The following is a 71,488-nucleotide window of genomic DNA, read 5'->3' on the forward strand; positions in this document are numbered from 1 at the left end:
GATAGCCGTGCAACTTATAGCACTTCTCCTTGACGTGTTCCACAGAAATCACAACTGTGTTTAGAATTATTGGAATAATTTTGACGACGATTTTTACCTTCATTGTCACTCTCTTTAGCAGCTAACGCAGCTGACTCCATTGTGGGACGTGGATTTGCCATACCACGTTGTCGTTCTTCTTGAAGGAGTAATGAGATATCACGTTGTCGTTCTTCTTGAAGGAGTAATGAGAAAACCTTACTCACTGCTGGAATATGTTTCATCAATATTTGCCCACGCATAGTTGTATAGCTTTCGTACAAACCCATCAAAAACTGCATGGTGCGATCTCTGTCTCTATATCCTTCCAAGGTCTTATTAGAATCACAAGTGCAAGGAGGTATTGGAGAATAAACATTCAATTCATCCCACAACCCCTTTAACCTTGAATAATAAATTGTGATAGAATCCTGACCTTGTGATATAGAAATAATCTTTTGTTGGAGTTCAAAGATTCGAGGGCCATTAACCTGAGAAAACCTTTTTCTCAAGATCCAACTAGAGGTCTCTAGCTGTTTCTCCATAAATGGTGTCACCTGCAAGTTCTAGGATTATGGCATTCACGATCTAGGAGGCCACCATGTTGTCGCATTACTTCCAATCCCCAAAATCTGCATCCTTCTTTGACTGCTTTAAGATTGCTCTATTAACAAAACCAGACTTGTTTTTCACACTAAGAGCCTTCAACATAGCCCTGCTCCACATGGTATAGTTGCCTCTATTCAACAGAGAAGACACTAAAACAGCCCCTGGATTATCCAAGGGATGAATGGTATAAAGGTTTTTCTTAGTTTGATCCCCCATTGCAAACGGGTGTCAAATAGAATAACTTATCTCAGAAAACAAATATGTCAGAAACGATGTGGATGCTCTGATACCATGATGAGATTTAGGAAGTGGAGGAGTAAAAATAAAACTCTCATATATTGCTTTTGAAGGTTACAATACATATATACAACTTTGCAACATTGCTAACTATAGGAAATAAAACAAAAAAAAAAAAAAAGTACAACTGAATATACAACGGAAAGATAATTGACTACAGAATTGATTGGTATGAAAATTAGGAAACCAAATCAGAGAATAAATGGTGATGAGTTTACTATATTCTTAACACAGACAACACCGGTTGACAATGACTTGTCTTCTCTTCCTCAAATTGTCCAGAGTCAAGATCTTACCCCAAGCAGCAATCGACACAAAAAAGGCCACCCTAAGAGGAGCCTTCGAATGCCAAACTGTTTTCCACAGGAAAATGGTACCGTGAAACCCGGAAATGAAGCAAAAGAAGGACCGGACTTGAAAAGTCCCCTGCGAAGAAAGCACCCAAGCCAAGGAATCTGAACCGATGCCATCCACACCCTATCTATACAAAAAGTCCAGCAAAATAGTGACGTCATCCAACTCCCAATCCTGAAAGCTAGGATCGCGGGAACTGCACATCCCAATACAACCTACCACTATCAAAGTGATAGCAGTCAGCAACCAAAGCATGTCTATCAACAACAATCCTGAACAAACTTGGGAACAAGCAAGACAATGGACAGTCCTTGCACCAAGGATCCTCCCAAAACTGGACATCCTTCCGAACTCTGAATCTAATATGCTTAGAGAACTCATCCCAACCCTTCCCAATGGATTTCCACACCGCTACTCCGATAATAGATCTGACCGGCCTAGCTAACCATCCCCCTTTCTCCTCCCCAAACCGACATGAAACAACCTTCCTCTATAATTTATGTCTTTCACCGAAGAATCTCGCCTGGGAGTGCCCTGTTGAAGAATCTCGCCTGGGAGTGCCCTGTTGAAGAAAGCCAATCTCCTAATTCCTTCTTGAATTAGATTTTCTTTTATTGAATTTAAGTAGTTTAATTTTTTTTAATATTATATATTTTCTTCTCTAATTAGATTTCCTTTTATTGAATTTCAATGTTTCCTACTACTATATTATTATTATTAGTATTTTTCATATAATTACATTTTCTTTTATTTAATTAAATAAATATTTTTTTAATATTATACATTTAATTCCCTAATTAGATTTCTATTTATTGTATTTCAATATTTCCTACTAAGTATTTTTATTTATAATTATTTATTACACTAAAACTCTTATTATATATATTTCAATCTCGAGTTAGATTTCTATTTATTAAATTTCAGTATTTTCTACTACTATATTTTTAATAATAATATTTCTTTTTATTGAATTAAATAAATAATTTTTATATTATATATTTCCTTTTATAATTAGATTTTATTTTATTAAATTTTCTTCTCTTATTAGATTTCTTTTTATTGAATTAAATAAGGGAGCCCGCACTTTAATTTTGTACAATTGCACTCCACTTTTCTTTTTTTCTTTAAAAGAAATAACACGAGGGTCCTTAAGCTCATTAAAGCAACCTTCCTCATTTTATAATACCACATCTATCCTTTTCACAATATTTTTTTTCTTCTTACCCCATTTACTTTCTTTACTATATTTTTTTTTTTTCAAAAAATCTCAAATCTTTTAATTTTATTGTCAAAAGATTTAGGGCATTATTTATCAACAAGTACAATGTAAACTAAAATATTCAAATTAATTCCAAATTAATTCTTAAAAATCATATCAGGAAAAAAAATCAAACTAAACTCAAAGCATTAATAGATTTTTTTTTTTTTTAAAAAAAAAAAAAAAGAGAAAAAAAAATTACCATTCCCATTACTATCCAAATTAATTCTTAAAAATCACATCAGGAAAAAAAATCTAAACCTAAACTCAAAGCATAAAAAATAAAAAAATAAAAAATAAAAAATAAAAATCAAATTACCATTCCCATCACTATTATCATCAAAAGGAGTTTAATGGTTGATTGAAGTTTTAGTAGTTATTTAATGTTTGTTTAAGCTAACAAGATCAATTTTATTGTTCAACTCTGTTATTTTTTTATTTGTAAAATTTTTCATTATTATTTACAAAAATCAATATCAAACCCTAATAAGAAAGAGAAAAGAAAGTTAATACAAAATAGAGAAAGAATTTACAAAGGCAGGTTGCAAGAGAAAAAAAAGGGGTGGTAAAAAAAAAAAACGCAAAAAGATCTTACGATAACTAAAATGGATAATTGTGGTATTGACTGATGTTCAGAAGCAGATGTTTGCTACATTCAAGCTTGTGGGAGATGTTCTTCAATGGTGGGAGTCTGTTACCACTATAGAGGGGAGGATTTCCTTGATTTATGATCAGTTTCAAGCTCCCTTCGACGAGGAGTTCCTCGATTTATAGTAGGGGAACAATACTGTGGCAAAGTATAAGAAATAGTTTACCAGCTTATCTCTTTTTGCTCCAGAATAGGTGGATACTGAGGAGAAGAAGCGCACTTGTTTTGTCAATTGGTTAATCTGGCCCATTAAGCAAGTTATCATGGGTAGTCCAGCCTACACTACTTACTCTCAAGTAGTTGACACAGAGAGAGTACAAGCAGCTCAAGGGTGAGAAGCGGGGTGACAAAGACTCTGCTAATCAGACTACTGAGAAGGGCAATGGTAACGGTCATAGACATAATGACAGGGGTAGATTTTAGGGACAACCGTCTTGGAAAAAACACAAAGGCAATTCAGATGCTCAGAGAGATGTGGCTTCTATATAGAGACAACATAATAGGGCACACTAATAGGATAGGGTTAGCCTCAGGGGAACCAGCTGAAGAATCAATTTGGCATTTTCAGGGGTAATTGCTATAATTGTGAAAAGCTTAGACACATATCTAGGCAGTGTCCCAAGACTATGCAGGGACAATAGGTGTAGTAGGGACAGAGGGCACCATTTCCTTTACCTGCTCTATAGATTTCACGTATTCAGGGACAGATAATCCTAGCTTTACCAGCGGCGCCACCAACACAGGGATAGGTACCGTAACAGTTACATTATGGCAGATTGGATAATCACATGCCACAGGACATTCAGGCACCTCAAGCTATTGAGGGTGGTATGTTTCCTATACACGGAAGATATGGTCGTGTTTTGTTTGATATGGGTGCTACACATTCATTCGTGTCTAGTTCTTTTGTTACATTATCTGGGATGACTATGCGGTTATGTGACTGACCGCACAACATAGCTACACCTATAGGTGATACTTCTATTTTATATGAGAGTGATGGGCCTATGACACTAGATATTAGTAAACTTAGATTTCTAGTCAATCTATTGGTCTTGGATATGTATTCTTATGATGTGATACTTGGATCAATTGGTTATCGCACTACCATGCCCAGGTTAATTATTATGATAGGTTTATTGTGTTTGCTATACCAGGTCAGGATATGTATGTCATTGTTATGCCACGGTCTAACGGGGGATCTAGTACTCATTTATTTTATATTGAGGAGGAGTCTGAGGAGGAGACTATTGTAGCATTAGATAGTATACCAATTGTATAGGAATTCCCAGACATATTTCAAGATATTCTAGGGTTGCCACCGAGTCGAGAGATAGACTTTGTGATTGACTTAGCTCCAGGCACTACACCTATTGCTAAGGCACCATACAAGATGACACCGATGGAGATGCGAGAACTGAAGGATCAAATTCAGTAATTACTTAGTTAAGGCTTCATTCGCAGAAGCACTTCATCCTAGGGAGTGCCAATTTTGTTCGTAAAGAAGAAGGATGGTTCACTGCCCCTATGTATAGATTATAGAGAGTTGAAAAAGGTTACCATTCGTAATAAGTACCCTTTGCCTAAGATTAACGATATTTTTGATCAGTTGATGAGCTACTTATTTTTCCAAGATTGATTTGTGATTTAGCTATCATCAACTTCGAGTTAGGGAGCAAGATGTTCCTAAGACAACGCTTCTCACTAAATATGGATCTTATGAGTTCCGAGTCATGCATTTTGGGTTGACTAATGCACCAGCTGTCTTTATAGACTTGATGAACACGATGTTCAGGACTTACTTGGATCAGTTTGTCATTGTATTCATTGACGATATTTTGGTTTATTCTAAGTCAGAAGATGATTATACTAGACATCTTCGCACAGTGTTGCAGACACTTTGTGAGCACCAGTTGTATGCCAAGTTTGAGAAATGTGACTTTTGGTAGTGAAAAGTGAAGTTTCTGGGCCATGTGGTGTTAGAGAAAGGGATAAAGGCGGATCCAGCCAAGGTCTCAGCTGTTTTAGAGTAGGGATAACCTATCTCACCTATAGAGATTCACAGCTTTCTGGGATTGGTAAGATATTATCGTAGATTCATTTAGGGGTTCTCGAAAATAGCGGGACCACTCACTCATCTGACTAAAAAAGGTGTACTGTTTGTATGGGATGATCATTGTCAGACTGTATTTAACAAGTTGAAGAATAAGTTGACTACTGCACCTGTTCTAACTACACCACAGAGCGGGAGAGAGTATTTTGTCTACATAAATATTTTTTTTTAGGGACTAGGTTGTGTTTTGATGCAGAAAGAGCGACCAGTTTCTTATGGGTTTCATAAACTTAAGCAATATGATCTTAATTATCTGACTCATGATCTGGAATTAGCAACTATGGTTTTTGCCTTACGCATTTAAAGGCATTATTTGTTAGGAAAGTCTTTTAGACTATTTAGCAACCATAAGAGTTTGCAGTATCTCTTCATGCAGAGGGAGCTGAATATGAGACAGTGTAGGTAATTGGAGTTTGTGAAAGATTACCAGCTCTCTATACAGTACCACCCAAGGAATGCGAACGTCGTGGCAGGTGCACTTAGCCGCCGACCTTGTGCTAGTCTTTCTACGATGTTTGCTACTTGATGGGATGCTTTAAAGAATATTGATGAGTTATCTGATGCTTTTGTGGTATGCATAGTAATTACACTTGCCATCATCCACAAAATAATTAAGGTACAACTTATGGATCAGCAGTGCATCGATAGAGTTACATAATTAGCTTCTGGTGATGTTCTATATTATTCTGTTAGGATAGATGGAGGCATGAGGTATAAAGGACGCTTAGCAGTACCTTCTGCTGATAATTTGAGGAAGGATGTGATGTTTGAAGTTCACAAATCTGAGTTCTCTATCCATCCAGGTGGAGATAAGATGTATCAAGACATGAAACGGCAGTTTGGTGGGTAGGCATGAAGAGCGACATAGTTATTTTTGTGTCCAAATGTAGTTTATGCCAGATGGTTAAGATTAATCATTAGAGATTGTCAGGTTCTATGCAGCCACTTCCTATACCGGAGTCAAAATGGGAGAATATTTCTATGGAATTTGTGGAGAGATTGCCAAATTCCAATAAAAGTCACAATTTCATTTGAGTCATTGTTGATAGGTTGACCAAATCAGCTCATTTTTGCTTATTCTCACTGATTTCACTTCAGAACAGTTGGCGAGACTTTACATTGTAAAGATTGTGAAGTTACATGGCATACCATTATCCATCATCTCGGATAGAGATTCGAGCTTTATATCTGGATTTTGGGAGAGTTTTCAGCAGGCTTTGGGTATAGATTTACATCTTAGTACTACTTATCATCCTCAAACTGGTGGAAAGACAGAAAGGGTTAATCAGATTATGAAGGATATGTTTCGAGCTTGTGTCCTTGACTTTAAAGGCAATTGGCCAGGAAGATTATTTGCCTCGCAGAGTTTGCATACAATTGTTGATTTTTAAAGTTATAGTTAGAGGTGTCATTTTCTTTAAGATTGGAGTGCAGTTGTATAAAACTAGGGTGGGTTTCCCTAAATAAATAAGTTTTTTAATATTATATATTTCCTTTTATAATTAGATTTTCTTTTATTGAATTTTAGTAGTTTAATTTTTTAATATTATATATTTGCTTTTTTATTAAATTTTCATTTATTGAATTTCATTATTTCCTAATACTATGTTATTGTTATTCTTATTATTATTATTAAATAAATTAATATGCTAAAATACTAAATATTTTTGTATTTTTAACAATAATAATAATAATAAATAATAAAATAGATATATATACCACAAAGAGATATGAGAATTGGTTTAAAAATAAGGAAACTATTCAAATATCTGTTTTGCTAGCAGTTTATGAAAACTTGGTTAAAAAAAAAAAAAAAAAAAAAGTATGTTCTCAAAAAACTTTATTTTATAATTTTTTAAAAACAATTTTATATTTTTTGTCTCAACCATAGTTAGTAAAATAAGGTATGGGAAAAATACGGATACGAAAACGTATGAGTATAATTCGATATATTTTTTTTAAAATACGTTTTAAAAAAACGGAAACATAAAAATATGAATACGGATGCGTACGTGTATAATACGTTATATGCACTAAAAATTCGGCACCAAAAATTTAGCTATACACATTTTATTATTTTCTTATATATCATGTATTTGTAAGGGCAATGAATAATAGGTAACAAATAATAAAATAAATATATTACTATTAACACTATCACAATAATCATAACAGAAATAAACTATCTAAATATAATTAATCAATAACTATAAGTCTATAACATGATCAATTCATCACAAAATTAATGAAAAAAAATTCTAATTAAATTAATCAACTATGTTGCCTAAATTAAAAATAAAATGTAGCTGCTTAAACCTCTTAGTGTACTTTTGAACAAATTTCAATATCTCTACCTTTTACCCGGATAAATGTGATTTGACTATTGAAATACCTTCATGATAGTTAGAGTTTTGTTCAACATGATCCCAAAATGCATTTCCCCCCCCCCCCCCCCCCCCCCCCTCCCCCCCCCTTTTTTTTTTCTTCATTTTTCCTTGATAGCCTATATATTTATAATAAATGCATAAGTATATGGTTAAAAATTGGTGAAAATATCTTTATATTCTACTAAAACATTTAGTGAATGTGGTGATTTACAAACTTCCAAAATAATAATAATAATAAAGATACTAACAAAATTTAAAAGATTTCAAACAAAACGAAAAATTTATAAATGTCTACAAATATCAATAAAAATCTATAATTCTTCAAAATTGTAGTGTTTCACAAGGTATATATATGTGTTTTATTACTTTGATTAAAGATCAAGTATTGGATTGACAATAATAAAATATTAAAAAAAAAAATAGAGTGATAGTAGAATAACTGAGTGGTCACAGCCTTTTCCGAGATTGCACAACAAATAGTATTATTTTGATGGTATGAAAGAGAAGGGCTATACCAAACACAAGACAGTAGTTTGTATTAAGAATGTGTGTTTGAAAAAAATACAGTATTCGAAACATGAACGAAATAAAATAAAATAAAATAAAACAATTAAGTTACCTTAAAGTATAAACACGAATTAAACGGAGCAACCAAAACGAACAAATGGGACTATTTTCCCAAAATTTGCGTTTAATTCGCGTATGATTTAATTCGCGTATCATACGCGAATATATTGACTAGGATCTCAATAACTAATAAATAGACATGTCATCTTTAATTACCAAATTAGAGATGATGAGTATATTTTTAATTACAAATTCAGACTTAATAGGTACATATTTACCAAATTACTAATATTATTTTTTAAAACTTTTTTTGATATTATAATTAAAAAGAATGTATTTATTTGTTATTGGTCACGTGGAGATGCTACATCCATCTCACCAATGACAGCCTAATAAGTATTACCCTTAAGGAGTTTGTTGGGTTGGTGACTCATGTAGTGATCCAATGCTATTACAAAAATTAAACTGCTAAAACTATTAAAGGCCAAATTTTGAACGGAAAAAAAAAACTATTAAGGGCTAAACAATTGGGTCGGAGCGTTGTGCCTTGTTTCTGCTAAAAGCATTGATTTGGGCCTCAGTGCATTTCTATTGGCCTTTGCTCCAATCTTGTAAAATATTGTATTTTATGTAATGTGAGCCACGCCAATAATGGTTATAACCCAATTGAAACCCATTAGCATTCCCCAATAGTAATGCTAAAATGGACGGACGATGTATATTTATTTTTTTTCGCATTCGAAAGGTAAGGTTGAAGAAGAACTCTAGATCCTTAGATTATCTTTCCTTGTAAACTATTTATCTTATTATTTGTCACATTAGTGGATTTTTATCAGCCATGGAAACTTTTATCATTTTCCTCACCAATAATAACACGAATAGATAAATAATAAAGATTAAGTTATAACTTTTAATGTTTGATTTGCCTATAGATGTTTTCTTTAATGGAAAATGATAAAAGTTATCATATGGGGTTACTAGCTTTAATATTGTGGCACCACAATTTTCAATAGCACAGAATAAATAGCTTTTCAGGTAAGAAACACGTTCATGCACTAATTTGCTCTATGAAAATTTGAATCCTTGACTTTCTAATTTTGAAGGTAAGAAAGTATCATTCAACTACACCGCCTTAGTAGTTTTTTCTAATATAAACAATCCAATCTGAGAACACAATTAACCTTTTTACTAAGAACACTCTGTCGTAACTTACAGGAGTAGTGGTAAAAAATTCATTTTATACCTATATATATGTATCTAAAGACGAGGCAACCCTCGAAATAAACCATGTATATACCTTCATTTTTGGTGTAGCTTTGTCTGCTTCTCCCCTGCCACTGTTCCATTGGTACACACAATTAAAAATGCTTCAAAATCCATCGGGTGATTCTTCGTGTTCCATCTGAATATTCGATATTTCACTGCAGTCTCCAAAGCCATCTTGAAATCTATATGCCCACTCGCATTTTTTCTCCACAACTTTTGATCAACATTAACAAGTACATCCGTTAAACGAGCCTTCTTGTGGCGTTGATAGAAAGCCGGGATAGACTTCATGCCAAGAACTGAATTATTGTAGTATACGGTTGCATGAATATGATGGTAGTAGATGCCAACGCCTCTGTTAGGATTTGAGATTTCGAGATTGAAGAAGACAGAAATGTTGTTGACTACTACTACTTCAGTGCCACCAAGTGTAGAATTCTGGATGTCCAAGGCTGCAGGTATGTTGATATTGGTTACTGTGAAAATGGGAATTTTTGGAATTAGACTTAGCCATACTACGACACAGGCTAAACCTAACACGATTACAACTTGAAACAACCACCAATAGATGTCCAAATGTGTTTTGGAGATCTTCCAGCTGGGAATCATTTTTACTGAAATGAAATCTTAGGAATTATATAAGTTTGTTGAACATATATATATATATATATATAGTAGGATTATGTAATTCTGGGATCTGAAGAGGCATAGGATTAAAGTTAGACAGAGAGGAGGAGCAGAAAGAAAACTGAAGATCTTGTGCTTTTCGGTGTCCCAAAAGAATGTTATGAGAGGATTTATTATCATATGCATTTAACTTAAATATCACCACTTTATTAGGAGAAAGTAGTTGATGTTCATATGCATTTATTTTAATTGTCACGATTTAATTATTGTGAGAAAGTAATTGATGTGATACAACTGTATCAAAAGCAAGCCTCTAGGTCTTATGAGATGGTTGTGATCCAATCTAATATACATCATCTAAGGATATCCCTAGCCGGACTCAGAAAATTTTGTGAGGGGGCGGCCTTTTGATTTGTGGATACATGATTATATGATGGGTCTATTTTTGTAATTTTAAAAAAGTTTTTTCATAAATTTAAAAAAAATTAATGTATAAAATGAAAAAAAAAAAAAAAAAAAAAAAAAAAAAAAAAAAAATCCTAGTGGGTACATCTTCATAAATTATCAAAAATTAGAACTATAAAATACTAAAAAAAAAATATCCAGTGGGACGAATTGTAATTTTATAGGGACATTTTCATAAATTTTTTAAAATTTAAAATATAAAGTAAAAATATTAAAAATTCAGGGACAGGGTCCATGCTGATCCGTCCCTGTCCTTGGCTAAAATGTGCATGCATGAGTCAAGATTGTGACATGCCCTTCGTTACACCCAAAAAATGATGCCTAAAGTTTACAAATTGCTGCAACTTACTTTTTCTTTTCCTTTTCCTTTTTTCCTGTAAGTCTAGCTGTAACTTACTTTTTGAAATACTTTATTTGTAGAATGAAAATTGATTTTGTACTTTACATCAAAACCATCTTAATGGGTTGTGAGACAACTTATTATTAGTTTGGATATATGGTTCTTGTCCCTGATAAGCTATCATTCAATTAAATATGTGTGTTTTATTTAACATTTTACTTGTGTCAATTTATTATTTATTTAAATTATGTAATAATTTCTTAAACTAATTACGGTAAAGAAAAAGTCAGTAAAATGACCAAAGAATCTAAAAAGGAATTATGTGGAGTAATAAAGTAATTATTGGGCTACCTAGAAAATAAAATTACTGCACAGAACATTGCTTTTAAGTTGGCACAGCCTGAAAAGCAAATGAAAAGAATTGAAGAAATGAAAGTCTCTAAAATAAAATAAAATAAAAAATTGTGACAATTATTATTATTTATGTATATATAAAAAAAAAAAAAGAAAAATGATCAGTGAATTCTTCAAGTTACCAATGTCTCCATTTAGTGGACCTCCAATGGAGCAACTATAGAAATATATACAAAATATATGCTACATCATTTCATGAACTCAACTAAAATAAAGAAGAAGAAAATTTTAAAATAAATAAATGAAAAAGATTTCAAACACCTTGTATTGTATGCACTTTCAACTGAAATAAACTGGGCATCTCTTATCTTTATAACGGGCTAAAATCAAGCCATCCGGGCCCACCCCAACTTCACATTTGGCGTGCATCTTATGGTGCTTACTACGCCACGTGTAAATCTTAAATCGAATGGAGGACTTCAGTTCAAGACGAAAGATCACCGTCCCTTTGGCAAGATCCGCGGTGAACTTGGTCCAACGATCATTGTTGACCGTCAAGCTGGCCCCACCCAGCACATCATAAAGTATTGTTGTGTTCTTTGAATCCTGATAGAATGGAAACAGTAGCGAGTTGCCGCCAATATTCTGATCTTCATAAAATAGAGTCACCTGCATAGAATCATAGTAAATCCCAATCTTGTGGTTCGGGTTACGGACCGTGACATTGAAAATGACTTGGGCATTAGCAAACCCGTTTTCTTGGGCCAAACCCGGAATAGAGAACTCGTGGACATAAAATCTGGGTCGGTGCGGGCGTAAGCTGAGCCACAGGATAAAAATGAGGACGCCCATAAAGAGGAGAATACCCAAGAAAATGGCACAGACGAACTTGGAGACTCTGGTGGTGAGGCTCCCTTTCACCCGGTCAACATAGTAGCTAGCCGTGTGGTGCCGTTTTAACTGGCGGCCGTCCGGTGAGGGCTCCTGAATCGGTATATGGTGTTGAGAATGCATGATGTTAATTACGGTTAGAGGTCCGGGAATTGAACTACTTCTAAAGCTTAATTTTATGATGATGAACAAAGGATTTTGTGACGGTTGGTATATATATATATATATATATGTACATGCACAAACGTGTGTGTGTTACTGTGTGGGAGAGAGAGAGAGAGCAAAAGAGGTGGCGGGAGTGCAAAGCTAGGGACGTGAGAGGATCCTAGTTTTTGCATGGGGGAAGAAAAGAATAAAAGGTGAATGATCGAATATTGTTTAATGAAGGAGGGAGGGAAGTATATGATGCTAGTCTTACTTCCTCAAGAGAAGTTTAGAGCTTCTTTAATTTACACTGTATCAAAAAGTAAGATGCAATTGCTAATAATATTGTACTCCGCTTGTGACTCAGTGCTCAGGGAGTTTGTATATGGACTCGTTATCACTGCTCTTTCAGAACAGGGTGAATTTAAGGAGAGATGAGTATTGCAATTGAAACAAATTAAAAGGGGTCAAATCCAAACGAGGACGTAACTTTTTATTTTTATTTTTATTTTTATTTTTTGTAAAGTTTTCATTTTTTTTTTCCTCCTTTTTATCTAAGACCCCATTTTGTTTTTTTTTTTTTTGAAAAATTAGAATTGACCAAAATGTTAATATACATGGACATTAAAAAAAAAAACACAAAACAAAACAATGTTGCCTCCGGGGGCGTAGTAGTGATGGTAGGAGCTTGGCGTTTGCAATCCACAGGCTAGTGTTCGAACCTCCCAAGCCACCTATGTTCTCGACTCATCCGGTGTGTGGTTATGGGGCTATGTTATATTACCCCCAGTTTGGCGCCATGGGGTAGAGTCCCTAAGGGGCCTTGTTTCAGGGAGTTATGGGTCATCAAAAAAAAAAAAAAAAAAAAAAAAAAAAAAAAATTCCAAAACAATGTTCATTTGCCCAAATAACTCGTAATATTTTCAAATATTACTTTTGTGCATATAAGTGCTAACTAATCTTCTACACAAAAATACCACTATTAATATTTGAAGTTTTTAAGTAGACATGCAATTAATGTATGTATTGTTCCCTAATAAAATTATAAATTTGTCTTTTGTAGTTTAAATATGCATAGTTATCAAATTTGAAATTTTTTGAAAACATAATAGATAATGATAGAAAAATAAGGTTTATTTGTTTTGACTTTTTTAAGAGGAAAACTAATTTGAGACATTTAAAAAGGGAATAATAATGTAATACAACTATGGGACAAAGGTAGTACCATTTTAATGGTATGTAAAAAATAATAAAAATAAAAAAGGTACTACAAATAGTAGAATTAATTTGGACAAATGATGAACTATATTTTCCAATTTTTTTTTTTTTTTTTTTTTGAAACATTAAGATTTTGACTCATTCAAATAGTAAATAAAGGTTGTGGCGACCTATGTGGGCGGGTGCGAGACACTGGTAGGCTACCAAAGTGACCGAGTTACAAGTGCATAATTCTACATTGTCTAGGTATGGAAAGGGAAAGTGTTGTATGAGACATTTTGCAGTAACACTTAAGAACAAAACCGTGTCACTTCGAGTCAAAGTGAACAATATCATACCACATAATATATGTAATTATTCCTTTTTTTCCTTCTTATAATAAAAAGTACAAAAAATTATAAAATAAATTATACTAGTGTAAGGCACGGACCCAATATATAGGCCTAGTGGGGCAATTGCCCCTGCTGAAATTTTTTACCTTTTGTATTATATACTTTATTAATTTTGCTTTTATTTATTATTTTTTTATTTATGTACCCATACGATATAAAATTTGTCCCTTTGAAATTTTAAAAAAAAGAACTTCACTCTCACCACCACAACAATTTATTTATTTATTTATTTTTTTGGTTGTTGTTGTTGTTAAAAACCACCCCTACTCGCATACTTCTTTGGGTCCATCCGTACTAGCGTTTTTGGCGGTCAACTTGCAAACAAGTGGAGTCAAAAGTTTCATTTTCAGAAAAATGGAACTTTTTAAAATTTACGAAGACATGGAATTTACTATTTTCTAATTTTGTCAATCACAAACAGACCTTTACAACATTACTGAATTACTGAATTCCCCATCTTTACAACACAGTTTATGTTTTAAATATAATCCCATATTTAAGTAGCTTCATTTTTAGTATTTTTTTTATTAATATTTTATAAACACTATGTATAATTTCCTATTTTGAAGTCAACGAATAACATTGCGTGAATGACGTATAGCAGGTATTGAAAATGAAAGAAATCATTAAGGTGTGGATGAAACCAGTTCATTAGAAATGTGTGATGTTTTAACAAATCATTTTAATACCCTCCCATGAGTACTGGGAGTCCCTTGCGTTAGCATACGTATGAATCTCTCCTATTTAGTTCTTCAAAAAAAAATTCCGTAAAAGCAATTAATTAAATAGACGATTTGAAATTGAACATACACATATATATATCTATATTTATATTATTATTAAATGTGTCAAGAGTTTTAGCTTTTATTTATGTTTATAAAAAAATATTTATTAATTAATATAAAAAGAGTTTTTAAAACAATTTCAATAAAACTCTAATCTAAATTATCTATTTATTATGAGTTTTTATTTATTTTTAATTAATATAAGGTATTTAGAAGAGTTTTATAAAATCAAATTAACTATTTATTATGAGTTTTTTTAGTAAAGGAAAATCTAATTAGACAAGAAAATATATAAAGAAAATAAATAATTTAGTCTCTCTAATTAGACAAGAAAATATATAAAAAGAAATATATATGTCTTGGTAGATAAATAAAATATTCAATAACTATATTCATCGACTTGTTGAATAATATTCATTACTAAAATAAGTATTAGTGAATTGTAATAAAAAAAAAAAAATAGTCTTGATTTTGATATTGTTTTAGGATTTTAAAAATACTAATAATTGAATTCCTATTGAAAAATTTAATTAATAATTATTATATTTATTTCTTTTACCTTGTGTCAATTTTATGTTCATCGATCATTTTAGAATTTTGCTAATTATGTTTTATAAAATAGTTTTCTAATTTATTATTGTTAAGATTTTGTAAATTGTCATTATTATTTAATACTGTAATTTGTATATCTTGATAATTAATATATTTGTCTGATTATTTTAAGAAATTAATTTTAGTTACTATTTGAAAAAATGATTATTTAATTATTTTGTTGAATATTAATGCAATGCACATACCGTTTTACTAGTGTGTGTGTGTGTGTATTATAAGTAATTTAAATTACAGTAGGAGCTATAGTTTTTTCGGAACATTAAAAAAAAATGAATTTAGCCTTTAGAGAACAGTGAGTATATAGTAAAAACTACAGTAATATATAGTACAACGATTCCTTACTCAGATATGATTTACGGGAATGATGTAGTCTTGGTACAAAGTTGCCGAGAACTCACAGGTTTGCCAAAAACATAGAGGAGAAGTTCAAGACTTGCTCAAATGGAACAGTCATCCAAACGTACGTCATGGACGTAAATCAGCAGTCAGAAATGTTTGTGAGGTCTCATATATTGTTTCATATTTTTACCATGGAATCCCCTAATTATAAGATCAAGCAAAGAATTTTTGGTAATCTTAATTTTATAAATATTATATATATGGATCGATCCATTCAGTGACTAAGCCTCCATTAATTTATGTACATTGCATAGAGAATAATTTGATAGCTTGGACAATGTAAACTACACAAATGCATGCATCCACGTATTCTCATCTTTTATTAAGAAAACAAATGAATCAAGTACATTACTGTGAAGTATTATTAATGGAACCTTTCAAAACAAAAAAAAAAAAAAAAAAAAAACACAAAAAAAGGTATTATCAATCAATATATGGAGGATCATTGCAAAAACCCAATCATGAAAACTGTACTGACAAATTTTTCTAATTATTCTTTTACCTTTTAAAAAGTTCAAACAAACGCACACACACTTGCTATATTTTACCCAAGCTCGCTCAACCTCCCCATTTGGAGAGACTAGTGCCCATTGGTGCACCGGCTGATTTTCAGTTAACCATAGTGCAAACTTTCCTGATTTCACCGGCCTCGCCCGTAAGAACTCCAACCCTACCCATTTTAACCATAGATACACCAAAGTCCTTGAAGAAAGTAGATCCATGGGTTGTAGCTTGAAGTTTGACATAAGCTTTCGTCTCTTCGTCGTCAAGTAGAGCTGCATCTGAGCCAAAAAGTCCCCTTCTTTTCGCCACTAGTGTGAAGTATTTTTCATCAAATGTCTTGAAGCTTCCTGGATCCATCTCTACAATTGAGATCTGATCTCCTGGCTTGCATTTCATTTTCAACTTTGCTATGTAGTTGGGATCCAAAGTCGGATCAGTATCACCCTTTCCAGTGAAGTTGTAAAGGCGGTCATTGAACGAAGAACAATGAGAAATCCCAATCGTGTGTCCACCTGATTGGTGATTAAAAAAAAAAAAAAAAAAAAAAAGCTTAAATATGTAGTCCAAATTGTTCTGTGTTTAAGTACGTCTATGTATATAAGTTTTGAATAGAGCATATATATATATATATATATATTCAAGTACCTGATAGCACTACTAGGTCTTTTGTACTTAGACCTCTTTGTTGAAATCCTGATTTCAATGTGCTTACGTTTGCGAAAGGCGGTAATAAATTTGTCAAGGCCTCAATCATATTTGATACTCTTCCATCTCTTCGCCCAGTTTCAACCTCCCAGGATAGCCCTTTCATCTGATAATTAAAAGGGTTTTCACTTAAGTAGTCAGAAACATAAAGCCACAATATATACATGCAGTAATATAATAAATAAATAAATAATGGATCAAAATGGGAAAAGATATATAGTACCGCGACCGTTACATCCCTAGCTACTAGGGCTAGTATGTCAGCACATGAAACAACTCCAGGACATGCTTTCTCTAATGCAGACTTCACTTTATCTATAATTTGAAAGCCTCTAAGGCTTAGATTTGGAATTGCATCTTTTTCAGCTTGTTTAGTTGGGGAATTCAACAGCACTGAGCCTTCACAGCCCTGCAAATTAACAGTAGTAGTCAATAACTACAAGTTATTCTTAGTAAAAAATAGTTAGAAATTAAAGTTGAAACCTTGTATTTGGTACAGTACGTACCCTAACGAAACAATCATGGAAATGCATTCTTAACAACGGGCCAGAAAGACTTGGCGCTACTGACATGACTTGATCCATGGTCTTCTTAACTATGGCCTCAACATTAGGGCATGTTTTCTTGTAAAACCCGACTTTCAAGCCCTGTGCATTTGCTAGATCAAAAGAGAAAGCTAGTAAGAACAATTGAAGTAAGAAACATATTGAAATTAGCTTTGAAATGGCCATGTTAATTAAAGGACAGAGATAGCTTGGAGATGCAAAACATATGTCCAGTTTTATACTAGCTAGTTAGGGTAAACGTACTATTTGAAGTAGTTATGAAATGGTTGTCATTACATGGCATTTTAATTATTTATATATTGTTGATTCATAAGGGTCCCAGTGGGATACTTTAATTTTTTGATATACCTAACTAATTTATATTCTTAATTAATAAAGAACATAAAAAGGGATTGACTTTATAACTAGAAAATTGAGATACAGAGATGAAATGCAAGATAATTTTAAGTGTCACACGCAAACACCGGAATAATAGGCATTATTAAAGCTGCACGACGGCTCACCAACACATGTAGATCAAGAATAACTCATCAATTAATACATGTTATTGTAAATTATATATATATATATATTTTGGGTATTAAGATCAGTTGACCTTGCTGGCTGCCGTAACGTGCCTTACTCATGAGCTAGCTCAACTTCTTAAATTCTTAAACATGTTTAATTTAATTAGAATAAATCAACTAGAGAATAACACTACTACTTAAAAGGCGCCATAGAACAATGAAAGCAACATTCCAACCCTTAGTTAACTGTTGTTTAAAGCAAATTGGATTAATGCCCTAAGATATATAATTATCGCTGGTAGGCTAAAACAATTGTCAAACTGCTGATTAGGTGAAGTATAAAATTATATATATGTTTATATGTCTGTATTGTATGTTAAACTACTGATTAGGTGAAGTAGATATTCATTAATATATCTGTGATTATATGTATGTATACTGTCTCTGATCTATATTTCTTGTGGAGCTATTGACTTTAGGCGGCCCTTAGGGTGCAGACAAACGAAATCTTTCTTGCTCAGTCATTCGACTTCACTACTGATCCAATTAAGATATCGATGGATACAAGTTGTTGCAATAATTGTAATCGTGATCCTCTTTGTATGCATATTATATAATATGAATATTCTTTTCTTTTGTTCCTTTTTTTTTTCAGCTAGTAAAATTGAATTAAGAGGAAAAAAAAAAGAACTATAGAAGAGTATAGACCTCAAGAGCTGGCCCAGAAATAAACGTACCACGAACGTACACGGACCGAACAAGATTTATACAAGAGCCCAAAGCCCAATCAGTAGCTGATTAAAAGGACCAGGGAAGGCCCATTATAGGAATGCCCACCTTGTGAATATAAGAGACCGTCAATGCTTAGTGAAACTAAGGTAATTGGATTTGTATTTTGTAATCAATTCATTACATTATTCTAATGCTGTTGGTTGATTTTTTTATTTTTATAAAATTTAGTGTGCTAAAAAGCCTGTCCTGTCATGAAAACATGTGGAATAACTAAGTGAAATGGCCATTGATGGTTAGGCATAACTAAAATGCTCTAATTTGTTGCGTTAAATTCAGGTATTGGATTTAAAATTGAAGGAAATTAATTTAATGTTTTAACTAATTAATTTAAGTTTCAATTATAATTTCAAGATGTATGTTCCATACTGGGAGTGTAGATTATTGTGAGTTTAATTAGCGCAACATGTTTGAATACAAAAATTATACCAACAGCAACAGTGAGAATGTAGAATATTCAATTTTGAAAAGAAAAAAAAAAAAAATGCATAGGAGGGTTTTGTCCCTTTAATCTTAATAATATGGGTTTATTTTGTTTAGCACAAATATCTATGAAAATCTACTCTAAAATCTAGGGGTGGGGAAGCTATATACAAAGTTCCAATTCTCCTGTCAATTGTCATGTTTAGTTAGCCGACACTCCGTTTGGTTTTAATCTATGGAATGTTCACCTCACTATATTGTCCTTTTTCTAGGATAATAATGACAAGAATATATATATATATATATATATATATATATATATATATAATCCAAATTGTTGCTTCGCAAGCAGGGCAAGACCATGGCCACACCCCGTTACAGCGAAGCTCCGTAACACCCACGCTGGTAAGACACAGGGGTGGCAAATTATGATACAATAATACAATACGAGTATTTAAAAGTGTTTGGTATAAATGAGTTTAGGTTATAAAAGGGTCAATACAATTAATTCGTTTATTTAATCGTAACAAGTTAGGATTAGGGGATTCAACCTGTATAATTTGTTTATGATTTATTTAACTCAACATGTTATAATCATGAGTATGACCTATGCAATATGTATATGTTTAAACCCAATTATTATAAATAATTAAGTCATTTTAACATAAACCTTGTATATGTCTTATAATTTTTCTTTTTATTTTGAATATTTGGATTAATTACAATAATTTTTTCAATTATTTAGTATTTGATTAAATATTAAATATCTCGTTTTGATAAACAGATCATTAAACGAGTTAGCACGTTTATCTATTTAATAAACAGGGTTGAGTTAGTGTTGAGAATTCTTGACACGATTATTAAATGGGTTGGGTTTAAATTTACCTATTTAATATAATACCTTTACATCGACACGATACGAACATAACTCACGAAGGCGAATTGCCACCACTAATAAAATGTGGATTGTTGGATAAAAACCCAAGGCAGTGATACCAAATCACATTCAAGTTTTTCTCCAATTATTAATTTTCCATAAAGGCAAAGGCAGTAATATATATATTAACGTTAAACGCACCATAATAGCGTTGAAGCCCAAAAAAGCAAAAGCGGTTTGAATTTTTTGATTGTAGAAAGTGGTATTACCAACCAATAACCGCTTTATGAGAAAACATATCATCCCTGCATCATGACTTCTGAAGTTAACTCCAACCAAATTGTCACTACCAATATTAAATTGACACGTACAATTCATGATCATGATTAATATGATGTTTCAGTGGAGCTAGGTGCTAATGATGCCAACTTCATGAGACATAACACAATCCCTGTGGTGTTGGTGAGATTTGCACCGACCAAAGTATGGACCAAGTAAGCGATCGGTAGACTTGGGATATATATGCACCTCATCGACTGGTCGGCCATATATATGTGTGCGTGTATTTGAGTGTTGAGTGTGTGTGTGCAACACATGCAGTAATATGATGGTGAAGTGGAATACCACTAACACAAGTGGAAGTGGATGAATAATATATGTACTTTGCTTTTCACTTTAGACATCCAAACGTGGAGGGAGATCCAAATGGGCTGACCACCCTACAATTATTTCAGAAAAATAGCAATTAGGAGTAGAAATTATTCCTTGTGATTTTGAGCTTTGAAAATTTATCTTTTTGCTTGGGTTGAGAACCACCGTAGATCGGGAAAAAGTTTAAAAAAAAAAAAAAATTGGAGTCACTGGCACGCCACCTTGATTTAGTCCTTTATCATTAAGTTCACAATGAATATTGTCATTTAAATCTTTTAAAAGGAAATATCAAATGTTTAAATTCTCATAGGAGTACGTGAGTGTGTGAATTTTTTTTTTTTTTTTTTTGACAAAAAAAAGGTCATATAATCTCGAAGTGTTAAAATAGAATTTTGGATTAGTAGTTTATGGGCTGAGTTCGGCCTTTGAGGAATTCAATTTATATGATTTGGTTGGTGGTCCTAGTGAGTTTCTCCGCAAGAAAATATAAAAATAAAAAATCATGTAATCACAAAATGTGGAACTAGATTTTTTAATTAATAGCATACATGCTAGTTTGGTTTTGACTAAATTCAATTTATGTGAATTTGGTGGTGGGCCTCATCTTGTGGGCTCAAGAAAGATTTAAAAAATTGTGTGAGAGGAGTGTCCTTTAATAACATTAAGGAAAAAAAATTCAAACCAAGGGTAGAATTTTTTTTATAATTCTAGTAGGGACAGTATTAAAATTTTATAGACATGTAATCCAAATATATAGTAGGTGTATAATAATACAAAAAACAAAAAAAAAAAATTTCATAGGTCCGTGCTTGGTGGAGCCCCACCACCCCACTTATGCAAAAATGATTTGGCCTTCACTGAATTTGACCTATTATTTTTTACTTGAAAAGTCAAACCATTGAGTGGTATTCTCTAACCGTTTTTATAAGTTCAATAGAAAAAATAAATAAATAAATAATAGTAAATAAAAAATTGACACACGTTGCATAATTTATGGTCTGAAAATAATTTTTTTTATATGATTTGGTTGGTGTTGTCAGTGAGTTTCTTTCCAATTAAAAAATAAAAATAAAAAAGTTATGTAATCTCAAAGTGTGGAAATAGATTTATGGAATTAGTAGTATACATGCCTGGTTTTAACTGAATTTAATTTATGTGAATTGGGTGATAGGCTCCATCATAACTTTATGTGAAGAGTGGAGTTTAGAGTCAGAAAAATTATGTGAGAAGGGTAGCCTTTATCAATATCAAGATAAAAAAATTCAAACCATCGAGTGAGAGCAACAGTAAAAAAAAATTATTATTCTAGTGAGGGACGTTATTAAAATTTTATAGATATATAATCCAAAAAACAAAGAAAAAATTAAAAGTAGGTATATAATACCAAAAATAAAAATTTCATAGGTCCGTGCTTGGTGGAGCCCCACTACCCCACTTATGTAAATTTGGTTTGGCCTTCACTGAATTTGACCCACAAATTAGTATTCTTATTTTTTGATTTGTATCTGTTCGGCTTTTGTCATTTGACTTGAAAAGTTAAATTGTTAAGTGGTATTGTTTAACCGTTTTTATAAGTTCAATAAAATAATAATAATAATAGTAAATAAAAAATTGACACACCATGCATAATATATGGTCTGAAAATAAATATGTGTGTGTATATTGGAATAGGAAAATAAGTTTGGAAATGAGATGAAGATTGAAGATGTTTATCAGCAAATTCTCCAATGGAAACTTGAACTTTACGTTTGTCTCTTCTTTTTAGTTTTTATGAGGTGAAAGTATTGTGTCCACATCCTTCTATATCATGCTTGCACGCATGTTACAGATAAAATAAATGCAAACATAGCAGTCCCCATAACTGAAATCGACATTCCAATTGCAAAAGATGATTGTCTATTTACCTATATATATATATATATATATATATATATATATATATATATATATACACACACACACACACACAGATAAAATAAATGCAAACATAGCAGTCCCCATAACTGAAATCGACATTCCAATTGCAAAAGATGATTGTCTATTTACCTATATATATATATATATATATATATATATATATATATATACACACACACACACACACGTGTGTGTGTGTGTGGTGGACATGGAAATGAGTAGATTGCACAAAGGATCAACATCAATTGTTGGAGAGGGAAGTCTCTTTTCTTCTTCCCTCTAATGTGATATTGCTATTCATTTAGAACTGAATTTGTAGGCTATATCCATTTCATTTGTAACAAGTCGACAGAAGAAGGACCATATATAAGTCAAAGTTACGGCTGCACGCGAATGCCAATACTGTTGGACCATTACAGACCATCCATCCATCTTCATCATCGTTAATTTTACCTTTTATTATGTTATAATTTTTTGGGAAAAAAATAAATTAAAACCAATAAAATTCAGCCTCTAATTAAACTTTAATCAAATTACAGCATAGATAATTATATAGTTTTAGCTGAGTTAATATATAGGCCTTATAATAAGTGTGAGCTACAAATAGTAGCCACGTACGTTAAAGATGGTCAGAACTGTTTCTGAAGGATCATAAGGAAGCCGCCAATGAAGAATCCATAACATGCTCCGCACCTGTCTTCACTCATCATGTGCCTCATTATATATATATATATATATATAGTTAACCATCATATATTCTCACCATGATCAGTTCTCCCTTGCTTTCAGCTGCATATGTCTAATGTTATATATACACATATAGATATATACACACACATATTTTTATATAGTTAACCACGTGGACACAACCAGGGCGGCTCAATATAATTTGAAGCCTTAGGCAAAAAAAACTAAAGTAACCTTTTAACTAAATCTATTCATATATTTATGCCAGTAATATGCTAAGTTTAGTGATTTTTAAACCTATTAATAAATTTCGTTAATTAATTGGTTATGTGTTTTCTAATAGTCACAAAATATATAATTTTATGATAACAAAAATTATTAAAACTATAAACTAATTTAAGTTATAGAATAATAGAATGTGATTTCGAATAATTTGGTCTAATGCTCCAATAAATTCTTTAATAAAATATAAGTGTATTCAAAATCTTTTGACAGAGTGAGATTGTAAATTGTAACAGTGGAAAAGATGAAAAAAAAAAAAATTTATAATGAGAGAGGAGAAAAAATATATAAGGAGTAAGAAAAAAAGAGAAAATAAAAGTTAATAAGAGTCTTAGAAAAATATAGAAAGTTTCACCAATTTTCACTTAAATATATATTTAATATTTAGTGTGTGTATATATGCTGATGTAATGAGGATGAGAGAGAGCGAAAAAAAAAAAAAAAAAATTATATAATATAAGGATAGAAATATTTTCGGCATATTATTAAATTTTGTATTTGTTGAGGTTTAATAATATAAGAAAATAAAAGAAAAAAAAATTTCGTTAAAGTTTAAAAATTAAAGGAAATACTATAATTGTTTTAGAAAAATTATAATATATAAACAAATAAAAAATTATGGGGCCTTCTGATTAACTGGGGTCTTAAGCAACCGTCTAACCTGCTTAAGGCTTTAGCCGCCCTGGACGGAACCTTCTCACCATGATGTTTCACTCATCATGTGCCGCATGGTTAAATATATATTAGACATATGCAGCTGAAAGCAAGGGAGAACTGATCATGTGCCTCATTATATATATAGTTAACCATCATTCTCACCATGATCACTTCTCCCTTGCTTTCAGCTCATATGTCTAATATCATATATACATATATAGATATATATATCTCCCTTGCTTTCAGCTCATATGTCTAATATCATATATACATATATAGATATATATACACACACATTTTTATAGTCAACAATAATATATCATTCGGCGTGTCTGGTTACCTGATGGAATCTGAAATTTTTATAGGCACGAGATATTCAAACATATTCTGTTGTTCATCCGTGCCCCCTCTTGAATTCCATTAATATTGTGATAAAATAATTAAACACAATGAGGGTGTTTTCGTGTGTACCTACTCTCCAATGATTTGTCCCGCAAATCAAGTGTACCATTTAAACACTTCATCGAATCAAACACTTGAAAGATATATAATCCTTTAAATCTCTGTACCATGAATTGTTTTCAAGCCATCTCTTAATTACTATACTGTTGACCTCAATCCCTCCCCCCCCCCCCCCCCCCCCCCCCAATTGTTTTCTTGTACGTTTTGTCACAACTCACAAGCCTATAGTGGACTTTAAATGGAGATATAAAACTTCTCTCAATTTACTATTAATTTACCAAAAATTCAGGGAGCCATTTGATCATCATCTTCGTTCCTAAGATTCCAGCTGCATGTAATGAAAATGTTTGCCGATAATATTCAATATATTGATCGCTACCTGAGTTAGAACCATTTAATTAAGAAAAATTGTTCACTTCAAATCATAATTCGTAATCACGATATCATTTGCGATCGCGATATAACAAATTTGGATAAATATTAATGTATATCAGATAAATCAACTGATTCATAAAGGTATATAAAAATAATCAAATCTTTGAAAATACAACTCATTCTTTATTGATAAAGAAATGAATGGTGTTAAAATGAAAAACATGCATATGAAATTTTTGTTTGAAGAGTTTTTAAACTGAGAATTGATGTACTAACACATCAAGTCGAGTTTTTGTCTACATGTTTTGGCAGGTAAGATTGGACAACTGATAGGCTCCTTTTTATTATTTTCTTTTGTTTGTGCATGTGTATACTCCGTGTGTGTGTGTGTGTGTGTGTATATATATATAGCAAACTATATATCCACTTAGATACAGGGGGCTATTTAATTAGTTAACCAATCCAAGTTTATAGACTACTTAAAGTCTTAAATGGTTTCATATCAACAAGTCTACAACAGAGAAAATCTATTCCCTTTATTGCAACTTACTTTTTAGATGTCATACTAACTAATTAATCTATCTCCTAAATAACAGATGACTTTGTCATCCACAAGCTGAGAAAATACAGAGATATATAACCAAGGTACCAAAAATTGTGATAAAATGTGATTTTTGTCGGCATAAAAAAAAAAAAAAATAAAAATAAAAAAAAAAATAAAAATAAAAAAAAATCTAACAAAACTTTAAGGGTGATTCTTAGTTATCCAAATCAATCCTCTTCCTTTTTTTCTTTTTCTTTTTCTTTTATATTTATTTATTTTTGTTTGTTTTTTGTGTGATTGAGACTAGACATATAACATGAAAAAAATAAAATAAAATAACTTCAATAAAATAAAATTATCCCAAGTTGAAACTTTTAAGTAACAATGTCAAATTGAATTTTGTAGAAATAACAGAATTTTTTTTTATCATTTGGGAGATCTCTGTAATAGTAAAGTTGTGTCTACCACTTAAAAAAACCCTACGGTGCAATTCAACCGTTGAAATGGTTGACCATGTTATCATTATTGTAGACGAGAGGGCACAAGATTACACCTCCAAGTCTTAAGAAGTTATGATGATTTTCCGAATTACAGTATAAAACGTTACTATCGACAGATAACAACTCACTCACCTATAAACCACCAGCGAAGAAGCCTAAGAAGCTCCAATCCTAAATATTTTCTCTCTCTACACAAAAATATGACATACCATTCTCTCTCTAAAAATCCTATTTTCGCACCAACTCTTTCCACCTATTCTTGAACAAGAAGAATTCTCCCTCACATCCACAGAAAATATATGTCATATACTAGTTACCAGTTCATCAACAACATGTATTTCTGACTTATTTTCTATTGTTAATGGAGAGCAGTTAGTTAGCAGGTCTGAAGAAGAAAAAGACAGAAGTCACAGTTTGGTTGGTTTGGAGTTTTTTCAACGAATAGTAGCAGTTGAAGAAAAAGGAGGAATCTCATAAATATTGTCTTTTGTTTGGTTCACTGGTTTTGTACATATAAATGCGTATGTTTAACAAGCAACAAATTTGACTAATTGGGGATGCTTTTCTCATTTCAATTTTCAATCAATCATATTGTATACATCTAGCTACGTCTTTCCTTTTCTTCCATTTTCCTTCATTTTCTGTGTCTGCGAGAAAGTGGTAGAAAATGGCGGATTATCCAAAGACGGTAAGCGTCGAATTTCTTGTTCTTGTTTTTAGATTTTTGTTACTGTTCTATTGGGCGCCACCTAAAACACCAACTTTTGCTCTCTCTGAATTTCTTTTTCAGGCGCATATGGATTCCGATGCTCTGAATTCATTTGGTGAAGTCTGTGAATCAGAAGAAATGGGTACCCAGAAAATATCTGTTTCTGATCAAACAAACATTAAATCTGATAGCTTCATAGTGGACATGGAACGATTCTCTAATATCACCGATAAAGACAAAACTGCAAATTCAAGAATCACTGTAAGTTTATATTTCTTTCTTCTTCTTTTTTTTTTTTTTAAAAAAAAAAGAAAAAAAAAAATCATTTTCCATCCAATTCTTTGTTTTCTGATTATGCTCTGTTTTATTGATTTCTTTAGCACCTTGCTCTGTTTTAGATTTTTATATTTTCCTTCTGTTTCAAAAAAGAAATCATTCCTTAATTGTCTTGAGTACTAATTAATTTATACATTAAAAGCATGAATAGTAACTTTTTTGAGATAACACGCCATCGCCATTTATTGAACTTTGCTGACACTGCAATCTAATGCTTTTTTCAAACATTATCAATTGTTTTTCCTTTGGTTTATGTTTATCCAATACTTGCCTTTAAAAAAACAGCTGCAACATCATCATCTACTAATCTTCCGGCCTATACACGCATGTGTTTATATATACATAATATGTTTGAATTTGGTTAAAGTTGCAGAGAAACCTTTCACGTAAAGGGTCACCGCGAAGTGGCGAGAAGAAGAAGAATTCAACTGCTACCAATGACAAAGACATCACTCTAGTTGCCATGTCTTCACCAAGAGGTAAACCATTACTTGAGAACTAGAAAACTAAGTAATATCATGTCAATCTTCTTATTTTTCATTACATTATGTTTGGACTCTGAGCAAGGATCACACCTTTTTTATTTTTAAGCCACTTCATCCTTTAGAATATGTGTAATCATCCATGAACCACACAAATGATTCAAGTCCGATTATTTTTGCACCTTATAAGAATCGAGTTTGAGTCTATGATTTTGGGTAGATTTTACCTAAGAAACTCCTTGTCCGCTGGGCTACCCGTGCGGGTTAACAGTGTCTCTTTTATGAACCCATAGCCTTGAAAAAAGAGAGAACTCGATTCTTCTACGAATTGATGCAGTCTTGTTCGATATATATATATATATATACACACACACACACACATACATATAGGCATGTGGCACATGATAGGCCCAACACAGGCTTAAATGGGGATGGAAATCCTCGAATATTAATTGTTTTTATTGTGATAAATTTGGGATTATGAATTGGGGTGTGAGGTACAGAGATGCAAGATGGAAGATAGAAATATATAATTAAACATAATTCAAATTGGTCGTGCCAAAATATGCACCATACCAACCTGTTCCTGGCTTACATAATGATGGGGTGTCTCTCATCTCGATGTGGACATAGCTGTATTATCATTTATGAATTGATTGATTTATTAGTGAGCTAGTAGTAGTTTGCATGGATGTGATTAACATTTATGCATTAATTAATCAATTACTTAACATTCTTTAGCGGGACCTTCACAGACGTGCAGAGTTCATGCGCTTCCATTACTATTTTCATTATTCTATTTTGTTGTAAAGTAAGACAAGACTCCACAAAATAACAAGGGATGAGCAGGCACATCAAATACAGTGAGAACAGGGTTAGGGTTACACATAGTTTCCTGGTTGAGATAGCATCATCATAATCATTTGTAAACCTTGGTAGGGTAGTTGTCTCTTAAAGAAGATAAGGTTCGTAGAGAACAAACAGAGTGTGTCTATAATGCAATTAAAACTTGGCATAATATATAGACACTATATATATATATATATATATATATATATATATTCATAATGTAGTTTGATTCTTTCCAGATCAAGTCTCTCCTGCACCGGACTAGTCCCTACGTGTATTATTGACATTTAATAAAATTGATCTACAAGACAGAATGTCATTACTTTTTGTTACTACTTCATACTTGGATGCATGTGCATCTGCACTGTAGGAACATTTTATGATGGGAAGATAGCAGATTCGTATATTCTGTATTGTTGTATATAATTTGTAACATTAAAATTTGCAGCTGCTTTAAATGGGGCTAGCATTAGCACGCCTGAAAAGTCCATGGTGGTGACGGTGGGGTCCACGGATCGTTCTGTCAACCCTCAACTCCATCACCAGATCACTATCGTGACCAACAACATTGGCGGCACCACCCCCACCGAAAGCAAATGGGGTGGCAGAAGATTCAGTTTCAGACGCTCTTCTCCTTCTTGGGCTATTGATCCTAGGAAGATCCTCCTCTTCTTCGCCACCATGTGAGTTTAACATAAGCTCAATTATTCGCGTGATGTGGCTTCTTAACCGTGTACCATTGGAATACTCAAGGTGGTTTTTTTATCTGACAGGTCAAGCATGGGAACTTTAGTACTGATTTACTTCATACTTTCCATGAACAAGCTTAGTGAGGATGACAACCCTCAATATCGGTAGCAAACGAAAACAAAACAACAAAGATGATAGTGGTGTCCCTCCAATGAAAGCAACTAGCTTGGTTTGACAAAAGTTGTGGCAAAATGATTGAAGGGAAGGGGTAAAAAAAAAAAATGGAAGGGAGGAAAATACTGGGATTGAAAAGCGAATAGACCTTCCATTCGAACTCAGCACTTTGCTTTTTCAGGCCGGTTATATTATATATTCTTGGCGATGAAGACAAGGAATAGAGCACTATGACAAAGATAGGGAATCTTGATTTATATATATGAATGTAGGGATCAAAACACATGATGTGGGTTACCTTTTGTCTTAGTTTTATGTATCTATCTCAAGCTCAATCTTAATGGAGGACAAGAAAGTTACTTTTGCATGCTTTATTCTTCCTTTATCATTTCTTCCATAACTTTATTCAGTTGGCCACTTTTGCAGTCCAAAACCTAAATATTTCTTTTTGTTGTATGTGGGTTTCAGGTGAGTAGGAGGCAAAGAGTGAAACAATTACCTACTCCCTACAGGCAATGAAGTATATATATATATATATATATATGCATGTGCATTGCACTTCATGCACTTGTATTTTTGTGAAAACAATGAGGTGTTTGGACTACTTAGGTGAGGCAGAGAATGCTACTTAATCTAAGTTCAGATACTTTGAGAACTTCAAAGTGAGAGGCAAAACATAAACATATAATTAAGCTGCACAATAGCCAACATAAAGCACGAGGTAAACTGAATATCTTCTCTTTAATTTTTGTGAACTGAATGAGCATATATGACAGTGAACTTCACTTAAAATAAGAAAGATTACAAAAGCAGAACATTAAATCCAAAACCCTAGGGATGCAAAACACGAAGATTTGAAACCCTTTTGCACCTTAAATCAAATACTTTGCAGTTCAAGATATGTGCAAATATACACACTTAAAACAGAAGTTGTTCCCCCTAACTCATGAGAGCCAACATTATATGGGAGTTGTAACACATCTTACCAAAACACTCAGCTTTCCAGGAGTGGAATTGGTTTCAGCTTTTAAGAAGTGGAATGATCTAAATAAATACTCATGTTGGTGTTGAGCAGCCACTTCACCTTTTAAATAACTGGTTCTCAAATTGGGTACGCTGTACACCAAATAAACTGTCTCTGAAAGTGTATACTTCTATCCATAAAAGAAACTTGACCTAAAATTTCTGTAAATTATTAAAAATGCCACCATTAAAAAATGACCTAGACTGAAATGGTCTTCTCACTGAATTTAGTAACTGAGGGCAAAATCGAAAACAAGAAAAATAAAAACAAGTGTCACAAAAATAATTAACGGGTTGGGCACTGTTGCACAAGTCCATGCTTAGATACAATAGAGAATCCATTATCCATGAGAATTAGGATAACAAAATTAAGTTTGGTCATCACAACTCTCTTCAGCCCAAGACTCAATGTTCCCAATTCACTAAACCCCAACTGATAACCCCCAGCAAAGTTGGGGATTTACTAGTTTCAGATAATAATTTGAATACAATTTCCATATAATAATCTTTAAAGAGTAAAACAGTAGAAGCGTTTGAAAGAGATGTAGGCAATCCATGGGTGGAGTCTACAATGAGGAAATTTAAGTTTTTACTGCTGATTTCACTGTTTTTGGATCTTGAGAGCGTGTTTAAAAATTTAGAGCAACCACTTTGGGCAAATAATGCCAAATGTTTTGCAAAAATAATGCAAGGATTATTCATCGGGGAAAAAAATGCAAGTATTGGGACTTCGGACTGTTTACAATCTACCAACCCTACCATCCTCAATTAATGGGGACCACCACACTGGCTAAGATCATTACTGCTGAGTTATTTGCTTTTTGGATTAAAGGCACGTTTCTGGTGTCTATAGATCATTTGTTGGAGTTCAGGATGCTTGTGATTTCTTTAGCTTTTGATTGCCTTCTTTGTATATTTATTGTGTACGTGCTGACAATTTAATATCTTTGGCACATTTTAGTCACATTTTACTTATATAAAGTACCTGAGTGCATATAAACCATTTACATATTTCAGTATATATATAGAAAGACAGAGCAAGCACAAGGTTTTTACTAATTTCATAGTACTACTAAACATATGGAGATTTTGATGTCACTCTAATGACAGTTGACATTTTGCCACAAAATAACACATCATTATTAGTCAATTACACTATTAAGAAAAAGAAAAAGAAAAAAAAGCAAAGCAAAAAAAATTGAAACAATTGGTAGTTATGAAAGATGTTACATTTTTGGATGTGCAAATTTCATAAAGAATTTGATTGGATAAATGTTCAAGTTCTTAATTGCTTTCTTCACTAATTTTCAGTGATGCTCTCTCTCTCTTAACTATCAAGACCATAGCTTTGAATATGCAACATGATGTCAAACTTTATTTGGTTTCAAGGAAATGGAGGCTTTATCTTTTACCAGAAAAAAGTTATAATTTATTTATACACACATAGGAAAGCTTTCAGTTCAGTCTGGATGGCTATACTCCATTAACAAAAAGCAGGTTGGCTAAAAGCAATATGGTTTATTAACATAACATTTTAAAGCCATAATTTTTAGCCAGATTTCACCTGAGGGAGCAGTAATAAGTATGACACATGCCCCTTGTCTGAACTATCCTTCTCATATGCTACAACCTCGGTTCAACTAGAGAACAGGTCTCCTTTGTTCAGCTTCAGCATCTTACAAGCATGCCAGAGGACAAGAACTTACCATCTTTAGTAGCGCTTTGAGATTCTTGGCATTGAGCATTTGTTCTTCCGGTCCTGGTACAGCCTCAGAACAACTGCTGCTGTTTCTTCAATCGCTTTCCCAGTCACTTCTGCAACCACAGCAAGTAACAACATGAGAGATTGAAGCAAATTATATATACCTGTAAACCTCCACTGTCGCATAGACATCTCTAGTTTATCATTTGGAACTTCTAGATGGTATTTAAATCCTCATGTCTAGGACTCAGGGACTCAGGGACTCAACAAAATACAACAGAAACTTCTATGCACTCACCAATAACCGGCCAAGTTGGATTTTGTGCAAAAATCCTGCCAGCATATTCCAACTCCCTTCTCACATAGTCCATGTCCGAATAGTTATCCTTTACTTCTTCACTGAAGCCCATGCTCTTCGCTCTAGATCTTCTGATTGTTTGCAATATAACTGGATTTATAGTCAAACCAAAAACCTTCTCTGGGTCTATCTCAAAGAGAGTCTTCGGCAACTCTATACTCATCACAATCGGCACATTTGCCACTTTGTATCCTTTCTGTGCCAGATAAATTGATAGAGGTGTTTTCCCAGTACGAGAGACACCAGCGAGAACAATGTCAGCCTTGTGCAAGTTTTGAGGTGAGGCCCCATCATCTTGTTTGATGGTAAATTCAATAGCTTCAATTCGTTGAAAGTATTCCTCAGAAAGAGGGATATTCCTGCCTGGAGCACCACGAGGAAGGCCAGAAGGCGAGACGCCCAGATGGGAAGCAATTGCCTCCGTAATTGGGCCTAGTATATCAGTGGATGGTACACCCCATAGCTTGCATGCATGCCTCGCAGATTCAGCCATGGAAAAATCAGCTAGAGTATAAACCAACATTGCACCTTCTCTAGCTGCTTGCTTTACAATCTCCATTAACCGCTCCACATCATCAATCTGATACGTAAAGAGTTATTGCAGTTAACCAATGACAGGAATGTCGATAGATTTAAACAAAAATATATTGAAATGTAAACAACTTAAGTGGTTCATATTATCATGGCAATCTAGTCAATATACTATTAAATGATTGGAAGTTATTTCTTTCTGAAGAATGAGGTAATTTGAGGTGTTTAAATCACAAAATCAGAGTGCTTGTTACAGAACACTATATCCTGGATAAAACTTGTGGACCAGAAGACATAGTTTCTGTCCATTCTTTAATTAACGCTAAAACAGGTCTATAGGCAGTAACAAATCAAACAGGTTAGGGTTGAACTAATGCAACTTATGAGGAATTGAAATTTAATGCATTCTAGAATTCCTATGATCTGAAATAAAGTACTGAGCTACATCACTGGATCCCTCTGGTGGTGAAGATAAATCCAGAAGCAACTTAATAGCCAAAGCCCCATTTTGAGAAAATTGTAGGACTTGCACAATCCATATAACGACTATTAAATTTAAATTGCTAGTAAAATAAGAGGAATCAGTTAGTATATTGAGACATGAATGGATAAAGAGCATGTCCAGAGTCGTTGGCAACTAACTGCTCTAAAAACTTGTGTTCATTACTCAAAAAAAAAAAAAAAAATTTAAGAACTTCTAGCACCAAGTTGATTGACCTGCTGCAACCCATTGCTTGGTTTAGACACTGAAAAAGTGTGAAAATACGTGTGCAAATTTGAGGACACTCAACATTCCCTCCCAACATATGCATGTAGAGAATCAAAATTTGGTAACCTAGGAATAAGCAACAACAATGAGTAGTAGGTAATGGGTTTTGCTAGCTTAACAAATGTAGTTCTGTCCAAGTGATTTAGGGAATCATTAATTCCAACCAGTATTTGGAAGCTGTAAATGAACCAAGCTATTCAGTAGCTCGGTTTGAGCTCGTTTGCAAAGCAAATGACCCTGAGTTTGATCTTGCTTTTTAAGCATGTTCAATGAAGGAGCCAAACTTACGGCTTGGCTCGTTAGGCTCGTAATGAACAAGTATCTCTGAACAGACTCCTTTGATCAATTTTCTTTGCTTATCAATCTTAGTCCTAAGCTCGAGCTTCAAGCAAAATAATGAACTCGAATCAAGCTCGAAAGTGATTAAACAAGTCAAACAAGCTTGACAGGCAATGTTCATCACTCTTCTAGTCAGAATCCAATCTATTGACATTGTATCATCATCACTTATTTTAAAAGTCATTTTAATTTTATATAGAATATGAATGCAAGCATTGGCATTTCAGCTCAACTATAAGACGAAACTGTAATTTCAGCTCAATAAAGGGCAAAAATCTTGCCTTGCGCAGCAGAAACCAAAGATTTTCCACCACAGGCTTTAAGCTCAGATAGAAACGAAAACACATACTTACCCCCGAGAACAAATGGGTATTTACAGGACAACCACGATCGACCAAGCAGTAATCGAACTGCCCTAACGCCGCGTTAACGCAGTGCTCCGCTGTCCACCCCGTGCCGTCAGATACCATGTATATCGACTTCCCCATCGCCTCCACTTCATCGTTTCCGTCACGGTTGCCGTCGCCTTCCACCGCCGGAGTAGAAAGAGGAAACGCTGTCTCTGCCGGGTGATCCGGAGATTTCGTCTCCATACTTTGGGTCCGGCGACCTGGACGGTCTAATTTGTGGCCGGACCGAATGGCACGAGCCCTGGACCACCGGTTCAGTTGAGAACTGGCCTTGGGTTTCCGAACCTGTGGTTCGAGTTCAGGTGTTTGATTGTTGGAATTGGTAGCGCGAGACGAGGGTTTTGTGGGACTGGAATTAGGTTCCGTAATAATGGCCGAGGTCGGCGTGGTGGGCATATTCGAAAAGCTGAACGTCGAAGAGGAAAACATATCTTCTTCTCTTGTGTTTTTTTTTCTTTTCTTTTCTGTTTTTTTCTTTCTTCTTTTTTAAAGTTTTCGAGAAAAATAAATTGGGTTTTTAGCTGGAAAATTTCGAAAAACAAACTGGAAATGGAATGAAAAAACGAAAGTGAACAATAATTTACCAAAAAAGAAAAATGAAGAAAGTGATCAGTAATGACTTTGACCCGGGAATGACTCCCAGACCAAAAATAATAATAATAATAATAATAATAAAATAAAATTGTTTAAAAAAAGACACCCCTATCCGGTTGCATTCGTCCCTTTAACAATTTTTTATTATTATTTTAATAAAGCAATAAAATTAGAGTATTAGTTTATGAAATCTTTGAAATGGCAAAATAATAAGATATTAGGATTTGTGTAATTTAATTTTTGAGAAATATTTTAACATTTTTAGTATTACATAGAGATTTTTAAGTAAATATTAATATTAATGTAAATAGGAGTGTCCATTGCACAAAGTTCTTACTAGTTTGTTCATAATTAAATTATTCCAAATTCATGGTAATACTGTAATATGGTGTTGTGGAACAAGTTTATGTTGGGAGCAAAATAATTTCTCACCCATAAAAGGAATGTTTATCATAGAAACTAACCAAAAATATATATAATATACATTTTTACAAGCTATTATTACCTTCATTTAGCACAAACAAAATTAGATCATGTAAAATTTTACTTGCAAAAATAATAAAAGACTATTTAAACTTGTAACTTAATTGTATTTATTTTTTTCAAAATTAAAGGTAAAAATTTAAATATTTTTACAAATATTGTAATAATTATTTATCAAAAAACATAATAATAGTAAACGTAACTTTAATAAAAGACTATTTAAACTTGTAACTTAATTGTATTTATTTTTTTCAAAATTAAAGGTAAAAATTTAAATATTTTTACAAATATTGTAATAATTATTTATCAAAAAACATAATAATAGTAAACGTAACTTTGAGTCTTTGAATATGGTAGGAGTTGATGCAAAGAGTGTGAAATAGATGTTTTAGCCAAAATAGATATTATCAATTTTATTTTTTTTAATATATTCCGTACTTAAAAGTTTATATACACTAGAGCATACTGGTATGTAGCCTGGTCTATATAACTATAGCGCGCGAAAATTGGCAGCAACGGAGCCTGTCGCAGCCGTCCTCCGATACTTGAACGCGACGGAGCTTCCTCTGCTCTGCTACCTCTCTATTCCTTTTTTCCACCGATTCACAATCAACACAATACCAGTTAGGGTTAGGGTTAGGGTTCCCCAAATTCAATCCTCCCTTTTCTCCAGACTTTCTACAAACCAACACCACCACTTACTTTCCCAACTCCTCTCCCAGTACAAGTCGGTCTCGAAACTTCTTCTCTTCACTCAAGTCTCATGCAATGAACGATTCATCAATGGCAGAGTCTTCTCAGGTCCTTCTCTTCCCTTTCCCTCTATCTATCATTTATGGCTTTGTAAAACCTTCAACTTATATTATGGGTATATATATATATATATATGTGTGTGTGTGTGTTAGTGCTAGGTTTTTGTCAACTGATCATATTTTTTCCGACATTTTTATGTAAATGTAAAAGATTGGATATTTGGTCCCCCTTGATAGCAAGCTAGATGATGACATTTCAATCCCCAAAATACCACTTTCCCGAGGCCGTAATGTTGTCGGCCGCGATAGCGTTCCAGTCACCGACAAGAGACTCAGCCGCAAACATCTCACTATAAATGCCTCTGTCGACGGTTCTGCTCATGTCCTTGTGGTAATCATTTCCGTACTTTCTTTTAGGAGTAATATTTATGCACATACATATGTGTATTGGAGATCATTTTATGCTAGGGTTTGATTAATCCATAAATTCAATTATGATTCTTTCAGTTCATTATTCTTGAGATTTTTTTCTTGTCAAAGAAAAGTGCATGTATATATATGTCTGTATAAATGTATACACTTGACTCAGTACAAAATAGCTTTCGTGTAGTCATATGGGATTTGGTTGCTTTTATTTGATGTATTGAAATTGATGGAATTTAGGAAGGGTCAAATCCGGTCGTTATTAGATCTGGGGATCAGAGGAAGAAGCTGTTGTCTCAAGAAAGGTTGACAATTAAACCCGGTGATGTCATTGAGCTGATCCCTGGCCATCATTTTTTTAAGTATGCAGTGTCAGCCGGTGAGGAAAAAACAATATCGCCCAATAACCGGAAGAGGACTTTGGATAAAGCTACCAAGCTTAGTGAAGGTGAGCCATCGGGTCAGAAGAGGATGCGGCAACTATCTAAAGACGAAGCATTTGCAAGACAATTGCAGGTATCATGTTTTTGAACTTCAATTCATACCTGAAAAGAGCTTTATAATGACCAAATAGTGGGCGCGTCATACGCAGACAAGATTAGTAGCGAAGAATGGGGTTTTGTGGGATTTGTTCTCTGTTTGTTACCATTTCTGTGTCCCTTTTGATCTGCACAGGCTGAGATGGACAATGATAGTTTAAACCAAGAAAGGTCTGTTGAGGCTATCCGGCATTTTCACATTTCAAATGAAAAATTACCTTTAACCTTTCGACTTTTGCGAGTGCAAGGGCTGCCGGCATGGGCTAATACATCATCTGTTTCTATAGGAGATGTGATTCAGGTAACAAGTCTGTGTTTTGTACAATGAAAGTAGAAAAGGATGAATATTTGCTGCTTCCTTTTTTTTTTCTTAGTTAAGGAAGAATATTTTCTTTATTATTAAAGAAAATTAAAGATTTGGCTCCTTTCTTAGAAATAGATTTTATTAAGTGTGAGAAGTTCGCAAGTCCTGCCTATTCCCAGCTCAACAACAATTTGAATTGAATCCTCAGCCAATCTCTGGATTGTGTTGAGTGTATAAATATTTCCTGAATACTGCACTCCCTGGAATGGCTTAAATTTTTTTTTTTTTTGCTTATTTGTTGGGTAGGGAGATGTGCTCATTGCTGTGCTATCAAACTACATGGTGGACATCGACTGGTTGAATTCTGGTAAGTTTTGTTTCGTATAATCTATAATCCTTTCTTTATTTATATGCATTATCTTGATTTTTGCTTTATTGCTCCCTAACCCTGATGTTATCAGCAATCCTCTAATTATTTGAATTATATGTTTTATTTATGTGTTTCGTGGCTGCTATTGTTTATGATGAAAATGTTATAATTTACTACAAGCACTCCGCTCAGGCGTTTAAGTATCATTGGAGGGACATTGGGTTGAAGATTTATGGGGAGGTGAAGGCTACTCTCGTCAGGCACATGCTGTTGGAGTAACAACAGCAACCAAAAAAAAAGGAAAAAATAATCACAAACAGAGATAGAACAAAAAAAGTTATGCTTCATTTATAGTTTTCATTGCTACATAAGCAGGTTCGGGACTCCTTGCCAGTACAAGGCACATTCTTATCACTTCAGATTTCTTCCCCTTTTATTGCTATACTCTGCTTTGTAGTTTCTACTACCATGATTTGCATTATTCTAAGGTCTCTGGGAGTTGTGGGGTGCAATTCCTATAGACTTGGCTATTTCTTTTGTAATTTGCATTGACCTGTCTCATTATTCACCTGTAATACGTGGGATTTCCTTTTTGGTGTAGCATGTCCACCACTTAAAAAGGTTCCTCACGTGTTGGTTATTCATGGAGAGGGCGATGGTACCCTAGAATATATGAAGGTCTGCACTCTCTAGCTCTAAGATACAATAATCTCAATTTATGGATTTGGAAATTCTAACATGAACGTCAAATTTTTTGGTTGGTTGATTATTTTTTCAGAGAAACAAACCTGCGAATTGGATTCTGCACAAGCCTCCACTACCCATTTCTTATGGGACACATCATTCAAAAGCCATGTTTCTTGTATATCCTCGAGGAGTGAGAATTATTGTACATACAGCAAACTTAATACATGTTGATTGGAATAACAAAAGTCAAGGTTTGTGGATGCAAGATTTTCCCTGGAAAGATCAAAATAATCCAAGTAAAGGATGTGGATTTGAAAGTGACCTAGTTGACTATCTTAGTGCATTGAAGGTACTAATGAATGTAACTTGTTATTCAGTCCTGAAGTTTGGAAAGGCACAAAGAGACAGTCTAATATAGCCTGAAGTTTGCATGATTTACAGCATCTAATGTATCCTTTTCCTTCATCAATTCTATAGGAGAGACAGTCTTTTAGTATGTCATTTGCCCCAATAAAGTTTACATCTTTGACAGATAATTTTCTTCATGCACGACAACCTTTTCTTTAGTTATCATCATTTTATTTATATATTTTTTTCTGTAGTTATCATCTTTCCCTTGATGTTTAATATAATTTTTCAAACTATTCCACTATGATGTTTTTATTAAATTATGCAACTTTTCAGTATCACATATGTTTCTCAGTAAATTTTGTTTTCATTAGCTCCAACTGGCATCCTTATTAGTTTGTTTTGTTTAATATAAACATAGAATAATAGTCATAAATAGTTGTATGCATAATTGATTTCCATGCATGTATTCATCCTTAGTCGAAGTGGAATAATGTGGACTTCTTGTTTGAATGTTTACTGTAACTTGAACTTAGTATTCCATGCGAAAGGTGTGGCAAACAATTTTCAGCTGCCTAATGCTTTTTTTTAATTATTATTTTACTTTTTATCTTTATAGTCTTTATAGGTCATATTTACAGATCTTGTTGACCTTCTCTTTTTTTCCCCCTTTTGAATATTTACAGTGGCCTGAATTTAATGTTAATTTACCAACCCTGGGCAACATCAGAATCAATTCATCATTCTTCAAGAAGTTTGATTACAGCAATGCTGGGGTATATATTTGATTCTCATGATTTTTGAAAATTTTGTTTCTTACAGTGCTATTATATTCTCTTTGTGAAGATACAATGGAAGATAGTGCATTTTATTCTTACTTTGATATATCAAATTCATAGTGTGCTACTTGAGAGTTGAGATAACCCCTGGGATGTAGATTTTAAGACTTGCAATAATGATATGTGCCTGTTGGTATAAAAACCACGATATATTTGGCATACAGTTTCATTATAATTTATTGCATTATAGTCGATAAACCTTCTCTTTCGGCATATTAGTTAAGATAATATATTTATAATTTGGATATATATATATATATATAGGTTTTTGGGGTCGGGTTAAGCTACTGCAGTAGAAGCGCACTTCAAGGGAAGGAGAAATATGATTGGCACAACTTCATTCTGTACCTGCTTTTTGCTAGTACTGTATTTGTATATCTTTTACATAAATTATTTCCATAAAGCCCGTGGAGTATTTTGTGGGCCTCAACTTCAATAAAGTGTCTGAACTTTTGATTCTGAATAGTGTGAATTTTCTTGTGAGAAGTGCGGTCATGTAATTTGAACTCTACTAAAATATGAATAATTTTATTTTCATAATTCCCAGGTCAGGTTGATTGCATCTGTTCCTGGGTATCATACAGGTCCCAATCTGAAAAAATGGGGACATATGAAGTTGCGTACTATTCTCAATGAGTGCATTTTTGACGAAGAATTTCAGAGGTCCCCACTTGTCTATCAGGTATTGCCTGCTTGGCTGGTATGGCATCACATATTTCGTTATGATAGTGTTATTTTGCTCATATGCTTGTATACGTGCTATATTCATTTCTGTCTTTTTACTTTTATTTTCCCCTTCTGTTCTACATCATACGAGTTATGACTATTCTATGTTCTGTATACTAGACATAAATTCCTGGTGCAGGAAGAGCAAATGACGGATGATAAGGTAAGAGGTGAATATATACTTGGGTGATCATAGTTGTGTGCTACCTATATAGTCTGAAGGACCTGTACCAATAGAAATATCTTGTCTTTGCGTCTAGATGAGAATTAGGTTTTGGACAATGTTTAAACAGAGGGACTACAATGAGAAATAAGCATGTTGGCACATGTGTCAAGTGCAAAATATTGTGGAACTAGGTCAATAACAGTAATCACCATTTTACTATTTTACGTATGAGTAGTTTGTGCTGGTCCTTTCATCCGATCAGCATACTATTCTTGTACATATTATGTTTTATGAATTTTGTCTGAAGTCCCTCATATTATGCAGTTTTCGACCTGGTCCTTTCATTTAATTTTATGCTGCTGATACTTTTACTCATAATCTGTGAAATAGGGTTTTCCACCTGTATTGTACTTGGTATCTTATCCCTCTATCCAGTTTGTACCTTCCTGATGAAAGAATTGTTGCATTGTAGCTGGTTACATTTTAAAACCTAGGTTCGAATCCATATGAACATACAGACACTATATATGAACTGGAATATAGTAATGCAATTATTTCAACTGTATATGGCTTCTTTTGGATGTACTTTCTAGAAAAGAATCCAGTTATGGGCTCTTTTCTGATGCTTGCACACTCTTGCCTTATTGCAGTTCTCCTCCCTAGGTTCTTTGGATGAGAAGTGGATGGCTGAGCTGGCATCCTCGATGTCATCAGGAGTGTCAGAAGATAAAACACCCCTGGGTTTAGGGGAGCCACTAATAGTATGGCCCACGGTGGAAGATGTCAGATGCTCTTTAGAGGTAATATCAATAGGTTAATCCTGTGAGACTCTTTGTTATACCTTGCATTACTTGCTATAATTCATCACGTCTTCTACAAATTTCAATATGGTTTTTTGGTGCCTAAAAAATATATGACAGCTTACTCATGCTTTGAAAAAGGAGGAATGCATAATCAATTTAGTGGGTGTCAGGGACTCATGTAATGGAGACTATAATTAACTGTAATTGATAAGATACAAAATTCATTCTAAAGAGAAATAAAGAATTTGTATATGTTCTGTTATTTATTACCGGTTATGTTTTGCCATCTGCATGTTGATCTTAGATGTTTGTTCATGCTTATGTTGTATTTTTCTTCAAGGTTCATCAAGCTTCTTCAAATTTGTAATTTGCTTTCATGTCAGCAGTTACTAACAAAGGCTGTTTTTTATCATTCACATTATCTCTAGGGTTATGCAGCTGGAAGTTGCATTCCAAGCCCACAAAAGAATGTGGAGAAGGAATTCTTGAAGAAGTATTGGGCAAAATGGAAGGCGAACCACTCCGGTCGCGGGTATTCCCCACTCCTAAAATTTTGGATCTTGATATTTATTATTGGGCCCATTCCTTAATTTCTTAAGCTTTTTAGATAATTTACAAGAACTTTGTTTAAGGAGAGGTCTAAGGTTGTCTCGAGTTCAAGTCTATTTCCATTTTTTTCCCACTTTTTTTTTTTTTTTTCTTAGTTGGTACTCACACACACATGCCTGAGGTTCGAACCCCTGACCTCCCTTTGGGAAGTAAGAGCCTAGTATCGCTAGGCCATTTTTTCCCCACTTCTTGTATTTGCACTTTAATGTTTGTTTTGTCTGTTTTACTCTCCCTCCACATACAAGATGGGTTTGCACTCGATGGATGATGTTTAGAGCTTGATAGGCCAAGGTTATTTGGTAATAGTTTGGGCTTTTGAGGTAATATATTGATATACATTTAACAGAACCATTTCACAATTTGGTTGAGATGTCATCTTTTGGCATAAATATGGACAATATTTATTATGTAAAGCCTGCCTCATGGATTTTAAGTGGAGAGTGATGAATTGTTGAGTTGCTAAGGAGTAGTTTATTTCGTGATGGCTCTGACATGAGATATGCTTACTCATAACTAGAAGCACAAGACAACTACAACCCCAGCAACTATTTCTGGATTTCAAGTTTGAGGCTTGTGGTTCTTTCTGAAGCGTTTGCTTTTGACAGCTAACAAGCCTAACATATATGCAGATGACAACACTCGTAGTTTTTGTGTTTATGTTTTCTGCCTTTTCTAAAATTTCCATTTCATTGTTTAGAGTATCTCAGTATTATACAAATTATGTTATTTTAGACTGGACCAAAGTTTAATTTTCACCAGTAGGAATGAGCAAATAACACCACCACTGAGGACATTTTAGCAATTAACACTACAAGGAGCAGAATGGCAGAAATAAAATAAATAAATGAATAAAAGGATATATGATGTAGCAAAAACTCAAGTTGTTGTGACAATTCCTTGGTGCCTAACACAAGGTATGGACCCTCAGTTTACAAGCTTAACATCTCTTTTTACGGGAAATTGGTGACCTTATTAAAAAAATTTGTTGGTAGCAACTAGTTTTTAACTACAAACACTTCCTTTTGCATTTGCATTCTTGAATAAAAAACCTTCATGCCCTTTAACTGATAACCACCAGAACTGTTGTTCGTTTAAATTTATTTTCTTTTTTAAAAAAATTTAATTGATGCAGATATTGGTTTTCGGCAAGCTTTGCCACATCCTTATGTTACTCACTAGTACTTGCATATTGATACTTGCTATTATGCTTTTCCATGTGCCAGTCGTGCAATGCCTCATATAAAGACATTCACACGTTACAATGGTCAGAACCTTGCGTAAGTGCATCTCAAACCTTTTCATGCTTCCTTAAGTTTTATATTCCAATTTTGTATTGGATAGTGATGCCAAGTCATTTCACTTTTAGTGATGTTTACTTATAATAAAATAATAATAATTTTTTTAAAAAAATGTCACTTTTACTGTACCTTTTTTTAATTTTATTTTATACTTTTCTCCAACAGTTGGTTGTTGCTGACTTCAGCAAATCTCAGCAAAGCTGCTTGGGGGGCACTTCAGAAAAACAATTCTCAGTTGATGGTCCGTTCTTATGAGGTATGCTTATCATAATTACCTCACTTACGGATAATTGAGGATATTTGCATTATAACTTGATGAAATTTAGAGCATCACTGCATGATATTATGAGGCTTAGTGGATATCCAAACTTAAAAAAAAAAAGTATCCATTGCTCTATAAGTTCTGTTCTACATGATATGTCTACTCTTGCAAGTTATATTTCTCTATTCTTTGCTTTCATGATGATATTGATATTTCTTCTTTTGGCACATCCCTCTGTGAACATTTTCAGCTGGGAGTGCTATTCCTAACTTCTTCTATCAAACACGGTTGTGGTTTTTCTTGTACAGACGGTGGTAACCCATCAGAGGTGATTGCTGCAAGTCTGATAACTTGTTCCGTTCAAAGTGTTCAGTGATCTTGGTTTGAAAAGATGTGATTTTATTTTTTAAATCCTTCCTCGGTAATTCTGACTCTTGTGGGTTTTTCAGGATAAATGTGAATCCTTTAGTAGTTCTAACGGGAAAAGAACAAAATTAGTGACCCTGGCTTGTCAAGGAAGCAGGAATACAAATTCAACTGAAGTAATTCAATTGCCTGTGCCTTATGAACTCCCTCCTCAGCCATACTCCTCTGAAGGTTAACCGATACTTTGTGGTCATGCTGATCTTTGATCATGTTGCTTTATGTTAATATCATTTATTTTCCGTTGCAGATGTTCCCTGGTCTTGGGACAGGCGATATTACAAGAAAGATGTGAATGGCCAAGTTTGGCCCAGATGAGTAAAGCTTTATGATTCCTAGGATTCCTGATCTCTTTGTAAAACAACGGCCAAGGTATTACAAGAAAGATGTTTGTGGTCAACCAAACGCGTTATGGAGCCTTAGGTTTGAGGAATGAATTGCTTATCGAGCCTTAAAAAGAATCGATTTCTACAGTAACCAGATATAGCTTTCATGTTCTTAGCCAAATAATACAAAATCATGCAAATTCCTCAAATCTATGCTTTCATTTCCTTTTTGAGTAACAAGATCGGTGAATTTTCTTTTTCCTCTTCAGCTCCCTTGGCAATTTAAAATCACATGTTCAATTTGCCTCACAATGTTGCAGGTGTTAATAACAGATGGCACCGAGTCACCGGCTAAATAAGAATCTCCTGTCCAGCCTTGAAATCTACCTCTCCTGTCCACATGTGGTGCCTATTTTCTTGATAATTAATTAATACAATTAAGCTCTTAATATGGTTCTATCAGATGGTTCAAAGTTCTGTCTTGGTTCGAGAGGGTCCACACTCTATCATATACGTCAGGAGTCCATTGATGAGAGTGGGCTACGCAATTGAAATATGGTGATGAATATGACCGCAATTGAAATTCTTGGGGAGTTATGTAAAATTCTCGAGGAAGGTCAGGGTCAAATGCAATTTGTTCCATTGTTTGACAACGCTGGAGGAGCAATTGCCCATCAGAAGATCCCATCAAATATTATTAAATTTGTTTCTTACTATATTTTTCTTTTTGAATTCATCTCAAGTGTTTTTTCAAGCAGTTAACATGTCAAAAATATCCAATTCACAAATGGTTCAAATACTTCCAAGTTTACCTAGGAGAGGTGAGAGTTTAAGTTCCAAAATATGCATATGTAGGTGCGTGTAAGGTATTTACCCAATGAAAAAAAAAAAAAAAAAAAAAAAGACGAAAAAATTAACTGGAAAATATATGTATATATATATATAATAGCGGATTGAGAATGCACTTTATTCCATACATTTTCCAGGAAAGAGAAATAAATAAATAAAACTTCAGATCTCAATCATTATAAGGCTGAATCTCTAAAATACGGATCAATGGAGCCCATGCATCTTTATTTATTTTTACTTTTTTTTAATCCTGACAAACAAACAGCAACAAGATCAACACAAACATTCCTTAGTTCCCAAATCCAGAATATCTCCAGGAACATAAACAAGAGCTGTATCATTTTGAATATGCTGACGAGAAAGCTGGACAAGAGCATGAGCGACTCTATTGTAATGTCAACGAACATGGCTAAGACATGAAAAGGAGAAATGCCCGAATAACACTTGCACATCAAATGGAACCCATGCATGGCCTAACTCAAATTCTCAATTAGTAAAAGGGTAAATGATTACTAAAATCCAAATTTTCTATCATGATCAATGGAACCCATGATCTCAGTTATCTCTTCACCACTTGTACGATTAATGATACAATTGTTTTGAAAATTCAAAAACTAAAATAATTCTATATGTAATGAACAGAGTGAACATTAACCATATCATATAAATGGTGTGAGGGCTACCAATCACATGAGGTTCAGAGCTTATATAATATGACAGATCTTCAATGGGGCCAGTAATGGACTGTACTTAAATTAAGATAAAATAAAATAAAATACACATCAATTTCATGTTGCTGAGTGTCAGGCAATATGTGCATGAAAGCAGAGAAATCTGACGGTACATTCAAATCGCATTGAAACTATTTTCACCTTGGCATCAAAATTTAGTTATAAGATCATATATATATATATATACACACATAAGCAACACTTGTTCAATTTGCATAGAACATTATATCTTGCATTTCTTAGCTAAACCTTGATTTGCTCTCCTGTTTGTGCACAATGGAGAGCAATACTGTATGAGCCTTTGTGTTTTTTTGTTACACTTCTAATCACGAATATCATCTTCAGAAAACCAAATATATAACTTCTTTCTGTGTTTTACAAGCCTCATATGTTTTACTATTAAGTTTAATTTTGACAAACACATATATGTAACACAGTAACAATCCCGCATATATGAGCTAATCTCTTGATTGTTTTTTTGTTGCAGGCCATTGTGGTGAACATTGTTCGTAATGGAGAACAGTATCCCGTAACAGTTTTTACGAATCAAAGCATTTTGGACATGAAACTGCTTGTACAACAACGTTGGAACATTCGTTTTGACAACCACAGCCTTGCCTACAACGGACAGTGGCTAGAGAGTGGAAGGAGACTGGACTATTACCAAGTCCCAGACGGAGCCAATATCCATTTCTGTGAAGGATTTCCTGTTGCTGTCATCAGTCCCACCGCTCAGTTTCAGCTACTACTCAAAGACACAACGTCGGTGCAGGAATTGAAGGATGAAATTCGCAATCAAACTGGCCTTATTGATTACCATGTCACAGTTCGTGTGGATGATAGGGAAATGACAGATGATACTTCTCGTATGTATATCTATGGTGTTGGTGAAGGTTCTTTCATACACGCCAAATGAACACCTATGTAGCTGCTGTTTGATCAGTATGAACTTAATTTGGTGGACTAATATATATATATATATATATATATATATATATATATATATATATATATATATATGAGCTAGATAGGGTGTGGTTTGGGAGGAGGTCTTTCTCGCTATTAGTATTTACTAGTATCATCTAGGTTTAAGAGTACGTAGCTACGTACTCACATTATCTGAAAATTATATTAATGTATGGATGGAGATGCATATGCAATTAATGAAATATAAGAATATATTATTAAGTTTTTGCATTGGTAGCAACTAGTTTTTAATTACAAACACTTCAATTTGCATTTGCATTCTTGAATAAAAACCTTCATGCCCTTCAACTGATATAACCGCCAGAACTGTCATTGTTTAAATTTATGTTCTGTAAACGGAATTTCATTAATGCAGATATAGATTTTCGGCAAGTTTTCTTGCCATGTCAAAATAAAAAATACCCAACTCAGTCACAAGTCACAAGTGGTGCAAATATTTCTGAAGTTGACAATATTGTCAATGTGTGTGTGTAAAAACAATGTCAATGCGTCGGCTCAACAGAAAATGCAAAACATTTGTGCAATGAGAATGCACTTTTTTTCAACTCTGTTAACGTTAGTGTACGTTAATCTCACAGATCCTCCTCTTTTAACTCAAAATCTCAATTATTTAAAGACTGAACAATAAATCCAAATTCGTATATGACCTAACTCAAATTCTCAATTAGTGAAAGGGTAAAGCCATTGGATCTCTCTCTTATACATGGTATGAGGGCTACCATTCGCATGAGGTTCAGCAGCATATACAATATGACAGATATTCAATGGCCTCGATGGATGGCAAGGGGGGAGCAGTTTTGGGCGGGTATACTCTCCCTCGTCCTCACAACTGTTTAGAAACTCTTGCTCCATTCCCATCCAAAACTGCCTAAACGGAGGATCTTTCCACCCTATTCCTGTTTGTTTAACTTTTTTGCCCTATGGGCACCCGCTCCACCCCATTTAGTTCCAGAATTTCTCCTCATTTTTTAAATTTTTTAAGGAAAAAAAAAATCCTTAAATACAATATATAACTATTGAAAAAAATCATAAAAAATGGGCAATCAATAATTTAACATAAAATTCAAGGATATGAGCATTCTTAGTTCATGGGGCTCTGCTGTTCATTATAACGGTTGAGAAAGTAAGTGAATTTGAAAAAAATCATAAAAAATGGGCAATCAGTAATTTAACATAAAATTCAAGGATATGAGCATTCTTAGTTCATGGGGCTCTGCTGTTCATTATAACGGTTGAGAAAGTAAGTGAATTTAACTTAAAGTTTCTAGAGTTAACTATATACACTAAAAAAATAAGGATAATTTAGTCATTTACCTACCTAAACAGGGCGGGGCGTGGTGGAGTGACGTCCCCCCATCCCCGTCCCGAACTTGCGCGGGTTTTCATTCATAAAAATCATTCCCGCCCAAATAAGCTAAACGGTCCCCCAAAATCACTATAAACGGGTGCGGGGTGGGATAGGTACTCGTCCCAGCGGGGCAAATTGCCATCCTATCAATGATGGACGATAGCCAAATTAATTAAAGCTAAAATAAAATAAGAAATCTTTTCTTCCTCATCAATTTCATGTTGTGTAGTGTCAGGCAATATGTGCGTGAAAGCAAAAATCTGACAATAAGAATCACATTAAAACTACCTTCACCAATGGCATGAAAATGTAGTAATAAGATCAGATATATTATACGCAACACTTATTCAATATGCATAGAACAGTGTATATATATGTTGCAATATTTCTTTGCTGAATCTTGATATTAATCTCTTGTGTTTGTGCACAATGGACCTGGAGAACAATCCCGTATGAGCTTTAGAGAATATAACTTGTTTTTGTGTGTTTAGTCTCAAGTGTTTTATGTATATGTAACAGTGTGTTGATTTTGTTTTTGTTGCATGCAGAGCATTTTGGTGAACATTGTTCGTGATGGGGAACAGTATCCTATACTAGTTTACACGAATCAAAGCATTTTGGACATGAAACTGGCTGTACAACAACGTTGGAAAATTCATTTTGACAACCACAGCCTTGCCTACAACGGACATTGGCTAGAGAGTGGAAGGAGACTGGACGATTATCAACTCCCACACGGAGCCAATATCTATTTCTATGGAGTTCCTGTTGCTATCATCACACCCACCACTCAGTTTCAGCTACTACTCAAAAACACAACGTCTGTGCAGGAATTGAAGGATGAAATTCGCAATCAAACTGAACTTATTAATTACCATGTCACACTCCGGGTGGGTAATAGGGAAATGACAGATGATACTTGTCGTCTTTTCACCTATGGTGTTGATGAAGGTTCTGTCATTCACGCCCATTTTTTAGCTAACTAGCTAGCTGTTTGATATATATATAATACCCTAGTACTATAAAATATATATATATATGAGATAAATAAAGTGCAGGGTATGGTATGGTTTAAGAGCAGTTTCTAGCTATTAGGATTAACTATTATCTAGCTTTAATTAAGAGTATGTAGCTACTCTCATTATCTGAAAATTATATTAATATATGGAGATGCATATCCAATTAATGAAATATTTCAATATTTTAGTTTATCTTTTAAGCATGTATATATATATGGTTCCAATGCATATTTGACTTAAAAGGATTTGCATAGTTCTGTCCACAAAAGTTCATGATAATAAAATGCGGGCAACCAATAAAGAATTTTATTTAATTTGTGCAATATTAGAGAAAAAACTAATTATAAAAAAATATAAAATTAAAAAAAAAATAAAAAAAACTCAAATGGTCAACAACATCTCAGAAGGAGCAAGAATAAAACCAACCAAAAACAAAGAACAAAGTCAGACAGACCCGTGTGTTTTTTTTTTCCAAAGATTAGTCAAACAGAGTTACCAAACAAAAGACTAATAGCACATGAATGATAATGATAAAATTTCGGTTATAAAGCGATTGTTTAGAGGAGTTTAATGCTGCTTAGCCAAATTTTTATTAGAAGTTGTTTGTGAAACATAATCAAACTTATATGCACAATAATACTTGTATAACATTCAAATACAATTTTTTTTTTTTAACAAATAACACTCAAATATAGATATCTACATGCCTAATACATACAGTACATATAAAGCTAATTCAAAGGGCCGTTTTTAAGTATTTATAATTATTTTATGAATCTAATAAGAATTAGAATTAGAATTAGAATTAGAATTAGAATTAGGAATGGAATTAACTTTATTACCCTTTTACCAGAACGTAAAATTCAGAGTGTTGGTAAAGTGGAGCCCAGGTTGGTGAAAAAAGTGTGTGGTCAAGGAAAGACGACTTGTCCGAAATATAAGTTGGGTTTGGCCGAGTTCAGGTAGATTAATCTAGAATTCTAGATCCAACCGCAAATTTCTCTCTCTCTCTCTCTCTCTCTCTCTCTCTCTAAACTTCTCTGTTCAGATTTGTTTCGTCTTTCAACGTTTTCTTCATCAGTCGATTCCATCTTCGGAATTCGTATCAGGTACTTTGATTTGCACACGCACATATATATGTTTATTAAATCAGATTTTGTTGTTGTGATCTGATCGTCATCTCTATCAATTAAATTCTGTAGTGAATTTGTTCGAATCTCTCTCCATCTCTTTTTCTTTGATTCTTCTTGGAGTTATTCTGGGGTTTTCTTGATCATAGGGTTTTGGTTTTTCTTTTAATCGCGACTTCTATTTTCTGGTCTCAGTTTGATAATTGATTCATCATTATATTTAAAAATTGTAACTTTTTGGTGAATTTTGATAATTGATTCATGATTATATTTAAAAATTGTGACTTTATGGTGATTCTATCATTTATTTCACAAATATTGTTATTTTGAATCCCTTTATCTTTCTTAGACTCTGCTATGTTTTAAATAAATTAGTTCTCTCTGTAATACACACACACACACAAATAATGCGAACCAAGAACACAATCAAGAAATTGATAGAAAAGTAAACATGCCACACACAAAGATTTACTTGGTACGGCAAAAAGCTCTCTTTCTGACACCCCAAACCCTAGATGCCCTTGTATAATAGTTCTAATCTGTAGTGTTAATTTTGATTGTCATAATTGGGATCTTCGTAGGAAATTAGGTTTTAGTATTTAGATTGCCAGGAGCTAGTAATCAATGGATAGAGAACAGGAAGAAGGTTAGGGGTTTGGAAGGGCAAAAGGCAAAAACAAATGTTGCATTTGATAATTAGATTCGGATTTAGCATTATTACTCTGATCTCTTGTTCAATAATTAAGCAGAAAGGTTACTTGTAGCAAATATCTATACCATCATTTGAAGGTGGCTTTTGGGCTTCCTATCTTTCTTTGAACCTTTGAAAGTAGATGCCCTTCATACAGTTAAGCTTGGACTTGGTGTCCTCGTCTCAATAAGAGAAATATTTTATTGATTGATCACTTAACTTATTCCTGTGGGTTAAAACATACTTTCTAATGTTTGGGATGCTGATGACTCATTTGGTTGATTTATGGTTTTGTTTGTGTTGTTAATGGGGGAGATTGCTTAAATACCCAGTTGATATACATGTATGTGTGTGCGCGCATGTGTATTCATACATTTGTTGTTGAGTCCTTTGGGATGCTACGGTACTACTATTAGTATTATTATTTTTAACTTTCTTCTTAGGCATTGGAGAGGCATATCCATCTTGCGTTTTTTTTTCTTTTTTTTAGCATCAGGAGCATCTAAATGCCATGAAAGAAGGGTATTGTGGGCGGCGTGCATGATGATATTTTTTTGCCCTCGCATACCATTTTTTTTTTCCTTTATTCTTTTACTTTACATTTTAGTAGTTTTTGGAATTATATACCAACTCCTCTTATTTGGCGTCATTCCTTGTCATTGATATGTAGCTGATGGAATTTTCAACTTGTTTCAGCTGAGCACTTTTGTTTAAAGTAAAGGGAATATTTGCTTATTTGTTTGGTCCCTTCAATTCTAGTAGCCAAGTTTCATGTCTGAGCTCGACATCCAGATCCCCACTGCCTTTGGTATGTATATTTTATTTGTTTCATTTAGTCGTTATGTTTTAGACCTGTATATAAAAGCATGTCTACAATGGAAAAGCAATCATCTTGTATGATCTCTTACACAACTGGTTCTTTATATCATACCTTGGGCTGCAAGTTGGCAACTCAGACCAACCTGAAGTTCATAGTGGCTTGGACTTCTGTTTTTTTTTTTTCTTATTTCATTTATTTTCCTTTTATTAATACCTGAGTTGGAAAAGCAGCTCAACCCCAATTTGGGTTAAGGCTTATATAGCCTTCTAATGCGGTGCTATCAGGAAACTCTCTGCAACTCAACTGCTACCTTTTATGATACAAATTTAATATTTGTTTCTTTTATGATACAAATTTAATATTTGTGTGTGTGTGGTTGTGGTAATTAATTTTTTTGTTGTTAAAGTGATGTACAAATAATTTGATGTTAGCCTCTCCTCTTTTTAATGCCAATTCCAATCATACGGAAGTTGGACACTGCAATCATTGTAGCTGTAATTTAGCACCCAAGTATATAGTGGTACTTTATGAAGCTGTAGCACAGACATATGACATTGCGTGGCACAGCATGGAAATGTCAACATGAAAAATTTAAACAAAAAAGGACATGACACAATCGAGACAACAATTTATATAAAAATTATATTGTATGTGATGAACATTAGCATATGTAAGTATACTTTTTTATGGTCATAGCATGAAATTGGTAACCCATGAATGATAATAATCACAGTAAACGCTGCTAGATGGACAAAGGTATGTACTAAGGACACAAAAAATATGTGTATGCCTACTATGTTCACTGATAGCTTACACGACTCCTTTCATCTTCTTGCTCAATTCTTCCATAAATTATCATATATCCTACTCTATTATTCAGTGTAGTTAAGCAAAGGTTTATAAAAGAAAGTCATCCCAGCATATAAATGTTATTGGTCACATTTTAGCTGAGTACCAATAAGTGTATCACGTGTCCAGAATGAAGATTTTTTTATATTTATGAATCCACCAGGATGACAAGAAATGTTTGTGTTTGACGTGTATTTAAGCCACGACTCCTCTTTAAAGGTACCTGTGCTTGTTAGTGTACTGTCATTTGGGTCCAATAGCTCCAGAAACAGTAGCTTTTCATTTTTCTGTTTTTATGCTTCAATGAAGAACACTTTTTGATGTGTGGGATGATCAGGTAGAGAGCTATAACTTATGTTAGGATGATCATACATATGCATCATGTCAATTTATATCAAGACAAGCTAGTTTTAACTTTTGTGTTATCTTTATGATGTATTCCCTGGATGAGCAATCTGAATGAAGTGGTAAGTGTTCTTTGTATGGTGTTGACAGATCCATTCGCTGAGGCAAATGCTGAGGACTCTGGTGCTGGGTCAAAGGAATATGTGCATATCCGTATACAGCAACGCAATGGTAGGAAAAGCCTAACAACTGTCCAGGGGTTGAAGAAGGAATTCAGCTACAACAAGATACTCAAGGACCTTAAGAAGGAGTTTTGCTGCAATGGTACAGTTGTCCAAGACCCCGAGCTGGGCCAGGTGAGCATGTGATGCTATTATTACATGTCATAAAGTACACCCTCCTTTTTCTTGCTACTGCTTTGGGGCTCATATATCTAATCTTTATAAAATTACGCAATGTACTTAGGTTATCCAACTTCAAGGTGATCAGCGGAAGAACGTCTCCTCCTTCCTTGTTCAGGTAATTTTGTTGCAGCACTTGGAGGCCAGAACCTAACATTCTGCGTCATATGCATAAAAAGTCTGTCCTAGCTTATATTCATGCATAAGCAACACCCACTTTTATCATTGCACTGATCAAGTTCTTACCACACATTAATTATATGTTACAGTAATACTTTTATTAGTTTGTAAGGTCTCTAAAGTTATTTTTTCATCTTTATTGTCTAACAGGCTGGCATTGTGAAGAAGGAACACATAAAGATTCATGGTTTCTGAATAACAATACTGGCAGCATATTGAGGCGTGTGCTTTGCAACTGTTGCTGTTTCTAAGTGATAATATTAATTATATGGGGTTCTGGATATAATAGCCCTATTGCATGTACTCTTTATCTGTCTTTGTTTTTTTAAAACTGTTTTCTGGCTTTACTGTTGGCTTTGTCTTGATGTTTGGTGGTCTCATTTAAAGCTGCATCCCGTGTAATATGTTGTGAGGATTATGGGTGGTTGTTACTCTTCTGCCTTCATCTTTATCCAAAATATTATATCATTAGTTATATGGACAACCGGAATATGTTTCAGTGCTTACATTCTTTCCTTGTATCACCATTTTTACCTTTTCGCAAAACTTGCATGTCTTGCTGCCTATTAGGCTTTTGCAGTGGGTAGGTACAAAATGTCACGGGTTCAAGTAGCTTGCAACAAAGTTGGAAAGTTAATGTGAAGAAAATTGAAATGATTACTGGTGTGATAGATACTGTATACAAACCAAAACAGGGAGTGGAAGCTTCTCGAGAGATTTAAAGAAAAAATTATTGAAAAACTAAAAACAATAGAGAAAATAACGCATTTTATGTGGAGATGTGTTCAAACTATAGTAGCAGAACTTGGAAATCTAAGGATAAAAAGGGGTACGAGAAGGAGCCAGTGGATGAAACAAAGCACTGTACGCAAACAGAAAATTGTAAAAAAAAAAAAAAAAACAAAAAAAAAAAATTGTGTTTGGTTCAGTTTTTAAAACTGTTTTATGAAAATTAATTATAAAAAAATTTATTTTCAGATAATATTCTTTTATTGTAAAACACCCTTAAATTAAAAATTCATACTGAACAGTAACCCAATCGATCCAAACCCATCCACCGCCCAACTTCCGCCACAACCACCACCGCCACTAACACATATATACACACACATATACATTATTTTATTGAACCCATCAACCTCGATGCCTATCCTTTATTGCGGCTGTGAATATAACTTTCGTACTTGATATAGTCTTGATTTGGGGATTCAATTTTGGGATTTTGTCAACATGGGTTAGGGTTCTAGAATTGGAGATTTTTCTGAAATTGGGCTCTAACAGTCATTTAAGGTTAGAGATTATTATACATAGCGAGGTATAGATTTTTGGGGAAGAAATCTCTATTATAGGATGATATATATATATATATAGAGAGAGAGAGAGAGAGAGAGATACGGATTTTTGGAAAGACTGGTTCGAGCACATTGATCAGGAAGAGAGACTGACACAGATATTGGGGGAAAAAAAATGGATTAGGAGGTGTTTGGGTGTAACAGTTAAGAAAAGCACATATCTTGTGAAAAAGATGACCAATGAAAATGTGTTGCGGGGAAGACGAACAATGAAGATGTATATGTGCGTGTCTATATAGAATGGTGCAAGAGCATCTCCAAGAAATCTCTAAAATTTAGATCTCCAGATTTGCTATATCAGCATTATTTATAAGTCACCTTAACATTTTTAAGGGTCACGCCAACTTTTTTGACGCTTCAAATTTTAGTTATCCCAAATGCTCTAACGTGCATTTTCTCTCTTTAAAAATATTAATATTTTAAATTTTTTTTTAACCTTCTCCTAATGATTATATCTATTATCATTTTATATATTTATTTATAAAGATGAAAATAAAGGCAATGAAAAAAAAAAAAAAAATCATTGTTTAAAATAAATTTTATTTTGTTACGAAAAAATTAAAAAAAAAAAATTATGAAAAATACATTTTTGGGCTAATATTAGGGGTGACAATTTGTGTTCGTGGGTCATATTCATGTCGTGTCGATATAAGGGTATTATACTAAATAGGTAAATTCAAACATAACCCATTTAATAATTGTATCAAGAATTCTCAGTACTAACCCAACCCATTTATTAAACAAGTAAATGTGTTAACCCATTTAATGACCTGATTATCAAAATGAGACATTTAATATTTAATCAAATATTAAATAATAGAAAAAAAATATCATAATTAATCCAAATATTCAATATATATATATATATATATATATATATATATATATATATATATCATAAAGCATAGACAAGGTTTATGTTAAAATAACTTATCTATTCATAGTAATTGGGTTTAAATAAGTAACATATTACATAAGTCATATTTCCGATTATAACATGTTGAGTTAAATGGGTCAAAATGAGTTACACGGGTTGAACCTCTCAACCCTAACTCAACACGGTTAAGTAAACGGGTTAATCGTATCGACTATTTTATGACCCAAACCCGTTTATATCAAACCCAAACCCTTTTAACTCGTGCCATGTTCGTATCGTGTTGTAATTGCCACTTCTAGCTAATATAGACATTTAGGCACTATTTGGGTCAGCCAAACAATTCCTAAAAAAAGCTATAATGTTAGTATAAATCTTAAAATTTTTTTTTTTTTAAAAATACATTTTTCACTTTTTTATTATTTTTTTTACTCAAAAAAGGCTTTAAGCCACTGTTTCTGTCAGCCAAACAATGCCTTAACGGCTGTTTGATTCATTTTTGTTGAAAAAAAAAAAAAAAGGGAAGGAAGAAAGAAAGAGAGAGGAAAAAAGGGCAAAAAAACTCCCAAAACTAATTTATGAAATTTATTCTAGCTAAACACGCCCTTAACCCAATTATGGGCTAAGGGCTACAGTGATTTGGGCTTAAAAAAATAAAGCAAAAAAGAAGCAAGTCCGCGCAAGACAGGCTCACGATTGCTAACAGAGTTGCTGTTTTTGGCGACCCATTCTGCGACCCAAAAATTGGGCCCACATTTTGGAGATTCCATTGGACCGCCCAAATCACTAGAAAGGGCCTGAAATTACCGGATTGTCCATCATTGGACTTGCTCTAAGGGAGTGTTTGGTTGTAACAATTAGTGAAGAGGTGTTTGGGTAATAATGATCACAACAAGGGTTCGAAAGCCAACTAGAGAACGAGTCTGAAATGCGGAAGCGAAACAAAGGAAGAAGTCACTAGAGATAAAGTTATCTCTAAGGCAACAATAGGACCACAAGAAGAGTCATAAGGCTCAAACACGGTACAATGCGGAAACTAATAACTAACAGTCCTAATAAACACGAATGTGAAAGCGAAGATTTAAATGAACAAAATGAAAAACTAAGTTTAATATGGTCATAAGGTGTAATGGTCGTATGTGGGGGTTATACCGATCCAAAGGTTCAATATAGTTCCATTGCTCAACACTAGGCATGCATGGTCAATACAAGTACAAGAGATAGGGTTTAGAAACGAAGGATGTAAGGTGTGCCTATAACAGGCATTGTGAGCACTCGGAGGACATTATGCGAGTGCTCACAGAGTGTCAGGGTGCTCCTGCGCGCGCATGAAAAGTGCGTCAAGCACCGTTCGCTGACAAGCCCCGAGCACTCGAGGGTGACCTGCGAGCGCTCGGCTAAGGATTTTGGTTACTAGTGAACAGTACCCGAGGCCAAACATAAAATATCCAATATTTGGTATTTTCTCCCATTTGCTCTAAAATGATCCTTAAAGCCTCCAAGGTCTATCCTAAGTATCCCAAGCAAAATGAAGTATGAATTGATATAAAAATACACAAAAGTGCATAAAAGATCTCATGCATACATTACAATACAAAATGGTACTTTAAACATACATTGAAAAGAAATGACCCTTGGCTTCATTACATTACGTTAAATGAATCCCAAATACAATATATGCTTAAAAGAGCCTACATCCACACTTATAAAGTACACTATACATAAAAGTTATCCAATATACAAGAGAACTCAAATAGGAACAAAAGGAATACATCCAAGCTAGATGAAGATATATCCATACAAAGCACGTCTTGTCCTGAAAAATATTCGTCAATGGGTGTAAGTTATTTAAATTACTTCGTAGGAAAATGCATTATAAAGATAACATATGGTTCATTGGTCTCGCAAGAATATCATAGGATAAACAAATGTGGAATATACCTCCTAGTCTTCTAAGTCAAAGTTAGGTCTAAGGAATCATCCTAAGACTAGCAATTGAAATGAAAACGACAATCTCAACAAAATATATCCATGCTCAAGATAATATAATGAAACCGAAATACGCCAAGCTACTTCTATACATGAATGTCAATTTGAAAACCAAATATGAAACCACATGTGACGTTTTCGACTTTCAGCATTTTTCATTTTTCTGGAAATTTTGTCGCCGCAAGGGCATTTTTGTCTTTTCATGTTTTGCGTGCGGGATTGTGGTTATGTCCAATTGCATTTCATACATTTTAATTTATGAGGATTATGTATGTTGGCCTAAGGATTTAATCTAAAGGTCAATCTTATATTTTGATGGTTACAAACCATTAATGATGTTTATGTACTAATATTTTCCTTGAATGCTATATAGTTAATCAATTAATTCAATCCTCAATAATGAGCCAGAAGCATTCCAAGTACTCAAGCAATGGATTCAAGGAAGCATTGAAGTTGCAAGAATTCAAAGATTATTCAAGTTCTCCATCAAAAGCTAACCGATCATGGTCAAGATTGAAGAAAAGGGTAGATTAGATGGTGAGAGCTTAAGATTTAATGTCAAAGTTAATTTGAATATATTTGAAGCTCAAAATTCAATCCATGCATTGCATTCCCAGTTTATCTCTCAAAGAAAATAAAATCAGCTTATGATCACATTCACAGGACTTAAAGAATTTCATATTAAGTATCATAATGTAAGATGGAGAAGGCTCCATAAAATAAAGAGAAGGCTCTTTTCTCTTATTCAGTGAGCTCTGAGAAGGCTCTTTTCTTTAACTCCAGTAAGTTTTTGAGAAGTATCTTAGAAAAAGAGAGGGCTCAATTAAAAGAAAAAGAGTGCTCTTTTTGTTCCAAGAAAGCTACGAAAATGGATCTTCAAAATAAAGAGCAGGCTCACGTTTTTATTGAGCAGGCTCTTTCCAAGGAAAATGAACAAAGAGCAGGCTCTTTGGTTTTCAAGAGACGGCTCTCTTTAGGGTTTTGAACTGTAACGTAAACATTTTCATTAATTGTTCTCAACAACCTCTAACAGCTATATTGAACTCTGTTGATTCTATAAATACTGAGGTTGGTCTTCAAACTAAAATACACTTTAACAGAGAACATTCTATCATTCCTTGAAAAGCATTAAAGAAGTATTCTGAGCTTTCATTCCCTCTCTGTTATTTCATATCACTGTAGTAATTCTGAGCTTCACGTATATTCATCTTTTCTATAGTTGTGAGCTAAACTCTGTAATCTATCTTTGAGAGATTCTTGTACACTTGTTTCTTCAAATTTCAAAGCTATTGTAAAGGGTTGGTGTAACCCAAAAGAAAGCCTAGGAGAAGGGTGTTCTCCTAGCAAAGAAGAGAAGCAAGATCTTGTTTCAAAAGTGAATGTTTGCTCTCCACCATTAAGGAGAAGCTCTAGTGAATTTGGGAAGTCTCAAGGGGGATCTTGAGCCGAGGAGTAGGAGTTTCCGAACCTCGCTAAATCACCGAGTCATTGTTTGCAATCTCTTATCTCTATCTCTCTTATTTTTGTGCTTTATTTTGCTTGAATATTTCAATAAACTGATATTTAACAGTTTGGTAGAAATACAATTTTTAAATTGAAAAATTGATCCTTGACTCTATTCACCCCCCCTCTAGAGTCAATTAGTGACTAACAATTGGTATCAGAGCCTAATCTCTAGAAAAAGACTAATCATCTTAGAGAACGATCATGGCTAATACAAATTTCCATCAAGAAGGTCAATCTAACAATAGACCCCCTTGGTTTGATGGAAGTGACTACAACTATTGGAAAATCAAAATGAGAGCATTCTTAAGAGGCATAGATGTAGATGTTTGGAAAGCCATAGAAAAATGAGACCATGTTCCAACCAAGATAGTAGAAGGTGAAAATGTTCTAACACCCGATATTGAATGGACCCTCAATGACCGTAGGCTTGTACAATGTAATGTTAAGGCTATCACTAATCTCTATTATGCCTTAAGCAAAGACGAATTCAATAGAATTTCGGATTGCGAAACGGCCAAAGAAATTTGGGATAAACTTGAAGTCACCTATATAGGCACTAGTCATGTTAAAGAATCCAAAATGAATATGCTTGTCCATAAATATGAACTTTTTACCATGAATAACAAAGAAACTATTAGTGAAATGTACTCTCGTTTTACTAACATTGTTAATCCCTTGAAAGCTCTTGGAAGAAAATATACATCATCCGACAATGTAAGAAAAATCCTTAGATCTTTGCCAAAGAATTGGGAAGCTAAGAAGACCGCCATCCAAGAAGCCAAAGATCTTAACACACTTCCCATTAACGAACTCATTGGTTCATTAATGGCTTACGAGCTAGAAATGAATGATAGAGATGAAGAAACTCAAAAGAAGGATATAGCTCTACAAGCTACTACCAAAGAAGTTACAATTGATAAAGTTCCTCATGATGAAGAAGAAGAAGAAATTGCTCTCATTACCAAAACCGTAAGAAGAATTCTTCAAATGAAGAAGTTCCAAAAGAGCAACCACTTCAAAAGAAATGGGTCGTCTAGTGAGTAAGGAAAAAGAGAAGCACCTACTTGCTTCCATTGTGGAAAACCGGGACACTTCAAGTCCGATTGCTATGCCTACAAAAATGAAAAGGAAAGGAAAAAGAAAGGCAAAGCCATGCAAGCTACATGGGAGGATGATGATTCAAATGGATCCGAAAGTGACGATGAACTCAATGAATTGGTTAATCTTTGTCTCATGGCCGATGAAGATAAGGTAAATTCTAATCATAACTCATTTGATTTGAAAACTACTTATGATGAATTGGTTGATGCACACAACTATTTGCTAGATGCTTTTAGAGAATTGCATGATGAATTAGGCAAAATGGTTCAAAAATGTGCTACTCTCAAAAGGGAAAAGAATATCATCTCTCAAAACCTTGAAAAATCTCAACTTGAAAATGAAGCTTTGAAAAAGGAAAAAGATTTAGCTAAAGAATCGGTTTCAATTGATTTAATTTCTGAAAATAAATCATTGAAAGTTATAATTGAAGATCAAATTGAGACTTTAGCTAAATTCACAAAAGGTAGAGAGAATTTGGGTCTCATACTTGGAAAGCAAAGAAATGCTTATGCCAAGGATGGACTTGGATTTGATCCTCACAATAAAGATTCTTGTTTATTGAAAAAGAGAATACCTTTGAACAATTACTTTGTTAAAAATTCCTCTTTTAGTCCAATATGTAACTATTGTAAAAAAACAGGACATAAGATCAATCATTGTCCTATTAGGCCATGTAGGACAAAAGAAGTTTGGGTTATTAAAGGGACTTATACACCTCTTCCTAACTCTCATGGACCCAAGAGAATGTGGGTACCAAAAGAAGATTATTCAAATTCCTTTTGTAGGTTTGCTTGAAGTTTCCATATTCATCCAAGGACAAATGGTTCCTTGATAGCGGATGCTCAAGGCATATGACGGGAGATCAATCAAAATTTCGCTCCATCAAACCTCATAAAGGAGGAAGCGTCATATTCGGCGACAACTCAAAAGGCAAGGTCATTGGCATTGGAACTATTGGTATCTCCTCCTCCTTATCTATTGATGATGTGTTACGTGTTAAAGGCTTAAAACATAATCTGTTTAGTATTAGCCAATTATGTGATAAAGGATATGATGTTTTGTTTAAATCGGACAAGTGCATTGTCAAAAAGGATAATGTAGAAGTTTTCCATGCTCTAAGAAATGGTAATGTATATACTTTGCTTTTATGTGAATTACATGATCAAGATGTCAAATGTCTTGTATCCTCAAATGAAAATAGTTGGTTGTGGCATAGAAGGTTGGGTCATGCTAGTATGGATTTGATTTCAAAACTATCTAAGAATGAATTGGTCAAAGGCCTCCCAAAGACTAATTTTTCTAAAGATAAAACATGTAGCGCATGCCAAATAGGCAAGCAAATCAAGTCATCATTTAAAAGGAAAAAGGATATAACGACTTCAAGACCACTTGAATTAATTCACATGGACTTATTCGGTCCGGAGAGAATTGCTAGTCTTGGTGGAAAACTCTATGCATTTGTCATTGTGGATGACTTCTCTAGATTCACTTGGGTATTTTTCCTTACACACAAGAATGAGGTTCATACAATCTTTGCTAAATTTTGTAAGAGAGTTGAAAATGAAAAAGAATGTAAAATTAAGTCCATTAGAAGTGATAGAGGTAGAGAGTTCGACAACCAAGATGTGGAAAGATTTTGTGATGACAATGGATACAATCATAATCTTTCAGCTCCTAGGACTCCTCAATAAAATGGAGATGTTGAAAGAAAAAATAGGTCTCTCCAAGAAATGGCTAGGACTATGTTAAATGAACATAATTCTCCTAGATCTCTATAGGCCAAAGCCGTTAGTACCTCATGCTATGTCATAAATAGAGTCATTATTAGAAAACTCCTTAATAAGACTCTTTATGATCTTTGGAACAAAAGAAAGCCAAACATTGGATACTTTAAAGTCTTTGGGTGTAAATGCTTCGTGTTAAATGACAAAGATAATCTAGGAAAATTTGAACCTAAATCGGATGAAGGTATTTTTTTAGGATATTCTTCTCGTAGCAAAGCATTTAGAGTGTTTAACAAAAGAACACGAGTGGTTGTGGAATCAATACATGTTGTATTTGATGAATCACCATTACCCCCTCTTAGATGTTCATTAGATGATAATGAAGATGTGATTGAGATTGAAAAGAATATTGAAAATCTTGATTTAAATGGTCCTTCTCTTGAAGATAGCTCCAAAGATGTTCCAAAAGAAAGTCTCTCTCATAAAGACACTCTTCCTAAAGCTTAGAAGCAAGTGCCTAATCATCCGATAAATCAAATCATTGGCGATCCATCTAAAGGAATAAATACTAGGTCTCAAACGAGTAACATTTGCAATTATGTGGCTTTTGTTTCCCAACTTGAACCAAAAAATATTCATGAAGCCGAAAATGATGAATCTTGGCTCTTGGCTATACAAGAAGAACTTAACCAATTCGAAAGGAATAAAGTTTGGCATTTGGTTCCAAAGCCTAAAAATAAAACTATCATTGGCACAAAATGGGTATTTAGGAACAAAAAGGATGAATCGGGAATAATTATGAGAAACAAGGCAAGGCTTGTTGCTCAAGGCTATAATCAAGAAGAAGGAATTGATTATGAGGAGACCTTTGCCCCCGTAGCTAGACTTGAAGCTATAAGAATGCTCCTTGCTTTTGCATCCCATAAGAACTTTAAGTTATATCAAATGGATGTAAAAAGTGCTTTCTTAAATGGATTTATTGAAGAAGAAGTATATGTAGAACAACCGCCGGGCTTTGAAAGCTACATTTATCCAAACCATGTTTTCAAATTATCAAAAGCTTTGTATGGTTTGAAACAAGCTCCAAGAGCTTGGTATGAAAGACTAAGTGGTTTCTTACTTGTTAATGGTTTTGTTAGAGGAAAAATTGACAATACTCTTTTTACTAAAACCATTGATAGCAACCTGTTGGTTATTCAAATTTACGTTGATGATATTATCTTTGGATCAACCAATAGTGTGCTATGTGAAAAATTTGCTTCTAGCATGCAAAATGAATTCGAAATGAGCATGATGGGTGAACTTACTTTCTTCTTAGGGTTGCAAATCAAACAAACACTTGATGGCATTTTTGTTTGCCAATCCAAGTATGTTAAAGATTTGCTAAAGAAATTTGGCTTGGAGGAAGTCAAACATGCCAATACTCCAATGAGCTCATCTTTGAAACTTGACAAAGATGAAAAGGGCACTAATGTAGATATTAAAAAATATAGGGGTATGATTGGTAGTCTTTTATACTTAACCGCAAGTAGACCGGACATCATGTTTAGTGTATCCTTATGCGCTCGTTTTCAATCTTGCCCTAAAGAATCTCATCTATGTGCCGTTAAACGCATCTTTCGCTATTTAAGTTTTACTACATTCTTAGGGCTTTGGTATCCTAGGCATACATCATTTGAGCTTGTCGGTTACTCGGACGCTGATTTTGGAGGATGCAAAGTTGATAGAAAAAGTACTAGCGGAACTTGTCATTTCTTAGGACAATCATTAGTATCTTGGTCTTGCAAGAAACAAAATTCCGTAGCTCTATCAACGGCGGAAGCTGAATATATTGCAGCCGGTAGTTGTTGCGCTCAAACGCTTTACATTAAGCAACAGCTTGAGGATTTTGGACTTTACTTTGATCATGTTCCTATTATGTGTGATAATACAAGTGTAATATGTATCTCAAAAAATCCTATTCAGCATTCAAGGACAAAGCATATAGAAATTAGGTACCATTTTCTTAGGAATCATGTCTCAAAAGGAGACATTGAGCTTGTATTTATTAATACTGAAAAACAACTACCAAATATTTTCACAAAACCACTCCAAGAGGACAGATTTTGCTTGCTCGGAAGAGAAATAGGTATGTCTGCAGAAGAAGAAATATTAAAGTAACTCTAGCAGCTAAAGAGCCATCTCCATTCAGAAAAAGAGCTGTCTCCACACAAAGCAGAGCAGGCTTCACAAATGATTTCAAAGTGCATACTCTCGGGATCTCTATGTTTTTAAGAAAGAGGAGTCTCTACAAACTAAGAGAGAGCAGGCTCTATAAAAACAAGAGACGGCTCCTAACTTGAACCAAATCTGCATACACTTTAGTTGCTCTCGGGATCTCATGCAGAATTCAGTAAGAGCAGTCTCAAATTCTAGAAGAGCCGGCTCACACAAACAAATATACAAACTCAACTCTCGGCATCTCATGCAGGTTGCAAAGAGCGGGCTCCAATTTTGCTTGAGCCGGCTCAATACACATAAATGGAGACGTCTCTCTTTAGAAGGAGGAGCCTGCTCAATTGATGGATTAAATCTCCTTACTCTCGGCATCTCACATATACACTTGGATGCAGGGTAAAAGAATGAAAGAGCCGGCTCCATGAAATAGAAGAGTCGGCTCCAAGGAACTTCATTGAGCCGGCTCAATCCATGTAACCTACACACACAGACTTCTCGGTTTCCTTTTAAGTGCACAGTAGGCTTTCATCTCTTATAATCCATCTCAGCACTTTCCATTCAGTATACTAAATCCATTCTAGACATAACAGAGGCTTATTCCAGAGCACTCTCTCGGCTAGGGTTGGAATATTTCCTCCATTGGGCATCTTCACAGGTAACTCCTTTCCTCAAATTCCATCTCAAAGTTATGAGTTCTTGCATTTTAGTTGATCTATTTTCTACAAATTTTAGAGTTCATTGCTTTTTAATCTCTCATCCATGAAACCCTTGATTACACTGTAGACTTTCTCCTCACATGGAAAGAACATATTTGAGTAGAAATTGCTACTCTCTTGGTTTGTTAATTCAAATTTCTAGTAGTTATGCATTTGTCATATGACTAATCTATGAATTTATTTCATGTCAATTAAATCTTAGAAATATATGTTGTTTTCAAACCCCTTTATTTTCAATTTATCTTTGAATAAATTCTCACAATATGTTGTTTATAATTCATCTAGGCAATAAATTGTTGAATTCCATTTTATTTTGATGAATTTGTAAACTTTATTACCTAGATCATATTATCTGAATTTTTTTTTTTTTTTTTGGGGGGGGGGGGGGGGGTTTAAGCATTTTTCCTCTTTACTCAAATTAGTATAAAACTTAAATTGTTACATTGGTTCAAAATCATTTTCAATTATTATCATCAATTCTCAGTCAAAACCAATTTGAGCCTTGAAATTTCCAGTATATGATAATTGAATTTTTTTTTAATCTTCACTCCAAACAAATTTAAGTGAATTTTTCTTTAGATATGTGTTTTAAGTATTCCTTCTGAAATTTCAGTTTCAATTTCTAGAAATGTCCACGAATTCATCCTCTCGTAGAAGAAATCCTCCTCGTGGTCAAAAACGGAACTCTCAAAGATCTCAAGATGTTGGTTCAAGTCCTAGTACACAAACTCAAATCTCTGCTACCATGCTTTATAGAAACCCCACCTACAAAGTAGCATTTGACACTATCTATCAACATAGAAAATTGGCCACATCAATGGTATTGTCCAAAAAAATTTGCGATGATCTTAATCTCAACACCTATAGATTGTTTGACGCAATTGGCCTAGGAAACTTTGTTGGGTTGAGTACCAAATACTATCCAAAATTAGTAAAGTTATTTTACACTCACCTTGAAGAAAGCCCTGGAGAAGACAAACTTAATTGTTATGTAGCTGGAGTTCACTTTTACCTTGATAGAAGTAACATTGCTCGAATTCTCAAACTTGAGGGTGGCATCCAATTCTATTCTCCTTCCAAATGGTTTATTGGACAAGGCTTTGACAAACTCACGGCTATTCAGCAAATAAGTTATGATTCCTGTGTAACCAATACAAAAGTGGTAAACACCAGGCAATTAACTATGGAAGCCCGATTGATTCACAAGATCATCATGTACTCCATTCTTCCAAAATCTGGCAGTAGATCCAAAGTCACTCACATGGACGTCTTCCTTATCTGGTGTGTCTTAAATGGAAAGCCCTTTGATCTTGCATACATAATATTTCATCATTTGCTTGCTTGCAAGAGAAAGAAAAAGGTCTCTCTTTATTATGCCGTGGTTCTCACTCACATATTCATGGATATGAAAGTTCCGCTCGATAGTTCTGAAGCAGTTAAACCAGGGTCAAGACACATGCTCACTGCTTTAAATCTTGCGTCAATGGGGCTAAAAAGGGATTCAAATGGTCTGTGGTTCTATCCTAAGCAACGAAGGTTTGAAGAGGCTCAAGATAGAGGAGAAGAAATTAAGGAAGTTGATGATGAGGATGAACAAGAACATGACAGTGCTGAAGATGACGATGTTCCAGCTGAAAATTGCACCAATCGTGATCTTTTATTGAAAATTCTAAAAGCTACTCGTCAAAATCAAGCCACTCTTCAAGAACAACAAACCACTCTTGAACACCAACAACAACAACTTGACGAAGTGCTTATGACTGTCACTCATATAAGTGAAGACTTTGAAGCCTTTCGAAAAGGCCATGAACCCCCTCCTCCTTCTACTTAGAACAATATCACCTCGTCTAAAAACTCTTTTTGTGCACTCCCTTGTTTTAACTGCTTTAGAGAAGCCTTTTTTTTTTGCTATGTTTTTGCTTATGTCATTTTCTTTTGAAGTCTTTATCATGATCTATGCTTTTGTCTAACATCTGCTAGTTATGTTCATATTTTCCTTATGTACTGTTTTGTCTTCTGCAATCTATAAAATGACATATTTCCTATTTAATTGTCCTTTAAATTCTCATTCTCTAATAGTTCATGAAATGGCATGTATTTTCTCCTTCATAGAAGTAGACTTTTTGAGATGATAAAGGGGGAGAAAGATGTGTTCTATGCTATATGGTGTCTATTCTATTGCATTGCTATTTTGAGAGACGCATATTGATAACATTGATAGGGGGAGACATATATTTTTTTTAAATATCTGTTGTTGGCATAAATTCAAGATATGCTTATTGATAGGGGGAGCATTATTTCAAAATGCAACTCCACCTTGACAATAAACACATCAATGCTTTGTCATCATCAAAAAGGGGGAGATTGTTGGCCTAAGGATTTAATCTAAAGGTCAATCTTATATTTTGATGGTTACAAACCATTAATGATGTTTATGTACTAATATTTTCCTTGAGTGTTATATAGTTGATCAATTAATTCAATCCTCAATAATAAGCCAAAAGCATTCCAAGTACTCAAGCAATGGATTCAAGGAAGCATTGAAGTTGCAAGAATTCAAAGATTATTCAAGCTCTCCATCAAAGGCTAACCAATCATGGTCAAGATTGAAGAAAAGGGTAGATTAGATGGTGAGAGCTTAAGATTTAATGTCAAAGTTAATTTGAATATATTTGAAGCTCAAAATTCAATCCATGCATTGCATTCCCAGTTTATCTCTCAAAGAAAATAAAATCAGCTCATGATCACATTCACAGGACTTAAAGAATTTCATATTAAGTATCATAATGTGAGATGGAGAAGGCTCCATAAAATAAAGAGAAGGCTCTTTTCTCTTATTCAGTGAGCTCTGAGAAGGCTCTTTTCTTTAACTCCAGTAAGTTTTTGAGAAGTATCTTAGAAAAAGAGAGGGCTCAATTAAAAGAAAAAGAGGGCTCTTTTTGTTCCAAGAAAGCTACGAAAATGGATCTTCAAAATAAAGAGCAGGCTCACGTTTTTATTGAGCAGGCTCTTTCCAAGGAAAATGAACAAAGAGCAGGCTCTTTGGTTTTCGAGAGACGGCTCTCTTTAGGGTTTTGAACTGTAACGTAAACATTTTCATTAATTGTTCTCAACAACCTCTAACAGCTATATTGAACTCTGTTGATTCTATAAATACTGAGGTTGGTCTTCAAACTAAAATACACTTTAACAGAGAACATTCTATCATTCCTTGAAAAGCATTAAAGAAGTATTCTGAGCTTTCATTCCCTCTCTGTTATTTCATATCACTGTAGTAATTCTGAGCTTCACATATATTCATCTTTTCTATAGTTGTGAGCTAAACTCTGTAATCTATCTTTGAGAGATTCTTGTACACTTGTTTCTTCAAATTTCAAAGCTATTGTAAAGGGTTGGTGTAACCCAAAAGAAAGCCTAGGAGAAGGGTGTTCTCCTAGCAAAGAAGAGAAGCAAGATCTTATTTCAAAAGTGAAGGTTTGCTCTCCACCATTAAGGAGAAGCTCTAGTGAATTTGGGAAATCTCAAGGGGGATCTTGAGCCGAGGAGTAGGAGTTTCTGAACCTCGCTAAATCACCGAGTCATTGTTTGCAATCTCTTATCTCTATCTCTCTTATTTTTGTGCTTTATTTTGCTTGAATATTTCAATAAACTGATATTTAACAGTTTGGTAGAAATACAATTTTTAAATTGAAAAATTGATCCTTGACTCTATTCACCCCCCCTCTAGAGTCAATTAGTGACTAACAATGTAGTATTTGGATGATGTGTATTTATATGTTTATATGGTGTATAATGGAGGAATAAAGAAAAAGGAAAATAAAAAGTTAATGGAGGGCACCACCACCAACCATTTAGTGGTCTAGAGACCACTTCTTGCTTCCTCATTTCTCTCTCCCCGCTACTCTCTCTCCCTCATTCTCAAACTTCATTTTTTTTCTTCCTTTTTACTTCAAACCTTTGAATCAAGATCTATCTCTCTATACTTGATCATTTTAGGTGCCGTTTGCGGCAAATCGAAGCCCACGACGAGATCTTTCATTTGATCGGAGCAATTTGGTGATTGGTGCACTATAGGAATTTTGAAATTATAGGGCATAATTTGGGGTTTTGCACAACCTTGAGGTAAGGGCTTCTTAATTCATGTTTTCTTGCTCCTTGGTGAATCATACCTTAGTTAATGTTGCAAGCATGCTTAATTTGTAAGTTAATCATTTTAAAGGTGATGTAATGTTATTTAGAAAGCATGTTTAGATGTTGTGTTGCTATGTTTATTGTGTTGATGAATCACTAGGGATGATGAATATGAAGCATGCTAATTTGTGTGGTGTAAACCTCTAAATTTCATGTCATTGAAAACACGGAACATATATATATACATCATGGGGTTATATGAAGGAAATTGTTTTGAAATGAAAAAAAAAGGGGGAATTTCGGGAAAGAGCTTTGATGAAATGGTTTTATGAAAACCCGGTCGTTGCAGGGGTACCAAAGGGCCGGAAGGTTAATATAGCCTAGAGGGAACTAGGGAGACTGCCCTAGCGTGGTTGAGCTAGCTGGGCCCCATAATGATGCCGTGGGGGTACCAAGGGTCAGGGACACTAGGCAGTCATTCTCTCATGTCACTGCGGGGTCACCAAAGGGCGGGTTATATTAACAGTTTGAAAGTGACGTTTTTTTAAAAATGAAATTGGGGAGTGATATCGACATGCATTGTACTCCCATTACATCATATTATGTATACTTGTGATTGACTGTTATCTGGTTTTTATCCCGACATTGTATTATCCCTATTCCCATCGTTCTATTCTTTGTATGGACTCACGGGGACACAAGAAGCGTGTCTTAAGTGCTACCTGCTGAGCAAATTACTCACCCCACATATTTAACATTTTTCAGGGCTCGGACAAGAGGTGGCGGATGAAAATCCATCACAAGTTTGATGAAGACTTGACAACCGCATTTTGTCATCTTTTGTATATTTTCCATTCTTTTGTAAAGTCCTATGTTCGTAGGAAATGTATTTATTTTGATAAATTACGGTCATGTAATATAATTAAGATACTAGATGATTTTTTGGTTGTAAATTTGATAGAATGTAAACACTTGTTGATGAATGGGAAAGGAAATTAAATTTTAATCTATTGTCGGAGTCATTAAATTGTGTTTCATCATGCATTGCTGTCGTGAATTCTGATTTTTAGTTCATAATAGGTTCATCATGGGTTTAGTATGCATTACACATAGTCAGCATGCATTCCAGTGAACTTCATTCCAAGATTGCATGTTTCGGCCAGCTGATCCTTCTCATCAGCAGACCGAAACCCCAGGTTCGGCCGACCGAAACGCCTGTACAGTGAAAATCCCGAGAGCCATTTTCCTCAACATCATTTCGGCCGACCGATCTTGCTTTGTCGGTCGACCGATCCTGCCTTGTCAGCCGGCCAACCATGGGCCATCAGCCGACTGACAGTCCCTCTTTAACCTGTATTGTTTAGACCTCCTTGTAAGCTTGACTTGGGACATTTTGGAACCTTGAATTACTTTGTATAATGGTTAAGAACTCAAGAAAATTAATAGTGTGACCTAGTTGACCTCGGGTTCGGGTAAGGACCCGAGTAACGGTCCGGATCCACGGATTTGAGACTTTACAAAGTTGGTATCAGAGCGGCCATGGTTCGAAAACCTTTAGGATGACGGGTAGAGGCTTACATAGGGTTGCATGGGATGTTGATTGCATTGTTTATGTGACTAAATTGCTACTTGTTTAATACTTGAACAAGCATACTTAACTGCCTGTGTGCTTATGTGCTTACGTGCTTAAAATGTTTCTTGAATAGTTTTGCATGCTAAACGTCATTATGACATCATTTCATATTGAGTCATTCAAGGAGGACCTTAGTGTCATGTTTTTGAACCGTTTTCTCGTTTTATAACACAATGTCACGGCGTAAAGAGTAAAGGGAAGTTGGCCCTAGGCCGACTAGGGGTGATGTTGGCAAGAGCTCCAGCTCCAATCCGGAGGAGCTAAATGATGAGGACGCACTTCTTAGGGACTTGATTCCCCCAAGAGTTGTCCCCACAAGGAGGGAAAATGTTGAGGCACTCGTAGAAGTGGGTGAAGGTTCTGTCGCACTGGAGTTGAATC

The 71,488-nt window shown here is 34.0% G+C and overlaps 7 protein-coding genes across 10 annotated transcripts; 3 read left to right on the plus strand and 4 right to left on the minus strand.

The window, feature by feature from the left end:
* Nucleotides 1-9,551: 9,551 nt before the first annotated feature.
* LOC132281959 (protein NDR1-like) lies at nt 9,552-10,127 on the minus strand. Its single transcript, XM_059783609.1, has one exon. It carries the CDS (start codon nt 10,125-10,127, stop codon nt 9,552-9,554), a length of 576 nt encoding a protein of 191 aa, XP_059639592.1.
* Nucleotides 10,128-11,309: 1,182 nt separating this feature from the next.
* LOC132270364 (NDR1/HIN1-like protein 26) lies at nt 11,310-12,383 on the minus strand. Its single transcript, XM_059771575.1, has one exon. It carries the CDS (start codon nt 12,316-12,318, stop codon nt 11,644-11,646), a length of 675 nt encoding a protein of 224 aa, XP_059627558.1. The 5' UTR covers nt 12,319-12,383; the 3' UTR covers nt 11,310-11,643.
* Nucleotides 12,384-15,954: 3,571 nt separating this feature from the next.
* Nucleotides 15,955-17,685, minus strand: LOC132270440 (peroxidase 27-like). The gene is made up of 4 exons (XM_059771643.1): nt 17,461-17,685; nt 17,178-17,363; nt 16,895-17,060; nt 15,955-16,761 (listed from the first exon to the last, which is right to left on the minus strand). Exons 1-4 carry the CDS (start codon nt 17,683-17,685, stop codon nt 16,355-16,357), a joined length of 984 nt encoding a protein of 327 aa, XP_059627626.1. The 3' UTR covers nt 15,955-16,354.
* An 8,635-nt stretch (nt 17,686-26,320) lies between these two features.
* LOC132266886 (uncharacterized) lies at nt 26,321-29,797 on the plus strand. Of its 2 annotated transcripts, none has more exons than XM_059767900.1 (5): nt 26,321-26,878; nt 26,981-27,160; nt 27,609-27,714; nt 29,015-29,249; nt 29,340-29,797. In XM_059767900.1, exons 1-5 carry the CDS (start codon nt 26,858-26,860, stop codon nt 29,422-29,424), a joined length of 627 nt encoding a protein of 208 aa, XP_059623883.1. In that variant the 5' UTR covers nt 26,321-26,857; the 3' UTR covers nt 29,425-29,797. The 2 variants fall into 2 exon arrangements, with proteins under 2 accessions (XP_059623883.1, XP_059623878.1); XM_059767895.1 differs by having other exon boundaries at nt 26,322-26,878; nt 27,603-27,714.
* A 2,056-nt stretch (nt 29,798-31,853) lies between these two features.
* On the minus strand, nt 31,854-35,089 carry LOC132266898 (pyruvate, phosphate dikinase regulatory protein 1, chloroplastic-like). Its single transcript, XM_059767912.1, has 3 exons — nt 34,506-35,089; nt 32,454-33,093; nt 31,854-32,268 (listed from the first exon to the last, which is right to left on the minus strand). The coding sequence occupies exons 1-3, from the start codon at nt 34,989-34,991 to the stop codon at nt 32,165-32,167; spliced, it is 1,230 nt and encodes a 409-aa protein (XP_059623895.1). The 5' UTR covers nt 34,992-35,089; the 3' UTR covers nt 31,854-32,164.
* Nucleotides 35,090-36,105: 1,016 nt separating this feature from the next.
* Nucleotides 36,106-45,302, plus strand: LOC132266907 (tyrosyl-DNA phosphodiesterase 1). Of its 3 annotated transcripts, XR_009468767.1 has the most exons (17): nt 36,107-36,440; nt 36,603-36,782; nt 37,055-37,330; nt 37,490-37,654; nt 37,964-38,024; nt 38,629-38,705; nt 38,806-39,063; nt 39,749-39,838; nt 40,449-40,583; nt 41,444-41,593; nt 42,025-42,128; nt 43,429-43,482; nt 43,669-43,759; nt 44,016-44,093; nt 44,215-44,362; nt 44,439-44,560; nt 44,835-45,302. XR_009468767.1 is itself a non-coding variant. In XM_059767925.1 (16 exons), exons 1-16 carry the CDS (start codon nt 36,408-36,410, stop codon nt 44,504-44,506), a joined length of 1,968 nt encoding a protein of 655 aa, XP_059623908.1. In that variant the 5' UTR covers nt 36,107-36,407; the 3' UTR covers nt 44,507-44,782. The 3 variants fall into 3 exon arrangements, 1 of the variants encoding a protein (XP_059623908.1); XR_009468769.1 differs by lacking the exon at nt 44,835-45,302 and having other exon boundaries at nt 36,106-36,440; nt 44,074-44,093; nt 44,439-44,782; XM_059767925.1 differs by lacking the exon at nt 44,835-45,302 and having other exon boundaries at nt 44,439-44,782.
* Nucleotides 45,303-50,391: 5,089 nt separating this feature from the next.
* On the plus strand, nt 50,392-54,370 carry LOC132266919 (protein translation factor SUI1 homolog). Its single transcript, XM_059767941.1, has 5 exons — nt 50,392-50,557; nt 51,966-52,077; nt 53,434-53,639; nt 53,749-53,802; nt 54,015-54,370. Exons 2-5 carry the CDS (start codon nt 52,041-52,043, stop codon nt 54,057-54,059), a joined length of 342 nt encoding a protein of 113 aa, XP_059623924.1. The 5' UTR covers nt 50,392-50,557; nt 51,966-52,040; the 3' UTR covers nt 54,060-54,370.
* The last annotated feature ends 17,118 nt before the right edge of the window (nt 54,371-71,488 follow it).

The sequence above is a fragment of the Cornus florida genome, unplaced genomic scaffold (genome assembly GCF_030987335.1).
Source record: "Cornus florida cultivar Cherokee Brave unplaced genomic scaffold, ASM3098733v1 CherokeeBrave_3.0.0_Hap2_Chr01, whole genome shotgun sequence".
In the NCBI taxonomy this organism is placed as follows: domain Eukaryota; kingdom Viridiplantae; phylum Streptophyta; class Magnoliopsida; order Cornales; family Cornaceae; genus Cornus; species Cornus florida.

Excerpts from the sequence above, each read along its gene's own strand:
- LOC132281959 (XM_059783609.1), bottom strand. The coding sequence starts at position 10,127 with ATGATTCCCAGCTGGAAGATCTCCAAAACACATTTGGACATCTATTGG.
- LOC132270364 (XM_059771575.1), bottom strand. The coding sequence starts at position 12,318 with ATGCATTCTCAACACCATATACCGATTCAGGAGCCCTCACCGGACGGC.
- LOC132270440 (XM_059771643.1), bottom strand. The coding sequence starts at position 17,685 with ATGGCCATTTCAAAGCTAATTTCAATATGTTTCTTACTTCAATTGTTC. Across the intron at positions 17,364-17,460 it reads TCCATGATTGTTTCGTTAGG|GGCTGTGAAGGCTCAGTGCT; the intron begins GTACGTACTGTA and ends GTTAATTTGCAG. Across the intron at positions 17,061-17,177 it reads CTAGGGATGTAACGGTCGCG|ATGAAAGGGCTATCCTGGGA; the intron begins GTACTATATATC and ends TTTAATTATCAG.
- LOC132266886 (XM_059767895.1), top strand. The coding sequence starts at position 26,858 with ATGGCGGATTATCCAAAGACG. Across the intron at positions 27,161-27,602 it reads CTGCAAATTCAAGAATCACT|TTGCAGAGAAACCTTTCACG; the intron begins GTAAGTTTATAT and ends ATTTGGTTAAAG. Across the intron at positions 29,250-29,339 it reads CTCCTCTTCTTCGCCACCAT|GTCAAGCATGGGAACTTTAG; the intron begins GTGAGTTTAACA and ends TTTATCTGACAG.
- LOC132266898 (XM_059767912.1), bottom strand. The coding sequence starts at position 34,991 with ATGTTTTCCTCTTCGACGTTCAGCTTTTCGAATATGCCCACCACGCCG. Across the intron at positions 33,094-34,505 it reads ATACCCATTTGTTCTCGGGG|ATTGATGATGTGGAGCGGTT; the intron begins GTAAGTATGTGT and ends TTTACGTATCAG. Across the intron at positions 32,269-32,453 it reads TCCAACTTGGCCGGTTATTG|AAGTGACTGGGAAAGCGATT; the intron begins GTGAGTGCATAG and ends CTGTGGTTGCAG.
- LOC132266907 (XM_059767925.1), top strand. The coding sequence starts at position 36,408 with ATGAACGATTCATCAATGGCAGAGTCTTCTCAG. Across the intron at positions 39,839-40,448 it reads TTGATTACAGCAATGCTGGG|GTCAGGTTGATTGCATCTGT; the intron begins GTATATATTTGA and ends CATAATTCCCAG. Across the intron at positions 42,129-43,428 it reads GCGAACCACTCCGGTCGCGG|TCGTGCAATGCCTCATATAA; the intron begins GTATTCCCCACT and ends TCCATGTGCCAG.
- LOC132266919 (XM_059767941.1), top strand. The coding sequence starts at position 52,041 with ATGTCTGAGCTCGACATCCAGATCCCCACTGCCTTTG. Across the intron at positions 53,640-53,748 it reads AAGACCCCGAGCTGGGCCAG|GTTATCCAACTTCAAGGTGA; the intron begins GTGAGCATGTGA and ends CAATGTACTTAG. Across the intron at positions 53,803-54,014 it reads TCTCCTCCTTCCTTGTTCAG|GCTGGCATTGTGAAGAAGGA; the intron begins GTAATTTTGTTG and ends ATTGTCTAACAG.